This window comes from Sorghum bicolor, chromosome 1 (genome assembly GCF_000003195.3).
Source record: "Sorghum bicolor cultivar BTx623 chromosome 1, Sorghum_bicolor_NCBIv3, whole genome shotgun sequence".
Taxonomy (NCBI): Eukaryota; Viridiplantae; Streptophyta; class Magnoliopsida; order Poales; family Poaceae; genus Sorghum; species Sorghum bicolor.
The window spans coordinates 65819186-65888450 of record NC_012870.2 but is presented as its reverse complement, the minus strand read 5'-3'; the positions used below and the strand labels follow the sequence as shown (position 1 = coordinate 65888450).

Genomic DNA, 69265 nt, shown 5'->3' with positions numbered 1-69265 from the left:
TCCGGGGCCTCGATCCCCCCGGCAGGAGGGACTGCGTCGTCCTCCTCCATCAGCGCGTCAAGCCAGTCGACGTCGCCGCCCCCGCCCTCTGTCTCCGAGTCCGAAGTCTCAGGAGACGGAGGTGGGGCGATCCCCGCCTTCTCGGCTTCACGGCGGTTCTTGGAGGCGATCTCCCGCCTCTCCGCCCTTCGCGCCGCCTTGGCTTTCTTGCCGTCCTTGACCTTCTTTTGCTCCTCGTTCCGGGCCCGATTTTTGGCCCGGATTTCTTTGTCCTCCGGGACAGGGGGTGGGGAGTCCTTGACGGCCCCGATCCCCTGAGCAAACGGATCAACAGGGAATCAGGCAAAAGAAGGAACGAGGGCAAGAAATTGAAATAAAAGACACCTTCTTACCAGGGAAATGTAGCCCTTTTCAGGGCGCATCGGCACCACCCGGGAGTTCTTCAGCTCCGGGTGCGTGGTCTTCTCGACCCGGGCGGCGATGTCCGAAGCCGAGATCGGCTCGGCTAACATCCTCGTCCCTGCCCAGGGGACGTCCCGGGACATCTCGAACATGGGCACCCGGCGCTGCGCCAGCGGAAGCAGGGTCCTCTTGTGGAACGCCACTGCCACCGTGGCCGCAGTGACTCGGGCATCCCGCAGCTTCTGAAGCCCCGCAAGAAGCGGGGCGAGCCTCTTCTGCTCCTCGGCCGGAGCGCCCCACACCCACTTCTGGGGGGCCTCCGTCACCATCTTCCCGGTGTACTTCGGCAGCAGACCGCCGTCGTTCCGGAGGTAGAACCACCCGCTCTGCCACCCCCGGTTGGACGACGGCATCGAACTCCAGATATATAATCCGGATCGCTGCTGACGAAGCTGCAGCGTGCAGCCACCGGCCCGCAGGGGGATCTTCTCCTTCCCCACGTAGCGGGCCGACATGTCCGCCTTGAAGAGGTGAAGCCAGAGGTTCCAGTTGACAGGAACCCCCAGGAACCCCTCGCAAACCGTGGCGAAGATGGCGGCCTGCATCACCGAATTGGGATTCAGGTTGTGCAGCTCCACCTCATAGTAGTGGAGGATCGCCCGGATCAGACGACCGGTTGTGACCCCGAACCCCCGGTCTAAGAACGACAGGAAGCAAACCACGTAGCCCCGCGGCGGGTTTGGCTCCCTGTCGTTCGCCGAAGGAACGATCCATTCTGGGAAACCAACGTCGTTGAGAGGGCGGAGAATCCCGGCCCTCACGCGCGCCTCCAGCGCGGACCTGGTTACGTTGCTGGGCGGCCACGCCTCAACGCCGGCCATGGCTTTGGGAGGAGGAGTGTCTACGCGGCGGAAGTGGAGGAGATGGAGGCGAAAGAAAGGACGGGAGGCAAGGGCTTTGTGGCGCGGAGAAGAGAAACCAAGCCCCCGGCGGCCGCTTTTATAGGAGAGGCAAGCCACGACCACTACGAGGAAGGCCAAACGGGAGAGAGAGCAATCGTCACCCACTCAGGTGAAAAAACTCAAAGCGCCAACTTCCTCCGATTCCCGCGCCCGCCGCACGCGCGCATTAATTTCGTGGGCGAAACGTCCCATCCAACCAGGGCGAAACGGCACGGCCGTTTCGAGTTCCCACGCTCCACGCCTCAAAAGGAGCACCCTGAAAAGTCATGTCAGGGCGGTTCCTTCCAGGGGACGCGGCGCCCGACCCCCCGCGGGCCAAGCGTCGCGGGGAGGTCTTCGTCGAGCGCAAGATTCCGCCTCGCCCGACCCCATCAAGACCCCGCGCTAAAGTTGCGAGGCGGTTTCCCGTCGGGCGCAGACCCCGTTTCGCGACAACCCTGACACTAAAGAACGAGTCTGAAAAAAGCCTTTCGAGGCCCAAGAATCCCCAGGCCATGGCCACCTACGTTCCAGAGGTTGCGAGACTGACCTGCGACGCAGGTTCGAACAGTCGCCTCAGGATAACCGAGCGAGGGATGACTGGAGATGAGCACAATAGAGGCCAAGGTCTGAACCCTACTGGGAGTCGGCGCATCTTTGCAAGTCATATCCAAGACCCACGCGGGTGTCATGTGAGTGGGATCCCATCGAGGGAGGCATCAAGCCCTCGGAACCTAGCGAACGGTTCTGACATCCACCGTGACTGCCCTCGGGTACTTTTTGAGATGTGCCCATAAGGCCGCTAGCCGATCCCTATCGAACGGGACTCGGACATCCACTTGGATCTACCCGCCTGCAGCTCTCGGAAAGCGTCGTCACTCGCCCATCGAGGGTAGTACGGCACGACCCACCCCTCCTCCGAGCGAAAGGAAGAATGAGGGACGTAATTACAAGACGAGAAAGAACCTGATCGACCCTTGCGGGGAAAGGGCTCGGGGGCTTCCTCGCACCATGGGAAAAGACACTACGTGTAGAGAACACGCAACCTATCCCTTAAAACACTCCAGATTATAGCTGTCAAAGGGTGAAAGCCTTTGAAGGAATAACACCATTCCTCCAAAAGGCTCGGGGGCTACACCCGGCGGGTGCGCTCGCTCGCACCTCCGGGAGAAAAGTAAAAAGCTCCTGTCCAACTACAGTCCCTGGGGAAAAGAACCTCTAAAGAGGTGACTTCACCCCTTCAGAGGCTCGGGGGCTACTGTCGGGTACCATAATAAAGGATACCCAAATCAGAGCAACGAAAAAACGCAAAAAGCATAATAACCGCAATCTCCAGGGCCTCGGACGCAAGTTCCGACTCGCCCGACCCCTCAGGGCCTCGGACGCAAGTTCCGACTCGCCCGACCCCTCAGGGTCTCGGACGCAAGTTCCGTCTCGCCCGATCCCTTCTGGGCTCAGGCGCCGGACCCTGCCCCACCAGGTCGATAAGACTTCCACCATACGGCGCCCATACCCACGAAGTGACAAGCGCGATGACTCCCATACCGCAGCAGGGTAGGGTGCCGACTGTTCCAACCACCCTGGTCACTGTGGCCTTACCTCTTTCACTATGCAACCTTACCTCTTTCACTGTGGCGCACTGCCTCACAGTAAAAAAAGAGATGGGGAAGGTCAATCAGCGCCACTGTCTGCCGTCTTCTCCTACTATTAACAGGACGATCAGCAGTATCACCGACCCGACCCCCCCGACTCTTAGCCCGAACCAATATAAACCCTCTGTGTTTCATTTGCATCACCATCCGAGCTTGGTCAGTCACGCAGGTTTATACTTGTTAGTGACTAGACCGCGAGTCTAGACGCCGACACATCTATTTTTTATTTACTACATAGATCTACATATGTGGAGCTGAACAAAATTAGTTTTGTAATTTTTAGATTTTTCTATGAATTATTATGTATTTATTAATTTTCAGCTGAATTAAACTAATAGGATATAAGAGATTTTGTATTGGGAATCTTAAAAAAAATTTTATTTTCTTTTCTACAAGCGGACAGCCATTCTTCGTTGGAGATAGCGATTCTTATAAAATTTTATATTAGAAACCCTAGAAAATATTTTATTTTCTTTTTCTCTATTACCACCTTTAAACGGACGGAGGTTTCTGCGAACGGAACACGGACACGGCACGGAACGGAAGCCGAACAGGGCCGGCAGAAAATATTGGCAGACTGAAATTTTTCCTTTTTATAGATAGGTATAGATTAGATAATAATTGTCACGTACAAATAAAGTTCAAAAATTTTTCGCAAGAGAACTCAGGCCTATATCCATTGCATCAAAACGTGACGCACAGGTAACGTGAACTGAATCAGTCGTTGATACGCTAGCGCTGCCACAGTGCACTCCTCTGAAGCACAGGTGCAGAACTGACAGACCGGCGAGGGCGAGGCCGCGAGGGAGGCGGCGGACGGGGCAAACTGGCAATCCACCGTCCACGGGGCGCTTGCGCTTGGCTTTGGACGCGGTCCGCCCCGCACGCCTGTGCCGGTGACAGGGCCGGCAATGTTTTTTTTATGGAATTTGGACTCGGACGTGGGTAACCGCCGCGCCACTCCGCCCGCACCCTTTTCCTCCGGTCACCCCCCTTCGCTTCCCCCCGGAAATGGCGCGCCACCTCTTCCCCACTCCGCTCCCGTCCATCCTCTCCTCTCCATTACACCAGTCCGCGATCCCGCACCATCTCCGCTCAGCCCCGCGCTCCGCCTCAACCTTCCTTCCCACAACCACGACCAATCGGATCCCGCACGGAGCGCGCGCCGCCGATTGCTCGCCGCCGTGGCGACCTCGCATTCTTCTGGAAGGAAGAAGGGTTTGATGCCATGACGGAGCGCTAGAGGCCAAGGTGGAGAAGCGAAGATGATGCTTGGCCTAGTGCAGCTGCTGGTGGGGTTCGTCGTCGCCTGGGAAGCCGTCGAGCTCGTCCTCCGCCACGGCCTCGTCCTCTCCGTCTTCAAGCTCGCCATCCTCGCCGCCCTTGCCGCTGCGGCCGGATGCGTCGCCGTCATGTACGTTCGCTCCCCCTTGTTCGTCCCTTTTTTGCCCACGATGCCTCACCGGACGAATTTGTCTCCGTGCTATGCGTTATGTTTCTCAATTCTCGGAATGGGATGGGGTGAGTGGCTCTCAATCTCAAGGATCTGTGTGTTGCGAACTCCAATCGCAGTTTACTCGCCAGGGCGGTAGCCTGGGTGCTCCGACGCGCGGCCAAGGTCTCCATCGGTTGCCGCTCCTACGGCCTCAATTACCTGAGGGACATCACCATTTCATCACCGAAGGTACCTCTCCCCTCCCCGTCTAGCTACTTTTGTGGCTTCTCATCCCTCCACGCCAATGGCAATGCCAATCCTGACATATGGATCCATCCGCGTTTGCATTGCATTTCAGGGCGCTGTTGAGTCCATCTGCATTGGTGAAATTAGACTTGGCCTGCGGAAACCGATCACTCAGCTGGGATTTACAATACTAACCCATGGCCCAATCCTGCAACTGCAAATCTCTGATTTGGATGTTGTCCTCAGGCAACCTGTGAAATCCGCTAACAAAAAGAAACCTGCCCCTCGCAAACCGACCTCGACCACAGCAGCCAAATCAAAAGGAAAATCGAAAGGACAAGCAAAATGGAGTCTGATAACAAGCATGGCCAGTCTGTTGTCATTATCCATAGTGGAGCTGAGGCTTAAGGTACTGCCTACTGTTCACATACTTAAACTCCATCAATCACAGCTATATTATTATGAACACTCACAATTTTGTGAATGCCATATCTCTCTCCCAGTAACCCCATAAACATTTTTTCCCTGTCATTATTAGCAGATGCTGGAAATAAAGAGGTTCATAAGTTGTAATAGTTGTATAGTCACATATTCTCAAAGGTTTAGTCGCTTGACAGACTTTTGTCCTAAGTTCTTGTGCTAGCAGATGTGTGCTCTGGTTCTGGTTCAGTCTTCGGTACATTCTATAGGATAGATCCATATCCAAATAGTTAAACCATCATCATTTTTTTCTTTTGTTGTTAGGAGCTTTATAATGCAAGTGAAGCCATCTTTAGATTTGTTCGATAACAATTTATATGGAATATGCTTATCTTTTTTGTTTTGTAATTAATCTATGACATTTTTTAACAAGAGGTACATATGAGTCACAATGGCTCTAACATGTGTTCTCTGTTTTGCTTCTCTCTCTCTCTCTCTCTCATGTACGCGTGTTGATAACTTGGCATAACTTGTCTCTACATACTGCAGGCTCCAAAAGCTGCTGTTGGTATCAAGGACCTTAAGATTGATATATCTAAAACTGGAGGACTGGATCCAGTTCTTAATGTTCAAGTTAATATCGTACCTGTATTTGTGCAAGCACTGGAGTCAGACAGCATTGAAAACAACACATCGGTGTTTAGAAAATTGGATTGGTGGGTTAGTGGACAATATTGTTCAGCCATGGACACTTCAGACTGTAGCTCTTTCCTGTTTGAGGATATATCACTCTCATGTGACCTTCATCAGAGGTAACACGTTAAGTCAATGCTTTGCAAACTTCATCAGATTTATAAATAATGAAATAATTAACAATAGGAACTATTCTTGACTATGTCTTTTAGGGATAAAGCAATTAGAGTAAAAAATTTGGACTTGATGCTTGGTCCAATTGTTGTGAATTTGGAAGAGAAATTACTTGCAAAAAAGAAACCATCTGCCTCTACTGTTGCTGAGCAAAAGGATGAACCTTCTGTGGATAATAAATCAACAGCCAGATCCGAAGGGGGCAAACTTGCATCACTAAATAAGAAGATCAGTATGTTTCCCGAAAAGGTTGTATGAACTCCATAGAGTACAACTGATGTTTCTATATTTATCTATCCACAAGTATTTTGCTCTACTGCATGCATAGTTCATCTTTTATTTTTTTAGCTTGTTTATGCTTGCTTATACCTTTGACAATAGTCGTATTGGTTCATTTTCCCTATAAAATATGTGGACATATACTTTTTGTTATTTATATTGACTTGGAGGGAGGCTGCATTGGAGTGATATTGCTTAGCAAAGCTAAATCTATTCTGGATATATATACAGTATGTGCAGGATGCGTATTTCTTTAAGTATAGAACCGTCGAATAATCGTTCTTCACTGGTTGTGATATTGCTCATTAAATCACTGCTGAGTGTCCAATTATTATAGGACTGAAGAAATATCAGAAACAAATAGTTAGAGGTGATGTCGAATATCATATAAGTTATAAAATGCAACTCAAATGTTCTTTGCTAGCACATGTAACCGAGGTATTTGGGAGTTTAACTTTACCTAGGGTACAATTCAAAACTTTCAAGTTATCTCATACTGTCTATATTTGCCATTTTAAATTGTTACTGTGATTTTTTAAAACAACTGTTGGATTACTGTTCACTAAAATGTAGTTTTATTTGGAAGGTTAGCTTCAATATGTCCAAACTTGATCTGAAGTTTTTGCCTAAAGATCATGGCCTCTCAATCAACAATGAAATTGGTAGCATATCTTTGAGATGTACAAGGTTACAACCACAGCAAGACTTCGGAGAGGTCACAACACATCTTCGGTTGGAAACTGATATAACGGAGATTCATGTATGTTTTTATGTTATCTATAGGAAATATAAGTTTTTTCAGTTTTGGTTATTTCAACACGATTGTTTTCTATAGAAAAAAATGACTGATTGTTTTTCCAGCTTCTAATGGATGGTGCCACCTCTGTACTAGAGGTTATAAAAGTTTCGACAGTCGTTTCAGCTAACATTCCATCTCAGGTTAGCTTGACCTTATTTCTTTATTAATTCAAACTCTACTATTTTGGATCCTTCGATTTCCCTTGGAGAATTTTGAGGGGCCTCCATCTACCTTCTTTTATTATCATTTTTTGGACATTACTTCCCTTGCACACAGATAAGGCTTCCCTTTGATACACAGATAAGATGTTTTTTTAAAGTTTTTTTCGGGTGTATAATTCCTTTTGGAGCTAATGTGCTTATGCATTTTTCTCTCTCAGACAACATTGCCAGTTCAAGCTGAAGTAGATATCAAGATTAGTGGATTCCAATGTAACCTCATTGTAAGCAGAATTAAGCCACTGATTAGAATAAACTCAGATAAAAAGAAGCCTCTTGTTCTTCAGGACAATCCTCAGCAAAAGAAGGCACCCAAAGAAAAATTAGCATTGTCTTTGGCATGCACACTGTCAGCTCCTGAGTTGACTCTTGTGCTTCATAGTCTTGATGATGTACCACTTTACCATGTAAGTATTAAGTGCCTTATGGCTGCTGTGCTGTACTTTTCTGTTCTCAGTTGGTTTTGTTGCTTGCATTGCATTATTCACACGGCTCAGACTAAGAAAATCTACTTATTCTAATAATTGCATGTTCTATCTATAACTCACCTTCATATGTTGCTAAAACAATCATGCCATTTAGCATCCATAAAACTATAGAGAGATTGATGGCATTGATATGAAGGGAATAGTGGCACTTATGGAGAGAGTGATATGTAGGTGAGTAAGCACCTCCACCAGATTAAGTAAAAGCAATCCCCTTTCCCTATATTGAGTAAAAGCAATCCCCTGCTGTAGACCACAAAGTTCCTTCCTCCTTGATAGCCCACACGACTTTGTTTGCATTTGGAGGAGCAGCATTGAAACCACATTGTTGTCATGTTTCCAAAGCTCTCAAGCAACAATGATAACTAACGGAGTTTGTCCACTTGCTTGACAGTAGGGATGCAAGCAGGCTTGTCCACGAACCCACAAAAATTAAGCATGTTTGTGGGTTCCTTGACAAGCCCGCTTGCATCCCTACTTGACAGAGTGACTCCACCAGCTAGAAAAATTCACAGCATTAGTAGAAGACGAAATCCTCTCAAGCCTAGCCTGTTGGAGAATGATGGACACAAAACTTGCCAAGAGACAACGCAAGAGATAAGAACGTGCTGCATGGTCTATCAGCTTGACCACAAAGAGAGCAGCGAGGAGCATCATGGAGACCTATCTTTGCCAAACTATCGTCTGTCCAACAGTGCTTAAGAACAGCCAGCCATGTGAAAAGCTTGCAACATAGTGGAGCCCAGGATTTCCATATTTCTTTTTCCATGGTGCAAATCCGATGGTGACCACAAAGAAAGCCTTATCGGATGATTGCAAGAGTATACTCTGAGCCAGAGAGTTTCCAAACGTGTCGATCCTGCACATTATATTGCAAAATCACATCCTCAACCAAATCCAAAACAATGTTTTCAAATCGTCTAGTCAACCCTAGTTGCCATGGCACTAATCAGCCGACTAATTGCGATTACTTGTCAACCAGATTGATTAGTCGATCATAATTGGTTCTAGTCGGCAGTATGGTCATCCTGCCTAAATTCACTGGTACATAGGATGTATAAACTATATAGTTGGTCTTGCTTTAGCAATCGGTTTGATTCTTAGAATATCCCAATTTCTTTGTGCTGCTATGTTTGTACCTTTCCTTTCTATGTTGTGTCGCAACCTAAGTGTTGTTGTGATCTGCGATTGCTTGGCTGCATACACTTATTGGTAAAGTGCAGAGGCTGGAACACTGTTCCTTTATCTAAAAAAAAGTTGGTCTTGGTCCTAGTCCAAAACTCCATAATCCATCCCAGACAACTAGAGTAGCTGCAGCAGTAGTAGAGCCAGGCAGGATGGTAGTGGAGGAGGTGGAAGAGAACACTAGCATTACAGGCAGTGAGAATTTATCCGTTCTCCTGCTTGGCAGTGAAAGCTTGTACAGGCAGTGGAAGCTCGTACAGGCAGTGGATGGAGGGGATGGATGACTGGGAGATGTATATATTGAAACCCTACTGAGCCAAAAAAAATACTAAGTCCATGTGCCAAGTGCACAGCTGCCAAGCCCAACTTGCATTTCATCCCCTTCCAGATTAGTCATCCACAACCTAGGATTAAATCGTGACTAAATTGGATGACTTGATTTCTAATCAGCCTAATTGGGTCGTAGTGCCTAATTGAGGTCAGGGGACTGATTAGTGCGACTAATCGTCAATTCGTGATTAGTCAGATGACTTGAAAACACTGATCCCAAATCAGTAGATATTCCTCAATGGCTTTATTGTCAAGGTTCCTTTAATGTCAGCCACCCACCGATGATTATGAAGCCCTTCTGCGACTATCCTTCACTTGAGCACCATCTTAGGAAATAAAGCAACAAGGTTAGGAGCCAATTTAGAGTATTTGACCATGCAGCCTACTATCTGGCTAACATATGGTGTCTGTTCCATTCCCAAAGTGTCATGGTGACAACAATGGGTACATTTCCAACTCTTTCATGGGATTTGTGTAAGCTTGGTAGCATGGGAGATTGATACCAAGGGATTTCTAACTATCATGTTTAAATACCATAAAAAAACTAGACCAGGGTGGAAGGACACCTCACTTGGTTTAGCTCTAAGAAGGGGCCAGGTCCTGAGTTCGACTCCCCGTGGGAGCAAATTTCAGGCTGAGGTTAAATAAATCCCCTCGTCTGTCCCACGCCAAAGTACAGGTCTAAGGCCCGGCTGGTTATGGTCATTCTCACATGGTCATTCTCACATGGGCTGCGGTGCTGCTGTGTATGGGTGGGGCAGGAGTTCGGGGGTTTTCTCGACCTGTGTGAGAAGGTCTTCTTCTTAATGCAATATGCAGGGCTGTCTTACCCCTCACAGGTCGAGTTACAACACCCCCCTGGTAGTGCTGTTTAAATAAATAAGGGGCCTCCCTACTGTATTTCCTTGAAAACAAAAATTAAGCTGTTTAAATGGTTTGAGGCTTTTTATGTGTCCAAATGGCTAATGATATCACGAATTATGACATTGCAATCTTGTATTAACATACTAATCTCGCTCTGTCTGTACTGGATAATGCAGTGTCTTTTTCAATCAGCTAATGTTTCTGCAAGTAAGATGATAGACCAAGGAACTCAGTTGCATGCCAAACTTGGAGACTTAAAATTTATTGTTTCTGGTAAACACCAACAGTCAATGAAAGAAAATGCTTCGGGCACTTTACTGCACATTAGCCATTCAACTCTTGATTTGGAACAAATGGGCCCAGGCAAAGATAGTGATGAGGACCATGCTAAAACTTCTATCTCTGTTAATATATCTGGAATCAGAATGCACTTTTGTTTTTACTATCTTGAGTCACTTTGTGCAACTGCAATGTCATATAAAGTGTTCCTGAAAAGCATTTTGCCTCCTAAGAAGCGATCTGTCCAGGAGAATGCTTCTCAAAAATCTACCAAGAAAGCTAAAGGAGCACAGCTTCTCAAAATCAATGTTGCACAGTGCTCTATTGTGTATGATGGTGACATGAGGCTGGAAGATATGAGTATTGCTGACCCAAAGCGTGTAAATTTTGGTTCTCAGGGTGGTCGTGTTGTAATCATCAACGAAGATAATGGTTCCCCAAGGATGGCTTATGTAAATTCTACCAGCCTTCCGGATCATAAGAATGTGCACTTCTCCACTTCTCTTGAGATCTATCAGTTTGGTGTATCTTTGAATAAGGCAAAGCACTCCATGCAGGTTGAACTTGAGAACTTTAGATTGATACATAAAGAGGACCAGCTTGATAATAAACCTGTAGAGGAAACCAAGCTTTTTGATGTGCGTAAAGCAAAGTTTGTCCAGCGTTCTGGTGGATTAGATATTGCAGCCTGCTCTCTCATCAATGTGACTGACATTGCAGTAAGGTGGGAACCTGATCCCTATCTGGAATTGCTTGAAGTAGCTACACGACTTAAATCTGTTCTGCATAGAATGAAACTACAGAATTCTGTTACCGAGGTAAAAGATGAAACATTGAACGTGGATATTCTGTCCAAAAAAGAATCACCCACAGACCATGGTCAGCAAGAGAAGGTACAAAAGAAGCGAGAATCAGTAATTGCCATTGATTTAGAATCACTAAAAATTTCAGGTGAATTTGCTGATGGGGTTGAGGCAATGATTACTGTTGGATACATATTTTCTGAGAATGCAAAGATAGGTGTTTTGGTTGAGGGAATATCAGTCAGCTTTTGTGATGCGTGGATATTAAAAAGCAGTCGTATGCAGTTATCTCGTATCCCAGTTTCTGTTTCTGATAGCAATTCTGATAAGAAGTTACAATCTGCAGCTGCATGTGATTGGGTTATTCAATGCCGTGATGTTAATATTTGCTTGCCTTTTAGGTTGCAACTGAGAGCTATTGATGATGCCGTAGAAGACACGTTGAGGGCCTTTAAACTTATTTCTGCAGCGAAAACATCTGTTTTGTTTCCTGAGAAGAAATCTAGCACCACCAGCAGCAAAAAGAGCAAACCAAAATCAATGGCATTTCGGTATGTGCGGATCATCGTACGTGACCTGATAGCAGAAATTGAGGAAGAGCCCATGCAAGGATGGCTTGATGAGCATATGACTTTAATGAAGAATATATTTTATGAGTCCACAGTTAGGTTGAATCTACTTGATGAGCTTTCTTCAGGTAAAAATAAGGATTCCCCCAAGGCAAAACTGGATACTTCTTCTGAAAAGAACAGTGGTGGCCCTGATGCTGATGCAGATGTTCCTGGCACACACTCCATTGAAAAACTCAGGGAAGAGATCTATAGACAAGCATTTCAGTCATATTACCAAGCATGCCAGAAATTGCCAGTATCAGAAGGGTCAGGTGCTTGTTCAAGTGGCTTCCAGTCAGGATTCAAGATGAGTACTCGTAGAGCATCAGTTATGTCAGTATGTGCAAAAGATGTTGATGTGAGCTTATCAAAGATCGACGGCGGTGATGAAGGAATGATTAGTTTTATTAAATCTGTAGATCCAGTTTGTGCCAAAGATGATATCCCATTTTCCCGATTGTATGGTAGCAATTTTAGTTTGAAAACTAAATCCTTATCTGCGTACTTGAGAGACTACACATTTCCACTCTTTTCTGGAAGCAATGGAAAATGTGATGGACGCCTTGTGCTGGCTCAGCAGGTTAGCATTCCTTGCCGATCACTGATAAAGTAGTGTTAGAATTGCTAACTATTTCCGTGAAATACCACTATAATGGTTAACTGACCTTGTAACAGTAGAAAAAATAATGGCTTCATCTAACTGCATATCTTTGTAGTTTCTTCCTTATTTTGTTTGAGCATATCATTCAGTATTTCAACAAAATGATATTCTCCAGAACTTTTGTATAATTCTGTATGGTGATCAAGCATCATTCGAAATTGTACTGATCCCCCCCTTGGTGGCAGGCAACCTGTTTTCAGCCCCAAGTACGACAAGATGTCTATGTTGGCAAATGGTGGAGAGTAAATCTGCTACGCTCTGCAACTGGTTATACCCCACCAATGAAAACATATGCTGACATACCACTCTATTTTAAAAAGGGGGAAGTATCATTTGGAGTTGGTTATGAGCCAGTTCTTGCTGATGTAAGCTATGCTTTTACTTGTGCACTCAGGAGGGCAAATTTAGCTAAGAGGTGGTATTTTGAGCGTCCTGAGCCCCCTAGAAGAGAGCGCAGCTTACCCTGGTGGGATGATATGAGGAACTATATTCATGGAAAATTTAAATTGTGTTTGAATGAGACAAAGTGGCATCTCCCTGCTGCGACAAGCCCTTATGAGAAGCTTGATGAGATGCTAATCAAAACTGATTTCATGGAAATACATTATGTGGATGGTTATGTCAGTCTGTCTTCAAAGTATCTAAGGATATACCTAACTAGCTTAGAGAGTCTAGCAAAGAAGTCCAGTTTAGAAATTCCACACCATCCAGCTATACCTTTCCTTGAAACCCCCTCCTTTTTCATGGATATTTCAATACAGTGGGGTTGTGATTCAGGTAATCCTATGGATCATTTTATATTTGCTCTTCCTGCAGAGGGAAAACCACGGGATAAAGTTTTTGATGCATTCCGCTCAACTTCTCTGTCACTGAAGTGGAGCTTTTCACTTAAGCCTTCTACTACTGAACCCATAGAACACCAACAGAAGAGTAATTTGTATACAACTGATTCTCCAACTGTGAACGTGGGGGTGCATGATTTGGTCTGGCTAATGAAGTGGGTGAACTTGTTTTTTCTTCCTCCCCATAAACTACGACTGTTTTCGAGGTTTCCACGTTTTGGAGTTCCCAGATTTATACGATCTGGTAACCTCCCACTTGACAGAGTTATGACAGAACAGTGCATTCGTTTTGATGCCATGCTATTACAGATTAAAAACATGCCTCTACAGGCAGATGATCCTGCAAAAGGTTTGACACTACACTTCACAAAGTTTAGGTATGAAATAGCTTTCAGCCGCGGGAAGCAGATATTCACCTTCGAATGCAAGCGTGAACCTCTTGATCTTGTCTACCAGGGCATAGATCTGCACTTGTTGAAGGTATTTATTAACAGAATTCCTGAATCATCAACTTCTAAGGATTCTAAGATAGAAAATAAGAGTCTGCTGACAAAAGATAAAGATAGTCTTGGTTGTGAAAAGGGCAAAAAGAAAACTAGTCCAACCGAGAAAAGCCGAGATGATGGATTCTTTCTGTACTCTGATTATTTCACAATACGAAAACAAACTCCCAAGGCTGATGCTGCTAGATTATCAGCATGGCAGGAAGATGGCAGAAAAAAAACTGAAATGCCATTAATCAAGTCTGAGTTTGATGGGGGGGATGAAAGTGATCATGATCAATCAGGTAGTGATGATGAGGGATTCAATGTGGTGGTTGCTGATAGTTGCCAGAGAGTTTTTGTCTATGGATTAAAGATTTTGTGGAATTTAGAAAACCGGGCTGCTATCCTCTCTTGGGTTGGTGGTTTAACTCAGGCATTTCAGCCTCCAAAGCCATCTCCTTCTCGCCAATACACCCAAAAAAAGATTCTCGAGAAGAAGCAGTTAATTAAAGAAGCTGAGATGTCCAAGGATGGAGCTCTCAGTTCTGTGTCCTCAACATCACAGCCTTCTGAACCTCAACAAATCAAGAGTTCAGAGTCACCACCTTCCAATGGATCTGGCAAGCCAGATCTGACATCAAGTAGTGAAAATGGTATGATCAATAACACAATCCTATGTTTCCTAGTTCTTGACATAATTGTGTTCAATCAATGACTAAGTTGTTATTTATTTTTATCAATTAGCACATTCTTGTCATATTATTTAGTTTTCAGCAATGTGTTAAACACTAAAAAATATTGAAATTACATTCCATTTTTTCACTCTCTATTTTCTTGCTGTGTGATGTAGCACTTAAGCCGTCAAATAATAATGATTCAGAAGAGGAAGGTACCAGGCATTTCATGGTTAATGTTGTCCAACCTCAGTTCAATTTGCATTCAGAAGAAGCAAATGTGAGTAAATTGCCACTGCACTTCTTTGCTATGTTTGTTAAATGCAAGAAACTTTCATGTGATTTTGTATTTCATAAGCCTGTCATTATCCCACTTCAAAACCTTTCTGGCCTGCTGGGGGACTGGAAACCAAAACCGGCTGGTTTGCTAAAGCAAATTGTGGAGGCAGAGGTTACCCTGCATATTGAACAAAAGTACTACGATATAACTAAATATTATCATTTGATTGAGCTTTTCTTTTATAAAGGAAGCATTTATTTTTAAAGAATCCAATTCACATTTCTTGGATGGCTAATAATGGATTAGAGAAATGTTAAGATGGCAAGTGTAGGTAATGAATTTAGTTTCAAGGCCGCTTTTCTCAATTATTTGTTGGCAACATGGTGTTGAAATTTATGAGAGTATTCCTTTCATCCTCCATTAATTGCATTAAAATCTTAGAAGCGCTGCTCCAACTACTTATTAGATATCCGCTCAACATATCAGGGTAGGTTTCTGCTAGCTGCTGGTAGTGGGCGGGTCATGGTTCGTTCATTTCATTCAATTGTGCAAGTTGGTCAAGAGATGTTTGAGAAAGCAACTGGTTCCAGTAATGGTGCTACTGGTGGGACTGGGCCAGAAATGACCTGGTCACGTGTGGAGCTCTCTGTCATGTTGGAGCATGTTCAGGCTCATGTTGCTCCCACAGATGTTGATCCAGGTGCTGGTATTCAGTGGTTGCCAAAAATACACCGGAGATCATCTGAAGTTAAGAGAACGGGTGCATTACTTGAAAGGGTATTTATGCCATGCCAAATGTATTTCCGCTACACAAGGCATAAGGGAGGAACCCCTGAACTAAAGGTCTATTCTCTTGTCAATGATTTCATTTTGCTAAAACCTTTTCCTGAGCATAATTTTGCAACTATTAGTGGAGGGAACTAGTTTATTCATCAACTGGCTCTGGTATGCAGGTTAAACCACTGAAAGAGCTGACATTTAACTCACCAGACATAACTGCTGGTATGACATCACGACAATTTCAAGTTATGATGGACGTATTGACTAACCTTCTCTTTGCAAGAACTCCCAAGTAAATCATCTATCTTCTTTCTTTATTTTTTTTAAGGAGAACATCGCCTATCTTGTAGTCCTTCCATTTTAGCATTTCAGCAATTACATCTAGAGCCAATTTTGTGGCTCCTGCTTGTTGGTCCTAAAGTTTAACAGATTGTCTTTTTTTTCCTCTCTTCTTCCCAAAATGTTCATCCTGATTCCTGCCAATGTTTTCCCAATTGTAATGAAAATGAAAGATATTATTCAGCCATTTTTTCCTTTAAAAAATTGTTTTATCTGGTAAAGCAACTTTTAACAATATTTTTTTTGGGATGTGAGAACAATATAATTCCTTGTTACTAAGTAAAATATATTAGTCTACTACTAAAATTGGGAAACAAAAATAGATGGAAGAAAGAGTAAAAAAAGTACATTTACCAAGGAACAAGGAAATATCTTAAAACTGCTCGCATGATGTAAGGAAGCAACAATTCTGCTATATATACAAGCGTACACGCGGTACCTGGAAGTTTTTGGACAAAGATATCTGCATGGTTCACGTTTTCCTGAAAAGATCAGCAGCCCATTTGATGGTGTTCTCATGCATTATCTTCATAGCGCAGCCAGTTAATGTGCTGCTGATAGACGAACTGCTAAAGTATTCCTATTTACATCCTAGCAAATTTAAATGCTTCACACAGTATATGCTTGGTAGATTAATTGAGCTATGAAATCTACCTAATCTCACAGCTGTTATTCTTAGTTACATTTGTCTGAATATGGGTGTAGCCGTGTAGATCACACTGAACTCAGGTATCAATGAGGCACATTTCTTCCAGTGCAAAACATATATTGCAATAACTTCAATAAGATGGAAACTGTAAGTTCTTTACATGTTTGTACATACCATTCATCTTGTAAACATACAAGGCCAACATAAACAAGTGAGACAGTCACGTGCTTAGTCTGTGTTTATTTGTATATATTATCTACTAATGGAGATATTTGGTGGAAAACATTGGCTAGAGAAAGCGATCCATAAGTATTTAAACACTTTAAGTCACTTGCTAAAGTAGCTAAAAAATTCTACCAGAAACAGTAATACATTAGTGTATGTGGCCCATATTTTGATGGGTTCAAAGACTTCATATGGCTATAGTTTACAGTGTTTCAACATTTTAATAGTTTGCCTATACCTTTACCGTGCATCGCAGTGTTGATCTTGTAGGGTTTTGTGCACTTGTGTTCCTGTGCGTATGTGTTGTGTCTTTGTGTGCCCGCACTCAATGAAGCATTTAACATTTGGTCCCAGTAACATGGGCACATAGCACCTACAGACAATATTTGAAGGACGTAATTGTTCCACATGTTTTCTTTTCTCTCCAAGGCCACCTGTACATAAACATCTTTTTTCCTCTCTTAATTGAAAGGCAGAGCTCCTGCCATTGCGTTCAAAATAAAATAAAATAAAATTGTTCCACATGTTTTGCAGGCCCCAGTGCTAAGAAGTTTGTTGTGTCATGAGCCAGACCTTGGACAAACTTTAATAAATAAGTTCATGGACTACTGTATATCCAGTTTGCTTGTTGTCCTTAGCTTAGTGATTCAAGTTAACCAGCTAGTAGATATGTTTTCCTGTCTGGCACAGATAAATGCTTTAGTATTAAATTATACTTCACTTCCATGCACTAACTAAAGGCAGGCATTTTGAATTGGCCTATGGCATTGGCAGGAAAGAGTTATTACTCCCACTGATTATATACCTGTGACATCGATGTTTTTGTCCTTTTTTGTGGTATTTCATGATTTGTCACTTCCTTACCAAGCAGTACTGTAAAACAAGCTCTTTCTGTATCTAAAACCACGGTAACTGCACACTTTGCGATCAGGAGCAAGAGACTCACCTATCTCCTGCCCCTTTAGCACAGAAATCTGGGTCCGGTCGCTGCGTGCATTTGGCTTCCATGGTCGGATACCGCTGGATGCATCCTCTATGGTCGACTGGTGGCATATCAAACCGCAAAAACATCACCAAATCCCATCTTTGCTGCTTCGATTCGGTAGTGCTGCTGACATGTTGGAGAATTTGGAATGAACGGAATGCACGGGTCTTTCGGGTAATTTTGCATCGGCCGATACAGCTCGTGGACGAGATTAAAGAAGGGGCGAGGAGGTGGTCGTTAGTAGGCTTCTTGTTACCAAATGAAACACATTAGCTTAACCCACTGTTTTGATGGTTGACCTCCTCTACCTTCCGGTTACCCCTTTTGTGTAACCGTTGGCGCCAGGTGGTTGCTATTGGCGACCATCTGACTGGTTGCTGTAGTTTGTAGTTTGTAGTGTGAGGTTCCTCGACCCTGTTGCTAGTTGTTTGTACTCCTTGTTTTTTTGCTTTATGTAGGACTTTGTAAGATTGGCCTAACTCTTAAATGAAACATGTGCAATCATGTCCTTGAATAAAAGTCTGTATCTAAAAAGATGTTTTACTCTATATTGATCAGACCATTCTTGTCTTAGTAATATTGCTTTGCACTAATTGGACTTGTCAATTTCTCAGAAAACCAAAGAGTAATCTAAGCTATCCCCTGGACAATGATGATGACGACATTGAAGAAGCATCCGATGCAGTTGTACCTGATGGAGTTGAGGAGGTAGAATTAGCTAAGATTGGTGTTGAAGTAAAAGAAAGAGCTCGGAAGCTACTGCTTGATGATATCCGAGCCTTATCTACCTGTGGTGAATCATCTCATGATCAGAGTCAGTCACCAAAGGCTGATGACGCTGCATGGATTGTTACTGGTTCAAGGTTAATGCTGGTATGTTCAGAAGTATCATGGTTATATCTATTTTGAGTTAATATTACTATTAGTATAAAAAATACTTATATGATTGTATTCTTCAGTTATCTTCATTTAGTAGTTCATACCTTAATTAATACTTCCTCCGTCCAAAAAAATATAAGCGTTTCTGTTTTTTTCATATCAAATTATCCTAAGTTAATAATGTTTATGATATCAAATGGACATCATTGGATATATTATGAAATATATTTTTCATAACTTACTTGTTTGATATTGTAGAAGTTCATACTCCTTTCTACAAACGTTGGCCAAACTTAGAATAGTTTGACTTAGGATGAAACCAGAAACTCTTATATTTTGGGACGGAGGGAGTACTTGCTTTAGTCCACATTAGCATATAGTTATGATTATTATCCTTAATATGTATTTATTACCATCATTGCTCACTTAACCACTGCCAGGTCAAACAACTGAAGAAACGACTCGTGAATGTCCGCAATGGTCGGAAAGAAGCATATTCTATGCTAAGAACTGCTATGCAGAAAGCTGCACAGTTGAGGTTGATGGAAAAGGAAAAGAACAAAAGCCCTTCATTTGCCATGAGAATTTCGGTGCGGATAAAAAAGATTGTGTGGAGCATGTTAGCAGATGGAAAATCCTTTTCTGAGGCTGAGATAAACGATATGGTAAACTTGATTTCTTTCCAGTCAAATGTATTCTTGATTGTCGTTTCTGATAGCACATAGAAGTACTTTGTTCAAATTGTGCTCAAGAATGATGATAGTTCCTGTTGAAAACAAACTTTTGATCCAAACATAGATTTTTGCACTGATTTTTGTTGATCTGTAGATTTTTGATTTCGACCGAGACTACAAAGATATTGGCATCGCCCAGTTGACAACCAAGTTGTTCGTCCTAAAAAATGGACTTGCTAATGCAAAATCAGATACTGTTGTAGCACCCTGGAATCCACCTTCTGAATGGGGCAAGTAAGCATCTTTTCTCTTGAGTTGTGTACATGACTATTTAGATGCTCACATGTAGCTTTGTGCAGTCTTTTCTATTTCTTTATTTAGGACAATGTTTTCAGGGATGTCTATCATATAGTATGTACAGTATCACAATGATATGGCTAGCCTAAATATCTAGTATTTTATAACATCGCAATGATGTGCTAGGGCATGCCTTTAAAGCATGCTCTCTTCAGTAGTTTGGCAACGTATTTTTGTAGATGGAACTCTAGATGCTTTAACTTCTTAAGATGATTCATTTTCAGGCTGACAGTAGTGGTGTAAGTATAGGAAAAGTGTTCGAAGGAACAGAGATAACGCCTTAGATGCTGAAGTTCATGGGCTGTAGGTTGCAATTCTATACATCCTCCTCTTCATAATATTTTCCTAAAGGATTAACTTTGAAATGTTTGTAAACCATAAATTTGGTAGATGGGATTGCCCTGGGAATTTTGTAAGGATTTGGATCCATTCGCTCCTTTCCAACAGGCCCGATCTGCTACGTTCTTATGTTTCAAAAAGAGAGAGAGAGAGAGATATCTGCTACGTTCTGTAATTTGATTTTTTTATGTTTTTTTCTTTATATTTGTTATTACCCTTCATACATTCATTGGACTGTTTTAGTTTATTATATATTCCCTCTGGTCATAACTATGGGCAGAAAAAGTAACCATGTCAATTTGATGTCCAAAACATCGCCTTATTGTGAAACCTGCGGCTGTATCAGTTCTCTGCCTTGGCCAATCATGCTTCATGACTCATTTCAAATGCAGGAATGCAATGCTTCGTGTTAATGCCCGGCAGGGAGCTCCAACTGGTGGGAATTCAGTTATCGAGAGTTTCTTAGTAAGTTCAACTGAAATCTTTTCATTGAACTGATAGTATTTTTAAGTTTAGAATCATATTTTTCCTGTGATTGCTAGTTTTTTTTTCACTACCATAGTTAGATAAACGAAATGCAGATCATGATGCACAAATAAGGATTAGTATAGTGCAACTCTATACTGCCTTGTTTTGTTTTTTTTTTTGGCAGGCACACTTATATGGATGTCAATAAATAATAAAAGTGGTTCCGTTTTACTCTTGTAACTGCAGGTAGACATCTATCCACTAAAAATTCATTTGACTGAAGCAATGTACAGAATGATGTGGGGATATTTCTTCCCTGGAGATGAACAGCAACCACAAAAGCGACAGGTTAGATTGTTTGGTGTTCTTTGATGTTTCAAATTTTATTATGCTTTCCTCTTTGTTCCTTATGTTACTTTTCACTGTATATAGGAGCTTTTCAAGGTCTCCACTACAGCAGGGACACGAAGAAAGAAAAACACTTCTGTTACAGAGACAAACAGTCCCAATAACCAGTCATCAAAAGAAACTACATTTGCACAGAAGCCTGAACTTCGAAGGACATCTTCGTTTGACAGGACATGGGAGGAAACAGTTGCTGAGTCTGTAGCTAACGAACTTGTTTCACAAATGGAGGGTCAATATGAACCTCAAGATGCTGCTAAGGATTCCAAGTTACGTCCTGTTCGCTCTACTCGTGAGGATAAGAAAATTGTAGAGCCCAATGAGGTGAAACAATCTAGACCTCAAAAAATGATGGACTTCCGCAATATAAAAATAAGTCAGGTTGGCATTTACTTACTGTATGCAGATTTTTTTTAATAACCTGATACTTGTAAATACATGACATGATCAAACAATAACCACTTCCTTTAAATAGTCCTTTTCATGTAATGTGCTCGCTATTTGGTCTCATGACAACAATTCTTGGTATGCAAGGTTGAATTGCAGCTCACGTATGAAGGATTGCCATTTGCTGTTAGTGATGTAAGGCTACTTATGGATACCTTCCATCGTGAGGATTTTACTGGAACATGGGCAAGACTGTTTTCACGAGTAAAGAAACATATTGTATGGGGTGTATTGAAGTCTGTTACAGGCATGCAGGCAAGTAATTTTGATTTACTCACAAACTTTTGAAGTTGAAACAGCATTTCAAATTCCAAATGCTTAGCTGTTAAAAATTAAAATGGCATATATTGCAAAGCTAGATGTAAATGTGTGTTTATAGTTCAATGTTATCTTGTTGCTATTTTTATGACTTCCAGAAGGAATCTAGATGGAAATATTCAACTTGTAAGAAACATTAACATTTCAATAATTTGACTTCAAGGTTACTTATTTCTCATTTACAGGGTAAAAAGTTTAAAGCTAAATCTAGCAGCCAAAAAGAACCATCTACAGCTTTAATCAGTGCCACTGATTTTAATTTAAGTGACAGTGATGGTGACGAAGCTGGCAGTTCTGATCAACTTCCAGCGTTTCTAAAAAAGCCTAGTGATGGAGCTGGTGATGGATTTGCAACCTCCGTTAAGGGCTTGTTCAGTAATCAAAAAAAGAAAGCGATGGCATTTGTTTTGAAGACAATGAAAGGAGATGCTGATCATGATTTCCATGGTGAACGGAGTGAGAATGAAATTGAGTTCTCTCCATTTGCTCGGCAGTTGACTATAACGAAAACGAAGAAACTTATACGGCGGCACACAAAGAAGTTAAACAAGTCTAAGGTTCATAAAGTTGCAGGTGAGATATGAATTATTATTGATTGGCTGATTCGATGTCCACAACTCCATATTATATGCACAAACACATAAGTCTTCCTATGAGGACTCTTATTTCTACAAATGAAAAGGCTTCCTTGTGTTTCTCGTTCTTGGTTGGGGGGCTAAGAATCTGTCGTTGGTCATTCTACTATGATACATGCATAAATATCTGGGCATCTAGCTTGCATAGTAAACACATCATTTATAACATCTGTGCTACAAGCAAGTCCTTAGAGGCTAGGTTACTAACAGGCACTAGATCCAAAAGCTATGTTCGTACTTCTTTTACAATACATGGATAGATTCTTATAACACTCTAATAGACAACTTGGATTGGAGTATATTTGGTACAATTTAGCCCGGATTCCACCATCCTAGTTTTGTAAGTTGGAACGAGCTCGTTCTCATAGGAGTAACTCCCAGTTGACATATTGTCTGTTGATTTCTTGTTCAGCTACTGATCTTGAAGTGGCAGAGCTGCCACCGCGTGCTCCTGGGTACAACACAGACTCCTCCTCCGACTCGTCATCGGCGGAAACAAGCCCAAAAGATTAGCCTGTGCCCCCTGTGAAAGGTTGATTCAGAGGGATGCTTCGAAGTCGTACTGAGCCCTGGAGTGATGTCCAAGTTCCTTCTTTACAGCTTCTGGTTTTGATCGATCCATCATTGATCTTCGAGATGATTTTGCAGTCATCCGGATAGATACAAATAATGTTTCAACATTCCCTCCCCATCAGATGTAGCTTTGAAATAAGCTGTACAATTGTGACGTTGAATTCAGTGCTCTGCAGAGAACTTTTCTTTTTTTTTTGAAGGACTCTGCAGAGAACTATTATCATGACCTGAGGGTAGCGTGAATTCTTCGTTGTATTTTTCTTGAGTTGAGGGTAGTGTGTGAAACTCCATTCTCAGTTTTGTAGTTTCAGTCTACAGTATAACATCCAGTGCGATAGCAAATCTCCATTCATAGGTCTTGAAATTGAACTTTGTATTATCACTAGACCCAAGTTGTTCTAAGTACAGATCATAAGTTTAAGTCACATGTAAGACACAGACGGTGCGATTGCAGTTTGAAAAGTACCAAAAGAAAAAAATCTCTTTGCTATTTAAGGTCGTGTTTAATCTGAGAGCAGATATACTTTTGTGTTTGGTTTGAGAATAGGTGGAATGGAACCATCCTAAAGGTGGTATAATCCTCCAAGATACCGTCTCCAAGCGTCCCTTAGAATCAGTGCCGTCTTGTTCGCTTGCTATGGCTTATCAGCCAGCAGTGCCCTCTTGATGTTGTTATACTGCTCTGTGTGCGTTTCTTCTTCCTCATGTTGCCTCCTAGCCGTATGTATGTGCACCGTGCCGCTGCTTGCAGCAACTGTGTGCCCCCACCGTGTCTTGTGCAGCCCCTATCATGCTTGGCGTAGGAACAATAATCCGGGAGGAGCCAAGCAAGGTCACTGATGTGCTGCAATCATGGCTGCCAAGCTGCACGAAGAAGACGACCATGGAGATAGAGGTGTAGGCCGACTAGGGAGCCGCTATGCTCCACTAACACTCGGGCCCCACATTGTTGGTGTCAAATGGTGGGTGACACCTTGTTCATGTCTCTCTCTACTCCCTCGATCAAGGCCGTGTTTAGTTCGTGAAGGAAAAAAATTCGCGACACTATAGCACTTTCGTTCGTTTGTGGTAATTTTTGTCCAACCATGGACTAACTAGGTTTAAAAGATTCGTATAGTAAGTTTTGACCAAACTGTGCAATTAGGTCTTGTTTAGTTCACCCTGAAAACCAAAAAGTTTTCAAGATTCCCCGTCACATCGAATCTTGTGGCAAATGCATGAAACATTAAATATAGACGAAAACAAAAACTAATTACACAGTTTAGTTGTAAATCACGAGACGAATCTTTTGATCCTAGTTAGTCCATAATTGAATAATATTTGTCACAAACAAACGAAAGTGCTATAGTACCGAAAACTTTTCACTTTTCGGAACTAAACAAGGCCTTAGTTTTTATTTTCGTCTATATTTAATACTCCATGCATGCGTCTAAAGATTCGATGTGACGGAAAATTTTAAAAAATTTTAGGTTTTGGATGGAAGTAAACAAGGCCCAAGTAGGAAATAAAGAATCGATCTCTAAAAACAAAAAGGCTAGTGGGATGATCGTCCCCTAAAAAAACTAGGGACAAAACCATCCCACTCTCTGGTATCCTAAAACCATATAGACTTTAATATCAGATTGACCTGTTTGGTTGGGTGTATTTGAGTTAACTTGTTCTCAAAATGCAGAAAACGACTTCTTACATGTCTGTATGGTGACTTGGGCGTATGGCGTGCATGAGAAGTGACTAGGGGGTTGTTTGGTTCCCTACCATACTTCGCCAAAGCACAACTTCAGCAACCACGTTCAAATAGTCATTGTTTGGTTGAGCATTAATGTTTAGCAGCCACAGAAAAAGCTAGTTCATCTCTACTGCATTTACACCACACTTATGATACTGATTTACTTCGCCATACAAATGTGGTGCCGTTACACTCTCGGTGGCAGGGCATGGCCAACAACCAAGCAGCGGCTGGCCGCTTGCCTAAAGTCCCTCAGTGTGTCCTATTCTAAAATAATATGGCATATTCATTCAAGATTGTTATATTGTTGATCACGATATAAGTTAGGAGCTCATGCTGCGCAAAATGCAGGAAATGACTTTTAGATGTTTGTATGGTGTGTGTGAGAAGCGACCAGGCCGGCCATTTGCCTCAAGTCCCTCCCAGCCTGGTTTCTTAGTGTGTCCTATTCTAAAATCTTGGAGACTATCCATCAAAATACATGCAATAACAATTGTTTTTGAGAGAATTAAGAGTATGGTCTTGAAAAAAACTTGTCTTAGATATATAATCTAATAACATCTATGGATGAAAACGATACAGATATTCGAGATCTAATCTGTTTAGAGTGGTTTATATCCGTTCATATCCGAGTCTAGATATTCAACATCTGATACCGTATTTATATCTAAATACTCAAATCGCATGTTTATGACGTCGACTTCTTTGTATCCTATCTGGCATGGTTCATGCTATCTGTATTCGAGTCCGAATAAAAAAAAAATAAATTCGTATTTGATTCGTTTACATCTTAGAGGTTAGTTCAGGAGAAGACGAGCCGCGTCCGATGCGACAGACGCCTGTGGGCCTTGGGCCATGGCAGAGCGTTCCCGGTATTGAGACGATGACGTCGGTCTTTTGTAGGGATAAAAATAGTACAGATATTTTTCAACTCTATCTAAGGCCAGATTTATTTAGAAAAGTTCAAATCTGTCTTTATATGAGTCTAGAATTCAACATCTGATACTGTGTTCATATCTGAATATTTAAATCGTATCATTGTATCCTATTCAACATGGTTGACATTATCCTTATTCGAATCTGACTAAAAATATAAAGTAAATATAATATTATTGATATAAGTCCCTGTCCAGTTTTCATCCGTATCCGTATTTTAGGTGTGGAGAAGAAAAAAAAAGCGAGGCTGCGACTGCGACAGCCCTCGCCACTTCGCCAGGTGCGGCCGGCCCGTCAATCGTCCCCCGTCGGCACCGCAAGCCCCCGTCTTCGTCACCGCCATCGCTTCCCACTTCAAAACCCTAACCCTAAACCCTCATCGCGGGAGCCCTCGCCCATGGAGAACCCCAGGCCCCAGCCCCCGGCCCCCACTCCTCCCATGGCTCCGCTTCCCGTCCACCCGCCAATCGCTCCCATCCCCGTCCCTCCGCCCCGCGCGCCCGCCGCCGCTGCTTCCATGGCCTCCACCTCCACTTCCTCCGCCGGGGGCGGAGGCGAGGCCGAGTACGAGCTCTCCGACGACCACCGCGCCGCGCGGGAGCGCCACGAGCGCGCGGTGCAGGAGCTCCTCCAGCGGCGCCGCGCCTACGCCATGGCCGTGCCCACCAACGACTCCGCCGTGCGGGCCCGCCTCCGCCGCCTCGGCGAGCCCATCACGCTATTCGGCGAGCGCGAGATGGAGCGCCGCGACCGCCTCCGAGCCCTCATGGTCCGGCTCGAGGCCGATGGCCAGGTCGACCGTCTCCTCCGCGCGCAGGAGGACGACCAGGCCGCGCGCGCCGGCGAGGAGGAGGAGGAGGAGGAGCAGATCCAGTACCCCTTCTTCACCGAGGGCACGCAGGAGCTTCTTAAGGCGCGTGTCGACATTGCACAGTACTCGCTCCCCCGTGCCAAGGCCAGGATCGAGAGGGCCAAGCGCCGCCACGAGGATCCCGATGAGGACCCAGAGGCGGAGGCCGAACTCGTCGTGAAGCAGGCTGGGGAGTTTGTCCTGGAGTGCAGCGAGATTGGAGATGATCGCCCTCTCACCGGCTGTTCCTTCTCTCGTGATGCATCAATGCTGGCCACAAGGTACTTCCTCTTAATCATACGGAATTACATGTGCTTTGTTCCTGTATGTCTCAAACAAATGCTGTGAGGCAAGGATGCTGAGAATTGTTACCTATTAATTCTATTATTATGTGACTTCACTAGTTAATTCTGGGTCTGGCAATACTTCTGATCATTTTGACTAAGCATATCATAATAAGGGATATCCAATATAGAAAAAGCTTTTACATTGTGGACAGTGATAGAAAATAATCTGAACTGCTGTAGTTTTTTTGTCGGAAGTCCATGTTTAGTCAATTTATTATACTTTGTTGCATGGATTCATTCACTTGTGCAGTCCGGCTTGAACTTAATTGTGATGAGTTTTTCACCTCAAGCGAACTGCAACTAGTAAGTTCAGATATGACATTTGAAAATGTCACCATCTGGTCACTTGGGAATTAACAAAGTTAACTGTATTTTAGATTTTAGTGTCTGAAATCACTGCGGGCTGCTAGGAAGCCAGGATCAGATTTGCTTCTCTTCTAGTTGATAGAGAATGTCCAACATATTATCAATCCCATATTCTCCAAATGGGGTTTGGTTGGAACTTGTATCACTACCCAATGCACATAATCCCCCTTTATCCTGAAGAACCTTGTAGAACATAAAGCTGAAGTTACATATGTACTTTAGCTTTATTCAGGATTATTAAAATAACAGCAACAAGACCATCTTCAGCAATATTCACTTTGAGTCATTAATTTAAATTAGTTAGCTGTTCATGTGCACAATAATAAGATTGTTAACTGAAGTTAAACAACTTATCTATGTTACTTATGTTATGTGCAACTAGTTGCTTATTAAATGTCATGATAGCTATCACATCTTTACATTTGTTTTGAGCTTTAACATGGAAGATTATGTTCTTGTACTCTTTCTTCCTTTTCAGGAAATAACCATTTGCTTATCCGCATTGTGTAGTTCCTGGAGTGGAATAATCAAAGTATGGAGCATGCCACAAATAACCAAGGTCGCAACCCTGAAAGGTCACACAGAACGTGCAACTGATGTTGCCTTCTCTCCTGCTGATGACTGCTTAGCAACAGCTTCAGCTGATAGAACTGCAAAATTATGGAAACCAGATGGGTCACTTTTGATGTCTTTTGATGGCCACCTTGATCGTCTTGCTCGCCTTGCTTTTCATCCATCTGGAAAGTACCTTGGTACAGCTAGCTTTGACAAGACTTGGAGATTGTGGGACATCAATACTGGAAAGGAGCTGCTACTCCAAGAGGGGCACAGCAGAAGTGTGTATGGGGTTAGCTTTCACCCTGATGGTTCTTTGGCAGCATCTTGTGGTCTTGATGCATATGCTCGAGTATGGGATCTGAGATCAGGAAGATTGTTCTTTGCCCTCAAGGGCCATGTGAAACCTGTAAGTTCTTCCTTTTCTTCCTTTTCTTTTCTTTTCTTTTCTTTTCTTTTCCCTTTTGCAGTATGGAACATGAAACTGTAAAAATACCTTTACAGTATTTTGTATGGGATTATACGTATGTTGTTGTCCAGCTGTTATTATCTTGTGAACACCTCATTTGTATATGACTTAATTTCACTTTCTATTTCAGGTCCTAGGAGTCAGCTTCTCTCCTAATGGTTATCTGGTTGCAACTGGAAGTGAAGACAATTTCTGTCGAATATGGGATTTGAGGAAAAAGCAAATGTTGTATTCTATACCAGCTCATAAGAGTCTTATTTCACATGTAAAATTTGAACCTCAAGAAGGGTATTATTTAGTGACTTCTTCCTATGACACCAAAGCAGCAGTAAGTTTTATGTAATTTAATTTATTTAATGTGTTCTCTTTATTATTCCCTCATTAGCCAATTGGTCTCATGCATTCTATTCTATGTTTTCAGCTGTGGTCAGCTCGGGATTACAAACCAATCAACAGTTTGGTGGGCCACGAGTCAAAGGTTACTAGTTTGGATATTAGTGGAGGTGAGATATTACTTATGGTTTTCTTTGTCCCTGTGTATATAATTCAGAAACCTTATTTAGGAGTAATCAATTCTGCCCTGCATCTGGTTCTGAAAATCAAATTGGGTTATTAATAATTGAAATTGCCATTTGTGATTGTTCACTTTAGTTTCTAGTTTCTTAACTAGCAGTGGCAATTTGAGTGGTTATGCTATTGTATATTACTTCCCTAGGATTATTTTTTGTTGTGTGATAAGTAGAGTCATGAGAGTATAATCTTGTAAACTTTATTGTGTACATTTAGAAAATTCAGAAAATTCATTGTGTTACTTTTAATACTAGGTAATACTCCCTCTGTCCCAAAATAATTAACTTTCTAAGGTTTCAAATTTGTCCCAAAAAGAATAACATTGTACCAAAACATGGGACACTGCCTCCTAATGCAGAAGCTAATCATGAGTGCATGCAAACGATAACTGCCAAATCCTCTAGGAAAGGAAATTAGATGAGGGTACATGCGTCTTCCTTAATCTGTCTAGAAAGTTATTTATTTTGGGACAGAGTATATCTGATACCTTGACATGTTGGTGACCTTTTTTTCTGTGATGTTTTCGTGAAATTCATACGTAAGCTTAACATGTTGATAAACTTCTAATTGATAATATTTCTGTGGCTAATGCAGATGGACAGAAGATTGTGACTGTGTCGCATGATCGTACGATAAAAATTTGGTCATGCAGAAGTAGCACACAAGATAATGCAATGGAATTGGATTGAGACATTGGCGTCATTGCTGTTAGCCCTGCTCTCTATCCATCAGCAGTAGATGTTCTGCTTTTTTGCTGACCAGACATTCTAAATAGTCATTTTTGCTATTGCACAGAGCTATTTCGTAACATGTATAAACCCTTGGCTGAGAAATATATTCTGCTATGTTAACTTTGCTGGTATGCCTTGTCATATGCTAACATAAATTGATCCCAGATAATAATAACAAACCATGTTATCCCACTGAAACGGTGAAGCCTCTCGCAAGTAAACGACATCTTTGTTTCGTTTTTGGCATTTGCTGTGATAAGTTACTAATGAGTTACATTTGTACTAGTACTAATTAATGAGTAAAGAGGAGCAAATGAATATGTGCAAATTTTGAGTTTCTGTATGGACATTCAAAAATTCTGGACGTTGAGCCAATGAACTCGAGGTTTGCTAGCTGGGATGTTTTCACCTGTTACTCGGTTAGTTGACCGGTGGATGTCTGTGAATATCATTTTGGAGAGCCGAAAGCTTGAATCTCTTACTGGACTGTTTTAAATCTTTTACATGGGAATAATTAGTAAAGTGGACCTTTTTTTTTGTATACTAAAAGCCCTGCAGGGTGGTCTCGTTTTTATGTAGTAGTATTTCCAGCAGGCTGCCTAACACGACGTCCCCTCTATATTTGATAGTAGAGAAAAGATAACTCTATAAGAGTCCCCTCTATATTTGATAGTAGAGAAAAGATAACTCTATAAGAGCATCTCCAAGAGTCTTTGCAAATTTCACTCTTCAAATTATCATTTAGAGAACCATTTTCATAAAAATCGCTTTCTATATTTCTTTACTTTTCAACAACTTTTCTATCTCTTGTGCGTACTTTAGAGAGTCATTCTTATCTTCTATTTTTGGCTAACGAAAAATCTAGAATAAAAGATGGCTATATTTACATAATCATTTAGACAAGCTATTGGAAGGTAATTTTTCACTGAAATCTCTATTCCTAGCATTTAGGAAGAATTTAGAGTCTCTTGGAGTTGGTCTAAAAGCATCTTCAAGATTCCTCTAAAGCTCATTCTCTAGATCATCATTTAGAGTTATTTGCATAAAAATTGTATTTTATATATTTTCATCCTTAAATAATTTTTCTTTATCTTGTGGGCACTATAGGGAGGCATCTCATTTTTTTAAATCTTTGGCTAGCGAGAAAATATGGATGGAAGATGGTTATGCTTAGGCAACCAATTAAAGGAGCTGTTGGAGAGTTTTTTTTTTCTTCTCGAGTTTTTTTTTCCTTTTCAATTCCTAGCAATTAGGAATGATGTAGATTTTATGATGTAGATTTTCTTGAAGTTTGTCTAACTACATGTTTGTTGGCAACCTAATTCTTACACAAGCTATCCACCTAATTCTTAGAACATCTCCAAAAGATGATCCAAATCTTTTTGTAAAGCTAAATTTGACTATTATTAGGGGAAACAAAAAGTCTCCAACAGCCTCTATAACTGACTCTCCAAATCTATTCTCTCTCCATAACTCCCCCTCCGCTCTCCATCCGTGTGGTCTGCTGGACTGAGCGTTGATCATGCCTGAGCAGCCGGCAACCAGCGAACGTGATCGGGATTGAGTTCCAGGCGGACCAGGATCCGATGCAGTAGCTGTAACATGTAGCATCTCAGCCCTTCAAAGAACCATCAATGGCCAGGACGAAAGCCCCTTTTTTCTCTTTTTTTTCTTCTCCATGTGCTATCTTTTGTGAAACGAATTTCTCTATGTGCTATAGGTCTCTCTTTTTGGAGGGAAAGAGAAGCAAGAAGAGTTTGCGCTATTTTTTGAGTTTAGGGTTTAAGGTTTAGCAAGTTTAAATATAGTCCCAATTTAGATAGTCTGTTGAAGTAGCCTTTTTAGAAAATAGCAAAATCACTAAAGTTATCCATTGTTGGCTGCCAAAAAATGGAAAGAGTACTCGCACACACTATCCATTGTTGGCTACCAAAAAACAGAAAAAGTAAGAACTTAAATATTGAACGTAGAAAGAATGCAAAATATAAATAAACTCATCTGATTTTAGGTAGATATACTATATATGTATAGAAGGTTTTGATTTTATATATTCTGATTTTTTTTTTTAGATTTTAATATAGTATATTAATCAAATAATATGTGGATAAAAAAAAGAGCACTTCTAGTTTTGGTTCAAAAATTAATAAAACAAAGAAATCCATCTTTCCAAATTTTCAAATATAAAATAAATCATGTACATATAGTACATTTCGTAAATCTAAGTAACACTTTCGTAAATTCAAACAAGAGTTTAATTAATTGATTTATTAGCGAAGAAGGAAAAATATTATCCTAAAGGAGCCGTATGCCTTTTCCATTCTATTGGTCTTCCACATGCTACGCTTGACCGACCCTTCACATGCGTTGCTTCCACCCGCCATGCTCGACTCTTCATGCACATTGTTGCTGCTTGCCACTAGTTTTCCCACTCGCCACGCTTGACCCTTCACCTCCTCTCGGCCTGACGCACCTCCTGCCAGTTGAATCATGTGCCTCCCCACCTTCGGTTTCCCAGTTCCCACACGGCCACACTCGACCCTTGACCATTGCCTCACCGTCCGACGCCGCCTCAGTCACCCGGTGCCTGGTCTGGCTGCCAGCTGAAACGACCGTCCCTCCCCGTGCGTCTCCTCCCTGCCTGCCGTCACCTCCTCGCTCGGTGCCTGGAAATGCTCCTTCGGTTTCTGCCTACTAGGTAGGTTGCAGTGCCTTAGCTCTAAGATCTTTGCAAAATTTCAAGTTCGTACGATAAATTGAAATGGACTAAACCTTTACATTTAATCCAGAATCTATCTATAATTTTTTAAAAAAGGATAAAATAGATGCCTTCAACCTGCCCACAGCTTAAATTTCTGTAGCCAGGGACAGAATGCTCAAAAATTCGCGAGCTAGAGCTCTAATTAACACTTAAAAGCCTCATGCTTATTTTACTTTGAAAAGGGAAGATTTTGACAGCTAAGTTACGTAAATCAAATACAAACATTTAACTTGAGGGTGCAAATTAAATCAAGACGACACCACAAATCCAGCAAGTCATTCTTACATAGGTATAGTCAAAGGGGAAAAAAATAACAGCATTGGATAACATCCTAGAGTAAACATATTGCAGCAACCTAGAGCGATATAACCAAAGTACAATACGAGCATCGAGGATCATTTTTCTTTCATTCCACTCTGGTGAAGCACTTCCACTTGGCTTGTCATACCATGCGTATCCAGCAAGCTCTTTCCCCAACTGGGCTTGCCTTTCGAACCCACATATCCTCTCTGGGTCCAACAATTAACATTCCAACCAATAACCCCTTTCATCTGCTACCACATAGCAAAAACCATTTCACAGAAGTAGATGGCACAAAAGAGCACCAACTGTTGCAGGCTCATCCCACGGCATACATATGACAGGACAGGAAGCTCAGTGGGAGCTTCCATAGGCAACTGGCAACCTTCTCCACTTATCCGCATTCTCAACTCCAGATCTTTACTTCGGTTTGGGCAGTGCACCACAACTTCCTCGAGCTGCAGACAGCCCCAGTGCATGTGCAAACATTCTTTTAGCTGCTCCAGTCTGCTCTTTCTTCAAGCTTTCAGCAGTAACAGCTCTAGTATTAGTTGTGCGGCACCTTTGGCTTGATGGAGTTTGATACGAGTTACTACCAGCTGAGTTTGGCTTCCCATTTCGAACTGCTTCTCTATTATCTGGTGTAACTGGGCAGAAGTTGTTCCTGCTATGTGTCGGAATATTTTTCCCATTCGACAGCTGTTTTCCTCTGCTTTCTGTGGAGGCAACTGTGTCTGTGGTATTTTGAACCTTTTGACCGAGTGCATGGGCAATCATCCGTTGAGCAACGACAGGAACCTGTCTACATTTCATATGTGACCTATCATTTCCCTTGGGATCATCCCCAGAGAAGATTCGCTCACGAGCAGCTCGATAAGCAGCTTCCCTCTCCTTCAACGATGCTGCTGGAAGTACTGCTGGCTGCTTCAGAGGTTTCAGGTCTGAAAGATAAGGACAAACTGGTTACTGGCTGTACTTTTCATTTTTCAAACCCGCATGCTTCTATGTAAATTTATATGTTGAGATCCATGCAAATAATGTTTACCGAATTCCTATTTGTAACCACAAGACTTTTGGCTGAAAGGCAGAGTTCATATCCTGCATACCTGTATTATCTTTCAGATGCGAGTTTTTAACAGAAACAGCTTCTTTGGCAACATCTGCCTTCTGAGGTTTTTGAAAATCTGATAGAAGAATCACAACTTGTTACAGAGGAGTGAGTACATGAGACCTTACACTGATATGCATAATAGTGGTTATATAATAGTACAAGGTGATGCATTCAGAGTTTTTGGGGGCAACAATAGCTAGGCATCAAAACAAGTATGTCTTCTGAAGTATCACAATATGTCCATACAAACAGCGAGAAGCACATATGTGGCAAATGAACAAGACAAGGCTAACCACCCATGTAAAGCCCGCAAGAACATGTCCATACAAACAGCGAAAAGCACATATGTTGCGAATGAACCAGATAATATGGATGTATTGACTAACCACCCATGTAAAGCCCACAAGAACATGGGTTTAGATTTATTTCTACAACCAGTTTTTTTACATCTCCTATTGCCAAATCTTGCTTACAAAGATATAAATTGCTCGTCTACAGCCCCTTATAAGTAGATTATATGACACTAAAGTATGTCCAAATAGACAAATACAAGATGCACATGATACGACAGATAAATGCCCCCCTCTTTTTTTATATAAATGGGAAGAAAAGTGGATCACCTGTATCATTTCTGGTTAGCACAACAGACGTCAGATCATCGCTGTAATCAAACTTCCATAACATATCACTAACAAGGACAGATGGGCTGCAACAAACGAGATAACTAATTCAGCCTAAAGGGAAAATTACAAAAGCTAAGTATTTAATCAATAAGATATAGCACAACTTTTGAGATAAAAATAGTATAGAAAGAAAAGAGCAGGTGAGAACAGCAACAAAAGGTAAATCCAACATGAAGAAATCAACATGTAAGATGCTACGGATACAAGGTGCAGTTGAAGCCCACAATACTACAATAGTATGGTACCTAAAAAGAATATGCATAGATCAAATTATAGAACAGTTCTGAGGAACAGAATTAGTTAGGGTGCAACTGGCATGTAGAGAAAAGAAGTGACCATATCTATTAATACCTCCAAACAGAATATCATACTACAAGGGATTACATTTATCGAAATGCAACTGTAAAGTTGTGTCTGAATGTGTAGATGAATTGGCTGCAATTTTATTTCTCCTGCATTCATCCAAGCATCAAATGCTGGTTGAAAGATACTTGATTTCAACTTGAAACATACTAATATTGTGGTACAACATGGGTTCTGCTCTAATGTTAGAACATAGTCTACAAAACAGAAAAGCAAATGCATAAAGATGATGGGCAACAAGTCAAGAAAACATGACATGGAGAGAGATTCTATTTGAAGCAAGCTTGGCAACATACATGGCTGTTTCAGGGCAGCGCTGGAGGACTAAATGTCGATCCTCGCCTTCACCAACCGATTCATGAGCGAACCTAGGTAGAAGAAGCAGGCAAACTAGCTGTCAGACACAGCACAGACACACAAATAATCCCAATCAAGCTAGCAGGTGTACCCATAAATTTCAGCAAGGCGATGCAAGAGAAGGCGGTGGTAGGCCCCGGCAGGCTGGAGCTCTATCGTATCCGCCGCGTCGCCGTCCTCTTCAAGGTCGCCGTCGCCGTCGCGGCAGTGGAGCTGCTGGAGGGCTGCTATGAGGGACTCCTCAGTGGAGAGGATAAGGTGCTTGCTGTGCAGGTTGTCCTTGATGAGCGAGGCCAGCTCCTCAACCATGGCGAACTGAGTGGTAGCCATCTCCCGATTGGATTGCCGATGGAAGCAGCGAGCCAATTCGATCAGCCACAAGAGCCGAAGGGCGGAAGTGCTGCTGAGGAAAGCCTAGCCTAGCCTAGCACAGCCGCAAACTGCAATTGGCTGGAAGAGGAGAGGATTCGTCGGAAAACCCTGGGCTGAAGCAAGCATCAATTAGCTAGGGCGTGTACGCCGTCCGGCCGTCGAAGAAAGCGGGGATTCAGCAACAGGTGTGATAGGCCATGGGGGTATCCGAAGTGGAAGTGGAATTGGATTTGGAATTTGGTGGTGTGCAGGTGCAGTGAGGAACGGAAACGCTCAACAAGGCGGGCGTGGAGGCGGAGGATCGGTTGGTCACTCAGGTCATTCTTCTCTTTTCCCCCACTTTTTTTTTCTTGATAAAACGTTTGTATTTCTAGATAAGGAAAACGTACATAGTATAGGCGTATAAATACAGACACATACGAATAGGATACAGATACAACTGTTCTAGCCAAACTACACAAAGGACTCTAGAAAAAAAATATTACAATGATGCCCCTTGATCTTTCGTGAACCCTATGTGGTCATCCACCTCGTCGCCGCCCCACCGCCACCGAAGAAGAAGACGATCACTACCATGGGCTAGAGAGGTCCCATCTCACTCTGGCTTTGAAGTGGAGTCGAAATTGACACCCGTCGAGTAAACGAGATGAAGCCATCGGTGATTGCCCATAGACCGGGGTTATGCCCTAACTCCTCCAACTCATGGATCTGTGCTCACCGTTTGACGGCCACCACCGCCGAGGAAAGAAAGAGCCAGATCCGGCTAGCCACCAACCACAACACCCATGAATAGAACCACATCCAATCAAAAGCAAGCCAGCAGCAACATCACTTGGTGAAGATGAAGGTGCGTCGACCCCAGACTCACACAGATCTCTCAGACCCAACCATCGGCGCTGGAGCGGAACGCCGCCGAGACGTGGAGGGGTGGAGAAAGATTATTCCCCAGCGTCGTCGACGCCTTCGCCTCGCGATGTCGCCCAGAAAAGCACGCCAAAGAGGAACTATCTCCCGGCAAACTCTAGCCTCGTCATCAACTGACAACGAGCAAACTCTAGACCTAGGTAGACTACTAGCTACTCTATATACAGCCAAACAGTGATTCCCCGGCTCACCTCCCTCTAAGACACCTCATTGGCCGCCAGGGAGGAAGAGAGCTGGTGGAATCACCGCTAGAAGCGTGGTTCGCCCTCTTTTCACCTTGGAGAACTGTAGCAAGGGCAAAGTGGAGAGATCAAGGCAACTCCAAATAGGCGTCCCTTCTCTTCTCCCCACTTTGTTTTAAATTGAAAAGTTAGACTATTTGAGTTGTGAATACTTTCAAGCTAGGAAATCGAATAAGGGTTTGTTTAGGAATGTTCTATTCTTTTTTATTTAGGGAAACAGTAAAGCATGCACATGCATGAAATAATTTTGAAATGCACACCCCATTTTAGGAAATAAAATTGGTTGCCAAAAAAGGAAAAAAAACAAAGCTTGCCTCCACCACTAGTCACCACCCCGCCACAGACGCTAAGGTTGTCCGAAGCTTCGATGAACCCTAGCGCCCACAACAGCTGCCCTCTTTCCCTCCCTCCACCATCACTATCTTCTCTTGCTTCGGTAAGCTCGTCCACCACCATCGTCTCAAGCTCTGATGAGCCTCCCTCTCCCTGACCTGGTCTGACCGCCCCTGCTGCCACCAACTCACTTAAGCCATCCATCGGCCATTCCCATCGCCTCACCTACCTGCCTCCATAAACCCTCTTTCCTTCTAAGCTACCAAAGTTTGGGAAAAAGGGAGAGAGAGCTCACTAGAACCCTAAAAACTAGATCCATCGAGAGGAGGAGGAGGAGGAGGAGGAGGGGCATACCTGGCAGCGGATCCGCCATCGCCATTTCCATCATGGCCACGAGCAGGGGAGGCGGTGGGGTAGATGCGAGGAGGCCACCGGGCGCCAAGGAGGAGGCCATCGGTCACTAGAGAGAGAGAGGGCAGGAGGGGCTAACTTCGGGCGGGACACAGGATGGGTTGTGCGGGCCTTAAGGCTTTATTTTAGCATTTTTGTTTTAGTTATTATGCTTTCAACTTCTTAGATCAATTGGAATAGCTCCATAAATTAACTTCGCTTATGACAAAATACATAGTTGGAGTTGGGGACCAAATCTATTTTTTTCAAAACTCCTCATGTACTCATCAAAAACACAAAAAATGTAACTTTTTGTGAAGTTGTGAGAATATTATCCACCTCAACACAATGTTTATTCTAGTCCCCTCGGTACGATGCTACTCTCTCCTCCTGCAATGTTCTCTTCCCCCTCTTTTTTGTATGAAGCAAAGAGTCAACCTTCATGTACTTACTATAATCATTGATGGAGAGGCCCCTCTGAACCATCAAGTGGACTCGTAGCATAGGATGACACATGACTCCTTGTTGGCCTAGAAAAGGCCATTTGACACCTGTCTAGAGAGTAGGCATCGTCTGTTCGGGTTCTATGGCAATGTCGAGGACATCATCGATGATGCTCGATCCTATAGATCCAACTATGCGCACAGGTGAGTTGTCAACTAAGACCATGTGGGATCATCAGCGCGAGGATCGGAGCAATGTTGTTGATGTGATGGAGAAGCCCGAACTTGGTACACATGAAGAGGAAGAACTATGCTCAGTTGAAGTAGTTGGGATGTCAAAACTCCAGGATAATCGATTCTTGGGTCTTGACGTCGACAAGGCCTGTCCTGCTATTGGGGGATGCCTTTACACCATTGCCATTTAGCCAGAGGTGGTCATGTTGGAGGTTATAGAGTTGGTGCCCGACATGGCATTGTAGTAGATTAGATCGGAATGAAGGCACTAGACACGCGACAGGGATCGTCAAGCACGGAAGGGAGCGCGGCAGGGCAATGAGGTGGAGGGCTGCGTGGTACGTGGGGGTGAGGACAACGCCTGGAGTATCTGTCTTCACAGCCAACTAGTCATTGGGTCCAAACCCGATCGACAGATTATTTGTAGCTAGAGCCCGAACTGTCTGCTATTGAACCCCAATAGCTTGGATAGAATGTCCAGCAACTTTGCTCGTAAGAGAAATTAGCTAGCGGACTATCCGCCACCCACTCTTCGCCGTTCACGTGACAACCATAAACAGATTGTTTTGCGATCTATTGGTTTTCTTGCGTTAGTCGGCAGATAGTCCACCACCTAAGGGGTAGATAGTCCATGGCTACCTAGAAAACACCAACACCAAAGTGCATCACTTTGGTCTGCCACTCCACACCATAATAGGGGTTCCAAAGCTTTTCAAAGTTAGTACCAACATGCTTAAAACTTTTTTCAAATATAGACGTGTTATAGCATCTCCATCAGTTTCTTAAATGAACTTACGATTTCTTATTTATTTGGCAAAACTAGAAAATAACCACTCCAATAGTTTGGTAAATGGGTTGCCATCTTTTGGCAACTTGCTATCCAGCAGTATCGCGCGCCTATATTTGTCAACTTGTTATCCAGCATATTAGTTGATTTGGTTGTTGGTTGTGGGTCTTCTTTTTAAGTTTATCAAGCCCAATTGACAAACTGTTGGAGATAGAAGAAAATCTCACTTTGTCATATGTTTTAGCAACTTACCAAATCAAAAGATTTGGCAAGTGAATTTTACCAAACTATTGAAGATGCTTTGGATACCATGAGCCATGTCGCCGATATCTGAGGTCTAAAGACGAAAGTAAACGTTTAAGAGTGTAAATATGAATATTTTCAAAAAATGTTAAAAAACAAAGAATTTGGCTCCATGGAGATTACGTTTGCACTATCTCATATCTATATGCTCTTTCCCAAGTAGATTTTCCTTAATAGATATACTCTTCCTACTGTGTCCTTTATATATGTTTATATTATCAATATATATAAAAGAAATTATAAATCGTATTCAGAACCGCCACTAATAAATCGGTTCGGAGCTTTCCGCTGTAGGGCACGCCCAGCTTGCACTGCATCCGTGTCTGACCGTGGACCTTTCTGCGTTCACGATCGATGGATGGATCGCTGCTGTCCGAAGCATGGGCAGCTAACATTTTGCATTTACTCCGGCCATAAAACGCCTTGCAATCACGCAGCTGTCTTTAACGCCCGCTGCAGCTGCACGCACGGCACCGCACTGGGACTACAGTGCCTCAGTGCTGACCTCATTTCAGGTTGCAATACACAGAGGGGTTTTTTTAACGTAACAATTTTGTCTTAGGCCTTGTTTAGTTCCCAAAAAATTTTGCAAAATTTTTCAGATTCCCCGTCACATCAAATCTTTAGACACATGCATGAAGTATTAAATATAGACAAAAATAAAAACTAATTGCACAGTTTGGTCGAAATTGACGAGACGAATCTTTTGACCCTAGTTAATCTATAATTGAACAATATTTGTCAAATACAAACGAAAAAGCTACAGTGTCGATTTTGCAAAATATTTTGGAACTAAACAAGGCCTTATTTGGTAATTAGTGTTCAATCATAGATTAATTAGACTTAAAAGATTCGTCTCGCAAACTACTCTTTAATTATGTTTTTTAATTGTGTAAATAGTCTATATTTAATACTTTATGTATGTGTTCAAATATTCGATGTAATAAGAGTTAAAGTTTAACTGGACATACCAAACGGGGCCACATGGTTTGCGTTGGTACACGAGAAGTTTCCTAGGCCTTGTTTAGTTCCAAAAAATTTTGCAAAATTTTTCAGATTCCCCGTCACATCGAATCTTTAGACATATGCATGAAATATTAAATATAGACAAAAATAAAAACTAATTGCACAGTTTGGTCGGAATTGACGAGACGAATCTTTTGAGCATAGTTAGTCCATGATTGGACAATATTTGTCAAATACAAACGAAAAAGCTACAGTGTCGATTTTGCAAAATATTTTGTAACTAAACAAGGCCCTAGAATGTCTAAGGCCTCCTTTAGTTCCGAAAAAATTACGGATTTCGCTACTGTAGCACTTTCGTTTTTATTTGACAAATATTGTTCAATCATGAACTAACTAGAATCAAAAGATTTATCTCGCGATTTACAGACAAACTGTGTAATTAGTTTTTGTTTTCGTCTACATTTAATGCTTAATGCATTTGCCGCAAGATTCGATGTGACGGAGAATCTTGAAAACTTTTTGGATTTCGGGATGAACTAAACAAGGCCTAAAAGCTTGAGAAGCTAACAAATTGAAACTCCTCTAAATCTTGAGAACTTTGCTATTTGAGTTGACTACAACATTTAGAAATCTTTGGGTGAATGATTTGATCTCCCAACGAGGAGGCGAGCACAATTCGGAGCCGTTAAAGAAGGTTAACCGGCAGCTGGCTATCAGTGAGGAAAGAGATATTTCTGATATGGAGCAAGGAGGTGATTCAACCAGCAATAAGCGCAATGCCAGCAGCTTCAGCCATAGCCATAAGGACAGAGGTGGCTTGATTGATTTGAGCTTTGATGTAGAATTTAATCTGGTGGTTTGCATCTAGAATGAAGATTCCTAGTCTAGGGCCTTGTTTAGTTCCGAAAAGTAAAAAAAATTTTAGTACTGTAGCACTTTCGTTTGTTTGTGACAAATATTATCTAATCATAGACTAACTAGGATCAAAAGATTCGTCTCGTAATTTACAGCTAAACTGTGTAATTAGTTTTTGTTTTTATATATATTTAATGTTTCATGCATGTGCCACAAGATTCGATGTAACGAGGAATCTTGAAAATTTTTTGGTTTTTAGGATGAACTAAACAAGGCCTAGCTTTCCTTGCATAGAGCTTATGTTGTCCGGGATTATAGAAACATCGGAGTAGCATCTTGCCCCAGGAAGCAGGTTGGGGAAGTTGCAAATATTTTCATTGCTGGACCTTCTCACCATGAATTGGCGTCAGGGTAGAATCAGCTGTTGATCCTTTCCTCTCGGGGCATGAGAGCTATGAATACTTTGAGCTCTCTCCTTTTTATTTTTTGAACTGTCCGTTTGTAGGGAGACAGTTGTGACATTGATCTCAGCCTCCACCGCATGAACCTGCAAAATAGACCATTTCTTCCTTTGAAAACGAGCAGTGGCGGACCCAGGATTTAGTGAAGACTAGGGCCAAATCCTAGCGGCCAAAATTCAAAAGCTATAATATAAAGTATAGTCTATTGAACAACACTGGGTATGTGTTCATACTTGTTGATCGATTTGAATATATTTATATACTCATATTCTAGATCTTACTATGCGAAATTTTTTCAAAGAAATCCATATTTTTTTTAAAAAAATATTACTAAGGTGCCATTAATGTAGTATATATAATAAATATAACCACATATTCTATATATGTATGCATACTTAATATACATATCATCCTAAATGGTCTAGTATAATCACATACTTCGTCTACTTACATTTCGTCCGGTCATATGCACCCTAAATATACAGATATAGACATAGAGTAACTACACGCTATATCACATATTAATAGTTCGCGAAATTTTTTGGTTTTTGCTACTATAGCATTTTCGTTTGTATTTGACAATTATTGTCCAAAAACGAACTAACTAGGCTCAAAAGATTTGTCTCGCAAATTACAGGTAATCTGTGCAATTAGTTTTTGTTTTTGTCTATATTTAATACTTCCAGTATGTGTCTAAAGATTCATTATGACGGGAAATCTTGAACAATTTTAAAAACTAAACTAGGCCTCAAGAGCTACTCCCAAAATTTTTAGGCCACAACTAGGGCCATGGCCCTAGTGGCCTTAGTCCTAGGCCCGCCCTGAAAACGAGTGTCATTTCTCGCTTTCCAAATATTTCTTTGACCGCTTTCCAAATATACCAGAGGGTGGTCATTATTCTGTATCCGAAGTGTTGTTTCTGATGACAGTAGAAAGAATCTCCTGTACGCCATCCTGTTCACAAAGGAAGCAAAGAAGTGCATAGGGGTGTTTTGGATGAGAACCAAACCACCCTTGCAAAGTTGCAAACGAAAGAACAAATGTGAATCATTTTCAATCGAGTTGCATGTGGCGTAATATTTGCTTATCTTATTAGAAAGGTTTCCAGCTCGTGCTCCAGTAGCAATTGCAGTTCTGATGAGCCTCCAAAAAAATGCCTTTATATTTGGAGGAAGGAACTTATGAGCCCATGTTCTTCTCACAATATCCATCTCTTGGTTGCCAATGCTTCTTGAACCTTGATTAGGGTGAAGTACCTGCATTTGAGAGTTGAGAAGCATGAAGGCTGGCAGTGCAGACACCTTTGGCAGAAGGTTTCCATTTGATGGCATTTAGTCCATTTAGTCATAGACTCATAGTATTTGAGTGAAAAATGACTAATGGGACTCGCTCTTATCAGCCGTACTTTTTCTACCAACCAGCTCAAAAAAAATTAGCCAACTTTTTAGACCCGTGAACAGAGCCGCGCCTGTTAATTAGTAAAGAGGTATATAGCATAGGCCAACCCCAAAGGTCACTCATAATGAGCTGAGCCTGCTACCGTCCATGCCGGCAGAGGACGAGATGGTCTTATTAGCGGCAGATGAGGCGTCATGGCCCATTTCCTCGCCGCCGCCGGCGTGGTTCGCCGCCCTGGTCGCCATCGGCCTCTACATCGTCGTGCGGTCCGCCGCCACCTTCCTCCTCTGGCTCCACCGCGCGTTCCTGCGGCCGGGCAGGGACCTGGCGGGGTGGTACGGGACGTGGGCGGTGGTGACCGGCGCCACGGACGGCATCGGCCGCGCGGTGGCGCTGGAGCTGGCGCGCGCGGGGCTCCACCTCGTGCTCGTGGGGCGGAGCCCGGACAAGCTGGCGCGGGTGGCGAAGGAGGTCCTGGCCGCCGCGCCGCCGTCGTGCAAGGTGCGGACCGTGGAGTTCGACCTCGCCGTGACCGGGGACGACGACGCGCGGCGCGGGGTGGCGCGGGTGGTGGCCGCCGTGGAGGGCCGCGACGTGGGCGTCCTCGTCAACAACGCCGGCGCCACGTACCCGTGCGCCGCCTACTTCCACGAGGTGGAGCGCCCCGTGTGGGAGGCCGTCCTGCGGGTGAACGTCGAGGCCGCGACGCGGATCACGCGCGCCCTGCTGCCGATGATGGCGGCCAAGGGGAGGGGCGCCGTCGTCAACGTGGGCTCCGGCTCCAGCGTCGTCGTGCCGGCGTTCCCGCTCTACGCCGTCTACGCGGCGAGCAAAGCGTAAGCGACAACGTATCATCTACTCCTACTTTTTGCGTCATCAAGCTAGTAGCCAAGTGGCATGAGCATGTCGCATCTTAGACGACGACGACGACAGGTCGAACGAGGTCATCTGCCATTCTTTCTGCAAGTGCAACTGCGTGCCATTGCAAACACCTGCAAACGCCCATACCGTCCACGCTGCCTGGGCTTGGCCTTACTAAAAAAATTATTAATAATTTCTTATCAACATTTTTTGAGTTAAGAGAACTTTTACCTGACGGGTTATTGACATGCTCACATGCATGTTGCATGCTCAACCTACTTTCTTATTTTTATTGTCTCCGTCTTATTACTAAAAAGAACTTAATTGGGTTGAGGGGGCGTTTGGTTGGGGTGTTAAAATTTAATAGGTATAGTAACATTTTTATTTTATTTAGCAATTAGTGTTCAATCATAAACTATTTAGACTCAAAAAATTTATCTATTAAATTATTCTCTAGCTGTGTTTTTAATTTCTTAAATATTTAATATTTTATGCGTGTGTCTAAATATTCGATGTGATAGACAATAAAGTTTACCGTGAGCCAACGTTTTTATCAACTGCGATGCACAAATTAAATGCGAGGCCATGGATTACAGAAAGCTAAGATTTCCACAAAATGGGTTTGAAGTCGACGTGTTTCCAAAACGAGTGTGTTTTGGCATGGAATATAAATATAGTTGTATGTCAACTTCGGGTCGTTTTTCGATTATGATAGCTTTTATTGGAAAAAAGGCAAAAACTTCATTTATTTTCTTTTCTGTGGGAAAAAATGGTTTTGTTGGTTACCCTTGCATATGGCTGCTTTGTTGTAGATTTAATTAAACCTTTTTGGTGACAGAACAAGGTATCAGTAACAACTATGAATCTGTGCTCTAGCTGTAGTTTAATTTTAACACTTTTTTTTCTAATCACTGGAAAATATATGAAATATATCTGACTCATTTTCAGTTTCTGTAGAAAAGAGAACATGGCATTGAATGTTCTGTACCACCATTAATGCTGTTTGTTATTTGTAATGCCACATGAATAATCATAAATGCTCACTGTACACATTCCTACCTGCCACGATTGGTAGAGGCATATGCTTTGCAGAGCACAGACGAAATGGCACAATGCAGCGTACGTGACAGATATGCACACTAGTAGTATTACGTACGATTAGAACAGCATCCTTTTTCCAACGGAAAAGATGGGCGTATAATATCAGGACAATGAATTGATTACGAACGTGTGTGGTTAGTTAACTTAACATGGGTACTGATGATTCTACTGATCTAGAGTGTACAAATTTTGTTCAGAATGATCTGGTAGTAAGTTCTAACATCCAATAAATTGTTGGATATATATAGCATTGCTATCTTTTTCTTTTCAGTACAGAAACACTCATCTTGCATATTTGTTGAACCCAACTGTCTATGCATTGATCTGCTGTTAGGTACGTTGATCAATTTTCTCGAAGCCTGAGTGTCGAATACAAACAATATGGTGTAGACGTGCAATGCCAGGTATTACCTTCTTGCTGCTTTTCTGTAAGTCGGATTAGCTTTTTGCTTCTTTAGTTCAAGTTTCTTAATTAGCTTCTGTCGACATATATACATGGCTTTCTAGCTAGTTTATCCCTTCTCAAGTACTCCCTCCGTTCCAAATTATAAGTCATTCTAAGAATCTTGGAGAGTCAAAACATTTTTAAGTTTGACCAAAAATATAGAAAGAAATATAAAAAATTATGTCATAAAATAGGTATACTATAAAAATATAACTAACAAAGAATCTAATGATACTTGGTTGGTACCAAAAATGTTATTATTTTGCTATATAAATTTGGTCAAACTTGAAAAACTTTGACTCTACAAGATTTTTGGAATGACTTATAATTTGAGACGGAGAGAGTATATTTTAGTGCTTTTTTTTTGCTATATATATATGATCTCCCATCCCATGGTTTGTACGTGATCCAGATCCCCCTGTATGTGGCTACCAAGATGTCGCCTGTGAAGGGTGCTTCTCCGTTCATACCATCGCCTGAGGAGTACGCCAGAGCAGCTCTTCGCTGCATCGGCTACGAGGCGAGGTGCGTCCCGTACTGGCGCCACTCGGTCCAGTGGTTCTTGGCATCCCTAATGCCAGATGCGGTTCTGAATCACTGGCGCCTCCAAACTGGCATCCGGAAACGAAACGAGATGAAGGCTCTGCTCGGAGAAAAAGCCTGCGGTTAAAATTGTTGTGCAGATCGAGAGGAAATGGAGTGATGTGCGTTTAAAAACTGTGCTCTGTTTGGAATCAATCCTAGCTAGTAAAAAAACCCAATAATTAGAGTGTAGTCTTGCAAACAGTACATTCAGTCTAGTGGTCTACGTAGAACCATACTACTAGTGTGTGATTTGTTGAGTGGAAACTGGAAACATACCGTCTTGAAGTATTCGTTGTTTATCTGAAATGCAAATATTGCTACATTGTCAGCAGTACGACACAAGCAGAACGTGAGTCATCGGGCGAGGGACAAGATGCAGCGACTGAAGAATCAAGCGTGACGCGTCCAAGAAAAGGGGCTCGAGCCAGGCGGCCAAATGTTCTCGTCAGTGGACCCGAATGGGCTTGAGCCAGCGACTAAACGCAGCTGCGCCTGCGGGCTCAAGTCTGGACGCTGCCCATGTATAAAACGGAGTCTGTGAAACCCGAGGGGGGCATCAAACAAGAACAAACCAAACCAGTATTAAGATTCCTATTACCGTTACCTTATGTGTTCTGCTTTCCTTCCTCTCTGTCCTGCTCCTCTTCCCCAACTCCGTTACTCCCTATCAGAGATGTTAACATACATGGATCTATTTTAGCTAAGCGCACCGTGGAGCTTATCAGGTCATGCTCAAAAATACTTGATGCAGTTAGGATTTTGACGTCACAATTGAAATGTGTTCAACGGACGTGGCCAGGAACTTTTATATATATATATGCGCTAACTTGCTTATAGAGGAGTGTAGGTAATTAAACAGAAGTAAATTGCACTAGAAGACCTAGATAAGACATTGTACAAGCAACCAATCAAGCATATCGATCCGAGTTACTAGCAGCATATGTAGCCCTCCATTCTGTCGTAGCCACCTAGCCGAAAATTACACGAGCTTTTATCGGGTGTCTTGGACCTACAACACACTCTCTCGTCCCCAAATGCCACAGCGATGTCGAATTGTCGATGGTGCCCGCTAGCTCTTGGCTACCTTGGTAACAATTGGGCTTTATTTACTTATAAGAAAACTCATCGGTTCGCTAGAGTCAGTATAATAGCCTGCGTAGATGTAGACGTAGTCATCTCGCTCGCTCTAGTATGCAAGATGGTTTTTGCTTGGAATTCAGAATTATATTACTGAAGTTGCTATATTTCAGGTGATTGAATTTTCAAACAACAATATTAAACAATCAATTAGTGCAATTAAAAGACAACTTAAGATATAATCCATTTTTTTATAGCCAAACAATAACAAAATTACACAGGCAACTTAAGAGGAAGTACTCCCCCTTTTCACAGGGACACTGTTTTTTTTTTTTTAGAAATCGTGCACTGCGCCACTGTCCAATGCCCAGCTTTTCATAGGGATTGAAATATCATTTTACCGTTATATTGGTTTCCATACCCAAACCTAGAATGATAAGTTAGAGGGTGTTTGGTTGGGAGTGCTAAAATTTAGTATGTACTGTAGCTCTTTCGTTTTATTTGACAATTAGTGTCCAATCATGTACTAATTAGACTTAAAAGATTTATCTCGCAAATTCTTTTAGTTTTGTTTTTAGTTTCATTAATAATCTATATTTAGTACTCTATGCATGTGTCTAAACATTCAATATGATAGGTGCTAAAAAAATCATTACAAACCAAACGGGACCTTATTTTGGAACGATAATCACTACGAGTGACAACATGGTTAGACCAGTCTCAGTAGTAAAGAAAGAGATGATAAGAGTTATATGAGAGCAGAGAAAATGTCATGGGTATGAAATTATTTTGCGCTGTTTCTAAAGTTAGAAACTGCTGAGACTGGCTTTAGAACACCTCTCTGGCTTTGCGCCTCTCTTTCTAACAATTGGTTGGAACTTGGAAGGAACAACATTTTGACGCTGGAAACATAAATAAGCTCAGAAATCTGGTTGTCCTGGATCTTGCAGCCACCGGTCTCAGTGGAGATATCCCAGATATTCAATAGGGCAGCTCAAGAGACTAGAGCAGCTTCACCTGGGGGCCAAAACCACCTGTCGGGAGAGCTGCCAGCGGCTCTCAGCAAATGTATAAATGGAACAACAACTTCCACGGAGTGCTCAACAATAATGTAACTTCTCTGTCCTATCCAATCTGAAACTTTTCGATCTTTGAACAAACAACTTTACTGGAACAATTCCAGAAAGCATTTTCTCATGCACCAAACTGACTGCACTATCTTAACTTTGGTTGCCATTAAGGTTTGGCAACATCTACAAATAATAAGTTCCATCAATCTAGCTGTGAACCAAAATTGTCTCTGTTACTGATTTACAAGAAAGGCAACATGTGATTTTGAGGGGATAAATAGTTAGCACTGCTCCATACCAGTTCTATGGTGGAGGCACAGCTGTCAGTGTAAGCGTTTGGTTACCAGGTTCGCTCCAGCAGCTAGAATCAGTATTATGAATGAATAAATCATCAATAATATGAAGGCATTATCGCTTGAGTAGAATCATGTACAAATAAGTAGTGTTTATGAGTGTTTGTTATTAATTCTTTTTCTTCAAGACTTGCAGTTTTGCAACTATTTTCAATGGGGAATATCATTACATTTTCAGATATAACTGTACATAAAAACAATCAAGCATGACAACCTGAAAAGCAATAGGAATTCAGGCAATTTATTATTATTATTGTACAGCTGTTCTGCAATCCCATTTTCTCGCCATTAAACATGGCACTCACAGAGGGAAAATGGGCAACTGACTGTGAAAATAAAATGGATGCATGCAGGGGACAACTTTCAGTTTATTAAAACTGGTATTTGTTTCAGGATAGGAACAAAAGTTGGGGAAGTAATTCTAATCATCCATGTCAATATTGGAGTCATTCTGACCAAGCACCAGCTGAGTAACCAATCACAAATTCATGACACAATAGGATGCTAGTTTTGTATACTGTTAATGTGTTAGTGACTTAGTGTAATGCTAACTAGAAAATAACAACTGGGTGGTGACTAGTGAAGTTATACCAGGAACATGGCGGAAGTCTACCTCTGCAGCTTCAGGTGCAACCAACAAGGACAATCTGCCTCTCTACAATTTTTGCTCCTTGTCTTGACAAATCTTCAGGGAGCACAGGACTATACAACAACAACAACAACAACAACAACCACAACCACAACAAAGCCTTTTAGTCCCAAGCAAGTTGGGGTAGCCTAGAGTTGAAACCCAACATGAGTCACGGTTCAGGTACGTCGATCAGGGAGCACAGGACTATGCAAAGGGGAAATTTTCAAACGATCCATCTACGCAGGATGTCAGTAAGGGGTGGGAATTAGTCAAAGTGGCTATGTCAACTTTGCATCTAAAGCCTTGAACGCAGGATGTCAGTAAGGGGTGGGAATTAGTCAAAGTGGCTATGTCAACTTTGCATCTAAAGCCTTGATCCATCAAGGCTATCTTGAACTGCCTGAATGCTGCATTCCCTCAGCTCTTTCTATGTCAACTTCCCCCTGCAACATTACACAAGACTCATTCCTTGAGTTTAAATTAGAAGTAAGGTACAAACAGAATAAGACAAATTCAATGGAAGAAGAAAAAAATATTCCTAAATCACAAAAATAACCATTTGTGGAAGCGAAATATTTTACTGAACTGAATACAAATATGAGTGTTGCATCAAGAGCTACTGAAAAAGAACAAATGCTGTACCATTTCATCAGGAACTCTATTAGGTCTGTTAGCATCTTAGATTCCTTCTCTAACTGGATCTCTTCTCATATGCAGAGAATCCATCATTGACCCTTTAGGCTGCTTACCAGTTCTATCAGATGGGTCCAGGCTGCTTAGACCCCAGGTATACATGACAAACTTCCGCACCTGTTACCAGCAAAATCAATATGTTTTATTGATCATGGAGACAATCAGAATGATATAATGATCAAATTTGGATCAAATCATTCTTCACCTTGTCCCAATTTCGCTGAGCTCGTCGTTTGCTCAGAATTTTCAGCATTCTGGTATCCTCATCATGAAGCTTCTTTATCCTTGCTTCACACTGAAAAATGATGTGTTAATAGCACGAGCAATTGCATATCTTTTATTTTATTTTCTTGCTATGATAAACAGGCAGCTCATGGTTATTCCTTTGTTTCAGTGCCACGGAATGAGCGTGAATAACAACCCAATGGACAGTGGACGTGAAGGAACCAAATAAAAAGGCAAAGGGATGCAAAGATGCAGAAATCGAAGTTGGACTATTTAGTTTCATTGGCACAAAATGAAATACATCGGCAAGGTTTTCAGACAAGAAAACCAATTTGGCAGGACTTACTTGAGCCATGAGGCAGAGACAAATTGCCACACTGAAGGCATAAAGGCCACCAATACTTGCGAGTACACTAACTGCAGATAACTGTCTCCATTAGATGCTACAAATGTAAAATCTGTGCATAAAGGACAATGCTTCATGAGACTCACCTGGTCCTACTACACTCTCTTTGCTGATCTCCACAATGTAGTCTGAGAGATAACTTATGTAAAGAGTAGTATTCACCACTCCATCCCTGGGGTTCTGCAGAGATGAATTCAAGCTGCCAACATCAGAAAATGTAGATCCTTGAGTGAAGTCCTGAACCAGTGGCTGCAAGAGCCTCAGGTTACCAAGATTGTTGTATATCTGAGGGAACAGCTGGATCTTCAGAACATTGGAATCTCTTCCCCTAAACGTCTTCAACTTGCCATCATCAGCGTAACCGTCAGAGTTCATCGTACCACTCACAAAGCTCATGTGCTGATTGTTGCCATGTTGCCTTGCGGTCAGGTTGAACTGGAAACCAACAGCGGTTGCTGGCTGCCCTGGCAGGTCGACAAATTGCCAGGACACGTAGTGGTCTCTCGGAGGGACCCGGCATCCATTGCACCTGAGCGTAATGGATGGCCCCTGGCTCGTGTTTGTGCAGCTGTAGTTGAACAGTGCTGGCAGGGGAACCACCCTGAAGTCCATGAACCCGGGTGTCCCCATTGCTACCGTCAAAGGAGCAACTGCTTGAGTGCAGGACATGCTGGAGACGGTTGTGATGTGGAATTCAAGATCGTTCACGAAAGACAGCAGGTCCGGAGCGTTGGCTGGCTTGACTCGATGCATCTCAAGGCTGCGCCTTTTGATCGCTTGATACAAGAGCCTGTAATAATCTGAGAATAAGTTAGATATGGGAATTAATAAAAGCAAGCAGAGGAGCTGATTAATTTTTTGTAGAAAGGTCTATGAGCAGCACTTACACAGTCAATAATCCAGTGAAGATGATCAAGCTAGCAACTGAAAATGTGCCACCCAACTCAGTTTTTCTTTTCCTTAGTACTTGCTGATCCCCCTGGACATTTTCAGGAGCCAAAACAATGTGACTCAGGATAAACTTTTTCAGTTTCCAACATGAGAATTGTTGTGGACGCTTTCATTGGGAAGCAGTACAGCAGAAAGAAGGCGCCAGCAGCCTCTAGTGGCTGTTGTCGAAATACAATTCCTAAGTCATTGATTCGTAAGCGCATTGATTCCTAAGCAATTCCTAAGCGCATTGATTCGTTTCTGGTTAAATTTGTACAGAATCGGCATGAAATTAGCACCGGAAACAAGAGAGATAGGGAACGGACCGTCCAGTGGCTGTTGTCGAAGAGGCAGTCGAGGCGGCTGACCCAGTACCGGGCCCGGAACATCCTCTTCTCCCCGCGAGGGTCCCGGCCGGCGAACCTGGCTGCGGCGCAGAAGGCGAGCCAGCAGAGGAGCAACGCGAGGGTCGCCTCGAGGATCACGGCCTGGGACTGGGTGAGGCGGCGGATGGCGTAGATCGAGAGCACCGGCTCCAGGAAGTAGAGGCTGTGGTTCCGCGGCGCGCCCACGGAGCCCACCTGCCAGTCCCCCCACCCGCCGCCAGGCATCGGGGTGCAGCTGCCGGTGCCGTTGCCGCTGAGGTAGTAGTAGTACCCCGGATCGCAGGCGCAGAGGGTGGCGTTGTACGCGAACATGCGCGCCGCCGCGCAGGCCGCCATGGGTAGAGACCACACTGGTAGTGGTAGAGACCACCAGCTGCCGAAGCTGCGCTGCAGAGAAGAGAGAAGAATCCAGTAGCTTCGTTGGGCTCTCTTCAGGGTTTAACTAGGCAGCTTTGCTTGCTTGCTTACTCAGCTCAATTAAGAGGAGCTGTGTTCTAAGCTTCCAATTCACAAAATTTTTTAGTTGAAAAGTAACCTTCTTTACCCTTTCTGGCGAAAATCATGTGCCGAAAAGAGATGCTGAGCAAATTAATAAACATGTGTGTTGGATCCCTCATCCCTTGATGTCACTGTCAGTCAGTCAGCAGCTGATTTTCTTGGCTCCCTGGGGAAAGGCTTCAGCATCTCAACTTCCTTTTAATATGATTATTGATAGTTGATTACAGGCAATCCATTCGGGTCAAGACTTAACTCTTAAGCATTGCCATTCCTGTAGTTGAATGATTGAGCAGAGTAGCTCTGGCAAACCCTCACTGCAATGTGCAATCCAGCGAGAAATTTCAAAGGAATTCCATTGAATTCAGCTGGGTCTCCTTTCTGCTTAGATACAATGGTGAACTAGTACCCTACCAACGAATAATGTACTGTAGTACTAGCATTCAAATTTCAAATTCAAAGTCACGACTCACGACGGATAAAAGAAAAGAACGAACGGACGAACATCAGCAGCTACCCGGCTCTTGGGGGGTTCAATTTTGATATTTTGACCATCAACCATATCGACGTGCTGTCAAATAATTGAACTTGAGTCGGGATTTGAGTATAAACAAACCTCTATCGCAGCAGGCAGATTGACAACGACAGACACTAGGATTTGCATTGTGCTGGCGTTCCACTAAACACCTTAGCTACGATACCAAATAAGCAAATATTGTTTGAATCGAAAAAATAGGTCGAATAACTGGCCGTTGGATTTGACAAAATTATAAATTCATATAAGATTTATAATATGTTGTAAAGATTGAAACCTATGATATTAATTATTATTAACATAATTAGCCCTTTTAAACTTACACATGGACTTCTTAACTTTAAATAGTATTGTCACATAGAACCATCAACTATTTGAAAAGCCATTTATATTAATTATATTATGTTTGGATCATAGGATTATATTATGTAGAATCCTAGGATTATATTTAAAATACATGATAAGATCATTAGTCTCGATTTGGCATTATGGTATCTTAAGCTTCTAGGATCAAGATCGGAATCCTAACAACTTTCAACCTTGGCAATAAGTAAAACACAGTGGTCTTAATTAACCAGTCAAATTACATACAAAACATGAAAACAATCAACTCACGGCAACACCAAGCACATTATTTACAGACACTTCTGGAGGGGAAAAAAATCTTACTCCACCTCTGCAAATCTCCCACTTTTGGGAGTTGCATCAAAGCACACAAACGTAACCAAATCAAGAATCAGAGTTCTCAAAAAATAACCTAGCATCATCCATACTGCCTTTCATGTCCATTGTAGCAGTGTCCCCCTATTGACATCAATAGACAACTTAGGTGGGGGTTGAATCATCGCGACCAAAGGGCAAAGCATGCCAACAAAACCAGGAGAGAAACTGTTTTCCCCCACAGTGGAACTGGAGTAGCTTCCGAGTATTGGAATCTATGTGATTGTTCTCTGCAGAGAAAAAAAAAATCAAGGCCATGTTCTATGCAAGAACAGGTAGAAATAAGTAAACTTATGCTTGTGGTGCAAACTTTATAACATGTACAAAGTCACAGGAAGCTCACTTCTGTAGGCTTGAGAGTGCACCACAGAAAATTGCGTTATCTGGAATAGTGCTGCTGTTGTCCTCTGGGTTAACAACATTTATGTACACTTCTTGACCCAAGTACCAGGTGTCAAGGTTCTGAACACGCAAGTTCCAAATGCCTGCATTGTCCAGAAACACAAGAATAGCTGTCCAAGCTCCAGGGAATACCTGCAATCAAGTAGACACAGAATCAAAGGCATGCCAAGCTAAGGATTGTACAGCAATCCAATGATGCATCGCAAAGTGGATAGTACAGAGCAATATTTACATTGTTTAACATTTTATTATAGATTACAGAACAATGAACATTGATTCATTCCTGAAGCAAAAATGAAGTCTGTTTAGGTCACCTTTTGGTCCCTTTCTGTTCTAGTTATGGGTGTGTTTGTACTCTATGACCTAAGGCAGTGTGTGTGTGTACTCAGGGCTTCTACCCTTCTCTTCTTCAATTCAAAGAAAAACAACTATCATGTGTGTTCAAGAACAGAAATTGCTAGAGCAAACAAACTGATTAACTATCTAAATTCATCTCATAGACTTATCCTTATTGAAATAGCATTAAACTAAAGACACGAAAAAAATTATTTTAACCACTACAGGATATATATACTTTCATCAGTCTTTTTTTTTAATTTGAGATTATATACTTTCGTCAGTCAGATAGCAAATAATTTAGTTAATAGCATTGTGTGTGTATCTGCTACCTGCCATTCCAACTAATATTGGAATAACAGCTAAAAGATGGGCTTTTTAAGTTGTGGGGTATGCGCTTGAATATTTAAGCATGTTTACTGATCATACTGGAACTATTGCAATGTTAACTTGGATGTCTATAAAGACTATGAGGCAGTAAATTTCAGCACCTGGATTGTAGAGCGTGCAACACCATCCCATTTGTTATAGGTGCCACGACTATTTTCTGTCCATAAACCATAATCCATCCTGAGAGAAAACAACCGTCAGATTGAGAATCGAAGCAGATATGGATAAAGAAGAGGAGTGTGGCATCTGTATTACCCAACGACAAAGAATGCGTAGCCATCCAAGTGGTAGCTCTGCACATTTGTGGCATTATTTTGGAATATAATCTCCATGAAGCCCTTATAGGTGCCATTTATAATAGATGTGTCAACTTTTGGTAGTCGGTTCATAGGATGATTAGGAAAATCCAATTTGAAGACCCCGGGGACATTAAATATTTGTGCAAGTACCAAAGGGGTCGAGGGCGCGATGTAAGAAATCTCATTGAGAGTAGAGCGCAGTTTTCCATCTATGAGCTCAGGTGCTCTACTCTGCAACAGGTACACATCTGTCACAGTAATGTCACCATAATGGAATGAGCCCTGTGGATTGGGGCGGGCACCGCTAGCTGTAACATTCCATCTGAAATAGGACAATGGTTGAAGGATGCATTGTATGTGAGCAAGAGCAACGCCATCTACAATGCACGGGATAGGAGTAATCCAAAATCAACAGAAATACCTGATGGATCTTGCTTGGTTTATAGAGAACGCTGTGTCATACTGATCATTTGGGGGATCTGGAAGAGGGCCAGAGGCTGGACCCTGGGAGTTAGAGTAATGGAGAATAGCAACACCAGTTAACTTATCCACAACAGCTGCATCAACGAAGCGTGCGCTGGCAACAACATAGTAATCAGTGCTGGCATTTTGGTCCATGGTGACCAAGAAGGAGTAGGACTGGCTAACATGGATGTCCAAGTTGGTGTAGTTCTGCTGCGAGGTGTAGGAGCCTTCGGTCTCAACAAGGAGCAGGTTGTGGTTCTGGATCCTGAAATTGAGGCTTGTTGAGACCCCAACATTGTGTACCCGAAACCTGTAAGTTTTCCCTGAAATGACAATCCCCAAGACAATACTACTGGTTTCATCCCCTCTCCATCTAGTAGTAGTCTAGCAAATGGAAATTTCGAATTGCAATGCAAACCTGGCTCGACATTGATCCTCTCATAGACAATCCCTGGTGGAACCACGGATTGGTTGTACTGGTAGGGTCCGAATCCATTGACGAGCACGCCGTCAGGGGCGCCCAGTAGGGTGCCCCCGTCGAGCGCTCTCCTGAGCTCCCTGTGGCCACGGTTATACCAGTCACCAATGAAGAGCGTGATGTCCCCGTCGGGAAAGCCGAAGGGGATGGGTATGACGTCGCGGTTGTTGATGGTGATGGCGCCGTAGCCCCCGGCGGCGCGGTGCAGCGGCGTGGAGGGGAAGTAGAAGAAGCTGCCGACCTGGTCCTTGACCTGGAACGTGTAGGTCCAGTTCCAGCCGGCGGGGATGGCGCAGTTGGTGCCGAGCACGCCGTCCTGCCACGCCGTCTTGCGCTGCTGCACGCCGTTCCAGGTGAGCAGCAGCGGCTCGTCCAGCGCGTTGCGGACGTTCACCACCACGTTCCAGTTGGTGGTCACGTTCAGGGGAGGGCCCGGGAACTGGCCGTTGATGCCAATCACCTGGTGCCAGCCCACCGCCGATGTCATGTCAGTGTCGATGCCGCCGCTGTTGCAGGAATGCAAGGGGGGGGGAGAGGGGAGGAGGGACGGGCGTCACCTTCTGCTTGACGCCGAGGGGCTGCGCGGAGACGTAGGAGACCTCCCAGTCGTAGTAGGCGTACGGGTCCCCCGACCGCGCCGGCGCCGGCGCCAGCGCCAGCGCCGCAGCCAACAGGAGCAGCAAGAGCAGCGGTGGCATTGGCGGCCGGAACTCGGTCGCTGCCGCCGGGCTCCGTCGATCTCGTCCTCAGGATTCGAATCGCAGGCTCGCGGCCAAGGCTCCGCGGATGTCGAGCGCTCGAATCCAGTCGAATGAGTTGGAAGCGGCACGAGCCGAGTGGAGATCGGGGAGAGGCGGAGAGCGGCAAGCACAGCACAGCAGAGGGAAAAGTGGTGAGGGGAGGCGGCGGAAAAGAAGCTGCTGGTCGGCGTGCCCTTCGGGCCTTTGCCCGCACTCTCCGCTCCGGCTCCGCACTGGAACTGGAAAGAATCGACAACGTTCGAGTCTCGAACACTTTTCGGCTCGGGCTCGGCCTAGTCTACTGGTGGGCTGGACCCACTTGTGAAGGCCCATCAGGAATTGACAGATTACACTGCAGGCCGCCGATTTCTGACGCCCCACTGTTGGATTCACAAGCGCCCGCCAGGCAGCCACGAGCCACGAAGCAAGTACTCTCTTCCGATCCGACTGGCGGCCAGGAAATGGAAAAGATTCACCTTGCTTCTTAGAGCAACTCCAGCCCTCTACTTTTGATTTGAGTGCCACCTTCCACATTTACTAATGGGTTAAATAAACGTTAAAACCAATTAGTAAACAAAGACATGTCTTTAGGATTTATTAATATTATTAAACATGGACGTTGAACGCTAATAAAAAAGATCTTATTATTTTTCGAAATGAATTAATTTCGTGGATAAAATAGTTTTAGAAAAGTTTAGAATTATTATTTAAACCATAAAAATACTCCGAAAGTTTTGAAAATTTACGGAAAAAATTCTTAGAGACACTAGAAACCCAAGTAAAGTATTTTAAGCTCATGATAAGATAATTTGGAGCACCTAACAATTAAATTATGCTTATATAAAAGTGGAAACAAGTTCTAGAAAAAGCTAAAATAATTCCTAGTAAATTTGTTGAGATTGATTGATAGACAAGAAACTTAAGAGAGTGATTTGTATTATAAAGAAAAGATTTTTAGAAGCTCTAAACAAAAGTTTAAGCTAAAAAACAAGGGATTTAATTGTAGAAAAAATAAAGACTTGCCAGATAAGGAAAATCAACCTACTAGACGTATTTTAAAGAATTTGCTCACTATCTACACATGAGAAGTTAGAAGCAAACATCACTTCAAATAAAATTCCGTCAAATTAATTCAGAAAGGTCTGAAGATTTATATTTTTTATATAACTAATTGACACTACATAAAACTAAATTTTTAAAATTTTATTAAAATATCTAAATATTTATTTTAGTTAATGTTTTCTATGTATAACCCAAAATCAGAAATTTTAGGGTGTGATAGCCACCAAAGTATGCCTTACATGTCAAAGTCCCCCTTAATCCCATCTGATCCTCTCTAAACCCCTTGGTTTGGTGTATAAATGAACAAAGCCAAAGGTTTCTGAAATGCATCCTTAGAATCACATCTTATGTCAGTGCTACAAAAATGATTTTAGGAGATGGAGAATTTTTATTTTTAAAGGTGGTTCTTTCATTTACAGAGGCATCAAAAATTTCTCTATCTTCCAAAATGGATTTACGACAACAAAAAAATGTTCATTTCTCAAAATCAAATTACGAGATGGGTTTTTTAAGAGATCCGCCTATGAAAATAGAGCCTGTTTTCAGAGACGAACCTCTTATTAAGAAGTCTACATTCGAGGACCAACCAAGCGTCGACCAACCAAGCCCATGAAAATTGTGGCCCATTCTAGCTTACCAGGGTTATATATAAAAGCGACTTAGGGTTTCTTCTCCTCCACTCTCTCTCATTCGTCTCTCTTCTTCTCTACTCTCTCGCATGGTGAGGCAGCATGGCGATGTGGCCTCCCTTGCGTGACCCTGCGGGATGCACCTTCCCTCCCTCGTGCGGCGTGACAGACCTCCATCCTCACAATGCTCGCCTCCTCTCTGTGCTCGGCCCCTAGTGTGCCCCCCACACTTGGTGCGCGTGCTGGTCTCCCGGGTCCAGCTCTCTAGCGTGCTATGGCACTACCCTGCCTACCTCCCCGGCATGTGTGGTATGCATCTTCCTTTCTGGATCTTCTTCCTCTCTCTCCCTCTAGAAATCACTCATTAATTTTCTTGATCTTCATCCTCCCTCCTACATATCTAAGGTTGTGCAGCGCATCTGTGGAGGCATCCATGTTACACTTGGTGGCGGGATCTATGTGAGGCATCAATGACAAGGTCGAAGCGGTAGTGATGCAACTAGAGTCAGAGCTGACAAACTTGTCAATGCGATCAAGGCAAGGCTCCTTCGTAGCCATTGGACTCTCTAACTACACAAGTTTCATAATGGCATGGGCTCAATGATGGTGCATCTGCCGAAGCGTCCACCATGGAGGAGGCACGGCGAGCTTCCTGATGGCATGGGCTCCCTATGCGTGGAGGAGGCGGAAGAGCAGTGCGGTGGCGGATCTGGCACAAGGTGTGCTCACCGGTAAGCTTAGGAACAGGCTCGGGAGTAGTGGATTTCTTTTGTTGTTTTTATTAATTAATAGATGTGGATGTGGATGTCATAAGAAGCCTGCCTCTGTAGTTGCTATTTTTGTAGATGGATAGGATACCATGTCCACCTTTCTAGTTGATATTTCTGGAGGCGGGCAGGGCCTCCAATGTTATTGATTAACACAGGCGAAGAGTTCTACGTCTAGAAATGTATTATGACCAGAAATATGTACTGCAGTACGTAGTGATACTTTTGCTCAAAATCACATCAAAAGCGGGAAGCCTGTAGCAACTATATGATCCACGAACCAATCAATCGATTGCCTGTCCGACCATCCTAACTCCGATCCTATTGGTGACGTAAAGTGCACACACAGTATCTATGACTCTAGAGGCCCCCAATGAAGGTTTCTGAAATGCATCTTTACAGCCACATCGTACGTTTACGAAGTGCACACTTGAGCTGAAAATCACATCGAAAGCCTGTAGCAACTATATGGTCCACGACTCAATCAATCGATTGCCTATCCGACCATCCTAAGGCCTTGTTTAGTTCCTTATAAATTTTGCAAGATTTTTTAGATTTTTCATCATATCAAATCTTACGGCACATGTATAAAACATTAAATATAAATTAAAAATAACTAATTATATAATTTACGATACGAATCTTTTGAGTCTAGTTAGTCCATGATTGAACAATATTTATCAAATACAAACAAAATACTACAATATCTATTTTATAAAAATTTTCACAACTAAACGAGACCTAATTATAACTCCAAAAGCCTGTAGCAATATGGTCCACGACCCAATCAATCGATTGCCTATCGGACCATCCTGTTGGTGACATGGACGGGCAAGGTATTGGCAACTCTCATCTACAGAATCACATCTTGTCTTTCTGAAGTAGTGCACACACTTGTCGGGTTTATGATTTTGTCTAATGTTCTTTTAATTCTTGAAAGAAAATTACAGACTATATATGTCTACATAAATTGCAGCGATCTAAATTTAATTTAATATAAAATATATGCAATAAACAGAGTTTTAGCAAGCCAGACTTCGGAAAGAAGATGCATATGGACCATAGAAGCACGAGGAAGACGGCCCTCGAACGAAACTCAAGAACACGCAATAATGCGAACACAGTGGAATTTTTTTTTGGTGCTGCCAAGGGCGCAGCGTTTTCTGTTGTTCTTTTATTGATATATATATATAAGAAAATCATATGAGTACAAGATCGTGGCGTTCGTGCGCACCACGCTCTGCACACGTCGCGCCATCCCACACGACCAGAGCTTGCCGCGCGCCATGGACTCCACCACTACATGCGAATGAAAGAAAAGGGAAGCTAGGCCACTGCATGAACCAAGCATGCATCTGGCTGTACGTACACAACAGATTATAATTTGATTTTGATATACTAGGCTTGCTTTTACATGCATATATAGGGATATAATAAGAGTAGCAACGTACGTACGCTTATTTGGACTTAGGCCTTGTTTAGTTGTCAAAAATTTTCAAGATTTCCCGTCACATCGAATCTTACGGCACATGCATGAAGTATTAAATATATATGAAAACAAAAACTATTTGCACAGTTCATCTGTAAACCGCGAGATGAATCTTTTAAGCCTAGATACTCTATAATTGGATAATGTTTGTCAAATAAAAACGAAAGTGCTACAGTGCCGTTTTTCACAAGTTTTTGCGAACTGAACAAGGCCTTAGATTTGTGAAAGAAGATGGAGCATAGAAGCACGAGGTCGACAGAAGGCCTCCAGAGGAACCTTCTTTGCCATGGTTAGGCCAGAGCCCTCAGCCATGTCCACTAGCTCCGTGCCCACTCGTTCCCAGTTGAAGCACTGGATCATAGTTCCCAAAGCAATGCCTGCCAACTGCATCCCCAGGTTCTCTGCTGGGCACCGTCGTCTCCCCATGCCAAATGACAGATCCACCATCTTGCCCGCTTGCGCTTGGTTCCTGCCATCCTCAAACCTACACATAATAATATTGCGCGCGTGCATATTTACATATAGTTAGCTCAATTGTATTGTGCAGCTAGCAATATATAGCTCAATGTATATAGTACTGAGAACGATTATTCAGTATCAGGATGTATACCTTTCCGGGAGGAAGGTTTCTGGGTCATCCCATGTCCCAGGATCCCTATGGATGGCAAATGCATTCACGACAAGCATCGTTCCTTTGGGAATATGGAACCCACTGACCATGCAATCGGTAGAGGATTCACGAGGAATCAGAAGTGGTACCACTGGGTACAGCCGAAGCGTCTCTAGGATGATGCATCGAAGGTATGGCAACTTGGGGAGATCAGTCGCCTCCAGCAGGCGTTTAGGTTCCCCAACGCATGCATCGATTTCATCGCGAGCTTTCTTCATGACGTGAGGGTAGTTTAGCAAGAGAGACATCACCCACTCAATTGTATAGCTTGTACTAAGTGCCCCAGCTTCGATTGCACTCTTCAAAATGAGATTAATTTGAAAAAAAAAAACTTGATTAGTAGTGTACGCGCGTATATATCCATCGAATTTATAAAGCTATGACGATGAAGGCAGACAAAATAAATTTTGGTCGAAGAGATGAAATTAGATGAAATGCCCGGAATGACGCAATATGATTACCCACACCGTGATTTTCAATATTTCTATGTATTCTCCACGGTATATATATACTCACTTAAGATATTTCAAATCATACTATGTACTAGTAAAAAGTTTCAAATGACCCATATTTTTTAGTATATTGATACTCACAATACACGAGGAGCGGATGAGCTGATCCGTGCAGGCCTCGGGGTCCTTCTTTTGCAGTTCCAGCAGCACCCGGACCAACGTCCTGCGTGTTACTTCACCGCCCTTCTCCATCTCCTTGTGCTCCTCAATCAACCTCTGCAAAAACTCAGTCCTGTCTGCTTGCAGTCGCTGTAACCGGCGACCCACCGCGTTAACGTCCAGCAGCCACCGTGCCGGTGCCGGTAGGAAGTCCCACACCGTCAACGTGAGCTCCATCGTCTCCTCCACCATGGCCATGAAGCATCGGGCTTCCTCACTCACTTCCACGGTGTCGTCCTGTTCGTCACTACTACAGCACAACAACAATTTGTCAGTGTCATCTTTTAGCATCACATTCACTGTGCGTGCATATGCATCTTTTTTTATAAATTTATGAGTTGGTTGTCCATTACTATTGCATTATTACCCGATGACCACTAGAGGTCGATCGGATGACAATATTTAATTAAACACCCATTAATTTATAATCATGCATAATGTCCATCCTCATCATATTGTTAATTACCTCCGAGAGGACGTCCTCTTGCAGAGCATGTCCAGTAAGCCGTTCATTAGCATCTCCCACAGCCGTGCCTTGACGTCTACAAGAGCTCGCCCCTCAGAAGCAGCAAGCGCCACACGACAAAGGCGGCGTGCCATGGCCCGCGCCTCCTGCTCGTGGACATCGGCGAAGTGCTGCACTCGTTCCACGGAGGAGATCTCCGTGGCGGCGGTGCGCCGGACTTGGCGCCAGAATGCCCCGCAGTTGGAATGCCCCATGGTCGACCAGTCATAGGAGAGGATCTTCGCGGACGGCAGTCGCGGGCGGTTGCCGAACGAGGTGTCCAGTGCGACAAGGCACTGCTGGGCGACTGAGGCGGAGGACACAACCGCGACTCGGGTGGTGGAGCCGAATCGCAGGCCCAGGACGTCTCCATGGCGTTGGCGGTCGGCGAGGTGGGCGAGGGTGCGGTGGAGTGGCTTCTTTATCAGGAGGTGGAGGTGCCCCACTAGGGGAATGCCTCTGGGCTCCGGCGGATCCGGAGGTGGCTTATTATGGCCAGTGTGCTGTCTTCTTTGCACCAGTGTCAGCAGCAGTGCAGGGATGAAAAGGGCGATGACTACAGCTACAGCCATGGTGGTGCTTAAGGCAACGTCCATCGCCCAACACTCTGCAAGGAAGAAATTGGTCACAACATGGTTCGTGCCTTCTGTATGGGTATTTATAACAGCTCGCGTGTCCAGCTTGTTTTGTCCTTTATCCCCTAGATGTTTCCACGTATATAGGGTGCGTTTGGTTATATGGCTCCAGCTATCCTGGCTAGAAAGATAAGTTAGATTTGAGTTACTCTGTCCAAGTTAAGCTATCTTAGTAGTGTTTGGTTGTCATATGCTAACTAAGCCTAACTAAGTTAGTTTTTATTTGGTTGGCTGGATTAGCTGGTACTGCTACCTCACTCCACAACGGTGATCTTACCTCCTTCACCTTGTTCATCTTGACAGCAGCATCACCACCACAAAATCATCCACTACCCAGAGAGTAGGGGAGGAGGGAGTACGACAAAAGGAGCAGGGGAGGTCAAGCTCGAGCTCACTCACGCCTTCTAGATGCGAGTCCCCTCATTCCTCCTATACGGCAACCAGTGAGTTCCCTGCTCCCTCCCCAGCCGTGAGCTGTAGCAGAGGAAGCCGGCGAGCCCGGGCCCCTCCTTCGTCCCAAACATGAGCCGTACCACATGAAGGCGGTGAGCCTCCTCCTCCCTCCCCGGCTGCGAGCTATAGCAGAGGAAGCCGACGAGCCTGGGCCCCACTTTCCTTCTAAACACGAGCAACACCACATGAAGACAGTGAGCCCCCTCCTCCCTCCCAGGCGCGAGATCCACGAGACCTCTAGTGGGGATTTGGACCACGAGACCTTCGGTTGGGACTTGGAGCATAGGTCCTCTGGCGGGAAGAAGGAGCAGGTGACCTTCAGGGTGAGCAGCCTTGGGGGCGGGGTCGTCAGACGATCAGCGTCGGGGCATGGCATGTGCGGCGGCGGAAGAACGCGAGCGCAACGATTCGGGAGGTGACGAGAACTTGGTCAGAGCTTAGCCAAGCCTGGCCAGCGAAAAACAAACCCCTATCTCTTTTCCTAGAGCCAGGCTAGGACCACTAAAGTGGCTTATCTAGGCCTAGCTTTAGGCTGTTTACAAGCAACCAAACACTAGAAGGTGGCTATCTGGAGTCTGATTGGGAGTTAGCCACCTAACCAAACATGCCTATATAGGCTCTGTTTGGATCCATTCAACTAAAATTTAGCTACTAAAACTATTTTAGGTAACTAGTGCGACTAAACTATTTTAGCTCTTTTTAGTTAGTGTGTTTAGAAGCTTAGCTACTAAAGTGACTAAAGTTTAGCTGGCTAAAATATAGCAAGAGGAACCAAACAGACCCATAGTATAGAGCATCTTCAGCAGTTTGGCAAATGACTTCCTATCCATAAATTTTTTTAGCAAAATAAGGAAAAAACCATCTCCAATAGTTTTGCATTCAAATTTCCCATCTTTTTCTAACTTGACATATCTTCCTGTCTAGCGTGCAAATATAAGCGCAAGCTCCATGCTTGACATCGGTCTTTCTCTCATGTTTAGCTGGGCTCTTGGTTCGCTTAGCGGGACTCTTTGTTTTGTTAGCGGGTTTTTGGGTTATTAGAAACAAAATTTGCCAAACTGTTGGAGATAAGATTTTTTTCTCCCCATATTATTTTGGGAGTTGACAAACAATAAGATTTGAAAAACAAATTTTACCAAATGGTTGGAGATGCTCGAGCATCTCCAACTGGCAAATGACTTCCTATTCATAATTTTTTTAGCAAAGTGAGGAAAAAACCCTCTCCAACAGTTTGGCATTTCAATTTCCCATCTTTTCTAACTTGGCATATCTCCCTATTTAGCATGCAAATATGCGCGGGGCGCTCCGTGCTTGGCATCGGTCTTTCTTCTTATGCTTAGCGGGGCTCTTCGTTCGCTTAACGGGCCTCTTCTTTTCGTTAGCGAGTTTTTGGATTTTTGAAAACAAAAAATTGTCAAATTGTTGGAGATGAGATTTTTCTCCTTATATTATTTTAAGAGTTGGCAAACAACAAGATTTGATAAACGAATTTTGCCAAACAATTAGAAATACTTTACAGTGCGGTGGAGGGTTAATTAGCTTCCCTCCTAGTTACCACGTTAACGCTATCATTAGAAGGCTCGGGTTGTCGCGGGATCTTTCCTTTCTCAAACGAGGGAATTGCAACAACAATTCGGGGTAAGCTGAGTATCAAGCATCTAATCCCAACTAACATACCACTAAACAAATATTTTTTGTTCTTAATTTTTATAAACAATTTAAAGAAAATAATTACCACTAGTTAATATTTAACCAATTATTGTTCATATAAACTTATTGTAGTTTATCAAAAAATAATAATAATAGGAATATTGACAATAAAAAGTCTAATCCCAGACCTATTCTAGATCTAGATCCAAACCATTCACCACGCAAAAACTAATAAATAGACCAATAAATCAAGACATGACCACTAAATAAGGGTATAATCTTGTTCTGCTACTAAATTTACCCTATTACCTTAAAGATTTGGTATAACTTCGTCCATATATATCCCAACCACAATGAAAGAGAAAGTCAAAACTCAAATTACACATGAATCCACCACTAAAACAAAACTTCAAAAAGAGGCTTCGAATAGCGTTTACTTACCTTCTGAAGCCTCCTTCACCAAAGGAATTAAAATCAAAACCTTCCCACTTAGATTTGCAATTTTTTTGAGGTAGCTAAGACCCTCTTTCCTTCCTCCTCCGTTTACAATAATTTTTTCAAGGAGGAAGATGTGGAGCTTGCAATTTATGCCCGTAGCTTTTATAGAGGTGACTCTATATACAACTGCCTCTACAAATGATCTTTGGAGACGGCTTTTGTTATCAGGTCGCTCCTAGAATATGTTGTGATTTTCAAAGCTAGGTGTCTCTGAAGATATATTTGTAGCTAGACTAGAGATGGCTAAATATGGAGCTGCCTCCACAAATGCATCTTCATAAGAGCATCTCCAATTGTTTGGAAAAATTGATTTGGAAAAAATTGTCATTTGACAACTTGCTAAACCTTTTGGCAAGTGAATTTTTCTTATATCTCTAATAGTTTGGTAAATTGGACTTGGTAAACATAGAAAAATAGGCCTGGTCCAACAGATTTTCTATGATGGACGTAGTCTGGCCTCCTCACGCCATGCAGCAGCAGCAGCTTTCAGCACCATGCTTTCTCCATCCACCATTAGTAAGCAGCAGCTTTCAGCGTCCTGCTTCCTCTAGCCACCACCAGTATGCCATGCAGCAGCAGCTTTCACACATGGATCAGCAGCAGCAGCTTTCAGCAGAGTTTCACACTACGCGGGGGAGTTTCATTCGCGGCGCGGGATAGCAAGCGAGAACAACTGCGGAAAGATCCGCGCGCGGCTCCTCCTTTTTGCAACTTGAAAAAATTTAGCAAGTCTTATTCCAAGCCATTAGAGAAGGATTTTTCTTTTTTTTTCTAAAAGAACAAGATAGCAAGTCATTTTTCCAAACAATTGAAGATGCTCTGCTGTTAATATTGTTGGCCACTATGGAGACGGCCTCTGTTAGTTGGGATTAGATGCCTCCACAAATGCATCTTCAAAATGCTTACGTTGCCACAAATCAATTTTGTAGTAGCGTATGTCCCACCTATATTAATCACTTGTTTCCTAAAATGTTTTTTTAGTGTTAGGTGGATAACATACGTGTTGATATAGACTCTATTTCATGGTAACGCAGTGGTGGAATTTGATCTACCCGTACGTCCGACGCTAGGAGTCACAGTCACAAGACGAACGAATTGAATAGGGAGCTGTCGTCGGTCCGTATTAGGCCTTGTTTAGATGTGATTTTTTTTTATTTCGCTACTGTACACTTTCGTTTGTTTGTGATAAATATTGTCTAATCATAGACTAACTAGGGTCAAAAGATTTGTCTCGCGATTTACAGACAAACTGTGTAATTAGTTTTTGTTTCCGTCTATATTTAGTGCTTTATGCATGTGCCGCTAGATTCGATGTGACGAAGAATCTTGAAAACTTTTTGGATTTTGGTGGGAAGTAAACAAGGCCTTACTAGTGAGAAAAATGGTGCGTGGGTCATGCTCATGCTGGTAACAGTACTCTAGACACGTCCAACGCCCCTCTCTTGTTACATGTATTTGACGTTTTTTTTCTTCACGTCATCGTAGATTAATTAATTTTTCAACTTTTAGTACATACTACTTTTTTATATTCAAAGTAGACTTTTTTTTAAAGTGACACTGATATTTGTCTCCAAAAATATAGTTTCACAAAAAAATATTTGTTGTATTTAACAAATGTATTTATATACTCTTATAAAGCAAAATTTCACTAGATGATTTTTCTTTTCATGTAAGGTGTCTATATTATTTTCCACTAGCTAAAATCCCACTAGATGATTTTTCTCTTCATCAAGATGTTCACATCATTTCTCACTAACTGATTCACTAAATGTTCTATCTCTTCATGCAATGCAAGGTGTCCACATCATTTTTCACTAAGTCCATGTCATCTCTTATTAATTACGAAAAATATTCATGTCATCTCTATCATGTGAAATACTTTATTTCCTCACCTATTCCTCTATAAATAATCAAATATTTTATTGTTTTTCTTCTATTAGCATATCGATTTTTTAACAATTTTGATACAATAAAATAACATGTAAGTCAAATTCATATACATACACCATATACAGAATACCATATAGTAATGCTATACCAAGACAACAATGGAAATTTCTTAATTAGAATTGGTTAAAATCTTGGCTGCATTTGACCCAACTATCAAAGACGATGTTGAGTGCATCACTAATAATGATAAAAATTTGTGATCATTATCTTGGTTCTTCCATATAGAATGACTTAATAAATTTGCTGCCTACTGCAATCCGATATGCAATCATTAAAAAGGTAAAAGAAGCAAACAATATTTTTTAGTTATCCGTGACTGTACTCCTCATGCTAGCCACCAAGAACAATGTCTTATTATGAGGTATGTTGACACATCTTCTGATTTTCTTTGCATTGAAAAATCCATCTTAGTTTTTTAAATGTATATATGATACCAATGGGCATGGATTGTTTGATGTTGTACAAGAGGAATCGAAGTGTTGATGTTGATATAAACAATATGAGAGGATAGCGATGAAGGAAAACATCAAAGGGTACAAAAGAAACTTTTGGATACAAATCCAAAAGCTTTATTATTCAGCTTCTTGTTGTCACAATCCCAGTTTGACAATATTGTGATATGTCAAAGTCATGTCGGAAGCAACATACTTTTTGGAGTTATCCAATGCATCTATTCAACATTCAATAATCTTGAAAAGGTTGGGAAATTCTTAAAGATAATTGTCGTGGGTTTGCAACAATGACAAGCATCGGGTTGTTCGACGTGGGTCTATGTGCGTACCTCTGGTGGCTTAAGCACTCAAAACACTCATGAGAGATTATCCCAGTTTGGGCCTCTGAGGCCTACATCTGGTAGTTTGTGTTCTTCGTATTAGGAAAGCTCAGTTGAGAGTTCTTACAATGGAGGAATAGAGAAAGAGATATAGGGGAAGTGCTAAGCTAGTCTAGGGTTTGCTCCGGTTCGATCGATCGTCTCATTGTTTGATTTTCTGATCCCCTCTACAGGACCCATGCCTTCCCTTATACACTGAGAATACAATGGAGTACAAATTGCGTGATTTTCCTTGGGTTTCTTGCACTTATGGCTCTGGTCTTCTTTGTCTTGGCACCGCAAGGTCCTTCTTTGTCTTATAATTGGCGACCGATAAAACCGCAACCACTCCCTAATGTCACTACGAGCCTCTTTCCCTATCTAGAGGGGTTTCCAAGCGGGCCCAAAGGCCTCCATTTCATGGGCTTGGGGAAGTTCTTTGTCCTGATGCGTCATGCACCGAGCGTGACCTTGCCAAGGGAGTGGCCGATAGCGCGTGGTGGTGGTGTGGTGTTTTGTTCCTGTCAGGCTCTTGGTGCCTGACAGGTTCTAGAGCAAGTTTCTAGCCTAGCTCAGGGCAAGTGTTCACCTTGAGCTAGAGTTGGGATGATTGCATGGGCAGTGGCTCGAGCTCGAATCCCTTAGGCTAGGAATCCCCGCTTTTCGGTTGTGCCCATGAGCCTCTAGCGAGAAGACAACTAGAGTAGAGGCTTTGTCTTTCCTGGCTCTCCCCTCTGATATCAAGGACTCTTTTGGTAGAGGACCATCTACAGGGTTCTAAGTCATCTCTTGTTTGTCTGGATGTGCACACAAGTGCACCCCGAGGCACAGAAGTGCACCCGATGTGTGTAGCCTCTGAGCCCCCAACTAATTTTGGAGAGTCAGTTAGACTATTAGCTATCGTATTCTTAACTTGGGGACTTAACATATATACACCTATGTTAGAGATATTACGAGAAAGAATATATATTGTACGAAATATTTACAGATGATGTAGTAGAACTTGAGGTTAGTAACACTTTTACTTTACTTCTACATTTGTACATATTGTACGAATATATATATTTAAGCTATATATTTGAATGAAAGTATGCCTTAACTTTATTAGCCTTATAATTTTTAAAAATTGTAAGTGCTCGCCTTTCACTCGTAAGCCCCCAGTTTTCCCATATGGCTCACGGGGTAGTCATG

At 42.7% G+C, this 69265-nt stretch overlaps 6 protein-coding genes across 10 annotated transcripts; 3 read left to right on the top strand and 3 right to left on the bottom strand.

Annotated features, from left to right (window-relative positions):
- LOC8082285 (protein ABERRANT POLLEN TRANSMISSION 1) lies at positions 3949-23326 on the top strand. Of its 2 annotated transcripts, XM_021447082.1 has the most exons (22): positions 3949-4409; positions 4568-4679; positions 4789-5085; positions 5646-5908; positions 6002-6212; positions 6829-7002; positions 7104-7181; positions 7421-7666; positions 10300-12396; positions 12663-14457; positions 14655-14758; positions 15245-15601; positions 15712-15830; positions 18351-18609; positions 19056-19280; positions 19444-19583; positions 20378-20450; positions 20700-20801; positions 20886-21239; positions 21393-21560; positions 21809-22196; positions 22671-23326. In XM_021447082.1, exons 1-22 carry the CDS (start codon positions 4261-4263, stop codon positions 22769-22771), a joined length of 7812 nt encoding a protein of 2603 aa, XP_021302757.1. In that variant the 5' UTR covers positions 3949-4260; the 3' UTR covers positions 22772-23326. The 2 variants fall into 2 exon arrangements, with proteins under 2 accessions (XP_021302757.1, XP_021302761.1); XM_021447086.1 differs by lacking the exons at positions 3949-4409; positions 4568-4679; positions 4789-5085; positions 5646-5908 and having other exon boundaries at positions 6077-6212; positions 6834-7002.
- LOC8082648 (U4/U6 small nuclear ribonucleoprotein PRP4-like protein) lies at positions 25754-29573 on the top strand. The gene is made up of 5 exons (XM_002467807.2): positions 25754-26624; positions 27567-28020; positions 28211-28408; positions 28502-28583; positions 29245-29573. The coding sequence occupies exons 1-5, from the start codon at positions 25891-25893 to the stop codon at positions 29337-29339; spliced, it is 1563 nt and encodes a 520-aa protein (XP_002467852.1). The 5' UTR covers positions 25754-25890; the 3' UTR covers positions 29340-29573.
- LOC8082284 (R3H domain-containing protein 1) lies at positions 32342-35679 on the bottom strand. Of its 2 annotated transcripts, XM_002465223.2 has the most exons (5): positions 35045-35678; positions 34893-34964; positions 34171-34256; positions 33546-33623; positions 32342-33380 (listed from the first exon to the last, which is right to left on the bottom strand). In XM_002465223.2, exons 1-5 carry the CDS (start codon positions 35281-35283, stop codon positions 32860-32862), a joined length of 996 nt encoding a protein of 331 aa, XP_002465268.1. In that variant the 5' UTR covers positions 35284-35678; the 3' UTR covers positions 32342-32859. The 2 variants fall into 2 exon arrangements, with proteins under 2 accessions (XP_002465268.1, XP_021307589.1); XM_021451914.1 differs by lacking the exon at positions 33546-33623 and having other exon boundaries at positions 35045-35679.
- Positions 42765-46256, top strand: LOC8082647 (very-long-chain 3-oxoacyl-CoA reductase-like protein At1g24470). Its single transcript, XM_002467806.2, has 3 exons — positions 42765-43497; positions 44958-45027; positions 45481-46256. Exons 1-3 carry the CDS (start codon positions 42809-42811, stop codon positions 45736-45738), a joined length of 1017 nt encoding a protein of 338 aa, XP_002467851.1. The 5' UTR covers positions 42765-42808; the 3' UTR covers positions 45739-46256.
- On the bottom strand, positions 48504-56500 carry LOC8082645 (monocopper oxidase-like protein SKU5). Of its 2 annotated transcripts, XM_021450137.1 has the most exons (13): positions 56102-56500; positions 55485-56004; positions 55023-55389; positions 54558-54923; positions 54404-54482; positions 53518-53708; positions 51365-51461; positions 50996-51087; positions 50195-50898; positions 50049-50119; positions 49683-49772; positions 49427-49594; positions 48504-49227 (listed from the first exon to the last, which is right to left on the bottom strand). In XM_021450137.1, the coding sequence occupies exons 1-12, from the start codon at positions 56240-56242 to the stop codon at positions 49463-49465; spliced, it is 2850 nt and encodes a 949-aa protein (XP_021305812.1). In that variant the 5' UTR covers positions 56243-56500; the 3' UTR covers positions 48504-49227; positions 49427-49462. The 2 variants fall into 2 exon arrangements, with proteins under 2 accessions (XP_021305812.1, XP_002465266.1); XM_002465221.2 differs by lacking the exons at positions 48504-49227; positions 49427-49594; positions 49683-49772; ... (2 more) ...; positions 50996-51087; positions 51365-51461 and adding an exon at positions 52974-53404 and having other exon boundaries at positions 56102-56498.
- LOC8082283 (isoflavone 2'-hydroxylase) lies at positions 59892-62715 on the bottom strand. Of its 2 annotated transcripts, none has more exons than XM_021451322.1 (5): positions 62039-62715; positions 61495-61822; positions 60842-61200; positions 60444-60715; positions 59892-60208 (listed from the first exon to the last, which is right to left on the bottom strand). In XM_021451322.1, the coding sequence occupies exons 1-4, from the start codon at positions 62671-62673 to the stop codon at positions 60445-60447; spliced, it is 1593 nt and encodes a 530-aa protein (XP_021306997.1). In that variant the 5' UTR covers positions 62674-62715; the 3' UTR covers positions 59892-60208; position 60444. The 2 variants fall into 2 exon arrangements, with proteins under 2 accessions (XP_021306997.1, XP_021306998.1); XM_021451323.1 differs by having other exon boundaries at positions 61495-61819.

Bases quoted from the DNA above. Each gene is read 5' to 3' on its own strand.
- LOC8082645 (XM_021450137.1), bottom strand. From the start codon at position 56,242: ATGCCACCGCTGCTCTTGCTGCTCCTGTTGGCTGCGGCGCTGGCGCTG. The intron at 54,924-55,022 runs GTATTTCTGTTG...GTCCTATTTCAG, and splicing joins AACCAAGCAAGATCCATCAG to ATGGAATGTTACAGCTAGCG. The intron at 49,773-50,048 runs GTAAGTCCTGCC...ATCATTTTTCAG, and splicing joins GTCTCTGCCTCATGGCTCAA to TGTGAAGCAAGGATAAAGAA.
- LOC8082648 (XM_002467807.2), top strand. From the start codon at position 25,891: ATGGAGAACCCCAGGCCCCAGCCCCCGGCCCCCACTCCTCCCATGGCT. The intron at 26,625-27,566 runs GTACTTCCTCTT...CGCATTGTGTAG, and splicing joins GCATCAATGCTGGCCACAAG to TTCCTGGAGTGGAATAATCA. The intron at 28,409-28,501 runs GTAAGTTTTATG...CTATGTTTTCAG, and splicing joins CCTATGACACCAAAGCAGCA to CTGTGGTCAGCTCGGGATTA.
- LOC8082647 (XM_002467806.2), top strand. From the start codon at position 42,809: ATGCCGGCAGAGGACGAGATGGTCTTATTAGCGGCAGATGAGGCGTCA. The intron at 43,498-44,957 runs GTAAGCGACAAC...ATCTGCTGTTAG, and splicing joins GTCTACGCGGCGAGCAAAGC to GTACGTTGATCAATTTTCTC. The intron at 45,028-45,480 runs GTATTACCTTCT...TACGTGATCCAG, and splicing joins GTGTAGACGTGCAATGCCAG to ATCCCCCTGTATGTGGCTAC.
- LOC8082285 (XM_021447082.1), top strand. From the start codon at position 4,261: ATGATGCTTGGCCTAGTGCAGCTGCTGGTGGGGTTCGTCGTCGCCTGG. The intron at 4,680-4,788 runs GTACCTCTCCCC...ATTGCATTTCAG, and splicing joins TCACCATTTCATCACCGAAG to GGCGCTGTTGAGTCCATCTG. The intron at 6,213-6,828 runs GTTGTATGAACT...TTTATTTGGAAG, and splicing joins TCAGTATGTTTCCCGAAAAG to GTTAGCTTCAATATGTCCAA.
- LOC8082283 (XM_021451322.1), bottom strand. From the start codon at position 62,673: ATGGACGTTGCCTTAAGCACCACCATGGCTGTAGCTGTAGTCATCGCC. The intron at 61,823-62,038 runs GTAATTAACAAT...GTTGTGCTGTAG, and splicing joins AAGAGGACGTCCTCTCGGAG to TAGTGACGAACAGGACGACA. The intron at 61,201-61,494 runs GTGAGTATCAAT...CTCATTTTGAAG, and splicing joins TCATCCGCTCCTCGTGTATT to AGTGCAATCGAAGCTGGGGC.
- LOC8082284 (XM_002465223.2), bottom strand. From the start codon at position 35,283: ATGGCTACCACTCAGTTCGCCATGGTTGAGGAGCTGGCCTCGCTCATC. The intron at 34,257-34,892 runs GTATGTTGCCAA...CGTTTGTTGCAG, and splicing joins CGCTGCCCTGAAACAGCCAT to CCCATCTGTCCTTGTTAGTG. The intron at 33,381-33,545 runs GTATGCAGGATA...CTTATCTTTCAG, and splicing joins GCATCTGAAAGATAATACAG to ACCTGAAACCTCTGAAGCAG.